Source organism: Lissotriton helveticus, chromosome 7 (assembly GCF_964261635.1).
Source record: "Lissotriton helveticus chromosome 7, aLisHel1.1, whole genome shotgun sequence".
Lineage (NCBI taxonomy): Eukaryota > Metazoa > Chordata > Amphibia > Caudata > Salamandridae > Lissotriton > Lissotriton helveticus.
This window is the reverse complement of record NC_136068.1, coordinates 211,081,475-211,153,563: the sequence shown is the minus strand read 5'-3', so window position 1 is coordinate 211,153,563 and position 72,089 is coordinate 211,081,475. Positions and strand designations below refer to the sequence as shown.

General features: G+C 42.0%; 1 non-coding gene and 1 pseudogene across 1 annotated transcript; both read left to right on the top strand.

Annotated features, from left to right (window-relative positions):
- The first annotated feature begins 19,730 nt into the window (after positions 1-19,730).
- LOC144771197 (U2 spliceosomal RNA) lies at positions 19,731-19,913 on the top strand. The gene has a single exon (XR_013599157.1). It is a non-coding gene; the product is annotated as a U2 spliceosomal RNA (small nuclear RNA).
- A 35,823-nt stretch (positions 19,914-55,736) lies between these two features.
- LOC144769005 (serine/threonine-protein kinase 38 pseudogene) lies at positions 55,737-57,426 on the top strand (annotated as a pseudogene).
- The last annotated feature ends 14,663 nt before the right edge of the window (positions 57,427-72,089 follow it).

Sequence of the window (72,089 nt, the reverse complement as noted above, 5' to 3'; positions counted from 1 at the left end):
AGCAGAAAAAAAAGTTAAAAAAAGTCTATAAACATACAATAAGTTAAAAGTCAATCATTCTTCATTCCTTGTAGTACGCTCCCCAGTCCGCTTCCCGTTACGCTAACCGGGCGCACCCCACCAAAAAAAACGATTTTTTTTATTTTTTTTTGCCCCGCGGAGCCCTTTTAAAGCCTCCACATCAAACCTATGGGGTCAGGGAGGATCTACTATGCCCCCTTATGGTCATTTGCCCCTTCGCTTTGGCCTCCTCTTGTCTCCCGATCCTACCGAGAGACAAGATGGCGGCCGCTACGGACTGTTTGGAATGTTTACAGACGCCGGAGAACCAATCAGCTTCGCTTCACAAAGCTCCGTAACGCGAAAAGTACGTGAAGTGGAGCGCTGCCCGGAGCGCTGTTACAGATATATATCTTTTTTTGAACGTTAATTTCTCAAAATCCACTGGAGCACATATATTGAGACCTAGCAAAGGCACATCGGGCTACCAGTCCCTACAATTTTGCCAAGTTTCGTGCAAATCCATTCAGCCGTTCGATTATTATTATTTTTTTTTTTTTTTGCCCCGCGGGGCCCTTTTAAAACCTCCACATCAAACCTAGGGGGTCAGGGAGGATCTACTATGCCCCCTTATGGTAATTTTCCCCTTCGCTTTGGCCTCCTCTTGTCTCTCGATCCTACCGAGAGACAAGATGGCGGCCGCTACGGACTGTTTGGAATGTTTACAGACGCCGGAGAACCAATCAGCTTCGCTTCACAAAGCTCCGTAACGCGAAAAGTACGCGAACTGGAGCGCTGCCCGGTCCGCTGTTACAGATATATATCTTTTTTTGAACGTTAATTTCTCAAAATCCACTGGAGCACATATATTGAGACCTAGCAAAGGCACATCGGGCTACCAGTCCCTACAATTTTGCCAAGTTTCGTGCAAATCCATTCAGCCGTTCGGGCTAAAAGTGAGGCCAACCGCCCTATGGAAAACTCAATGTTAAAAACATGTTTTGGGACCCCCCTTTTTTCTCGGCCCCCCCTTGACGAAACCCCCCCAAATTTTCAGGGGCTGGCCAGAAACAAAATGTTCCATTTTCCTGAAAATTTCACCAAATTCCGTCCACAAACGCCAAAGTTATTAGACATAGAATTTTCAAAAATCCCATAGAGAAAAAATCCTAACTATATATACCTACTGGCGACCGCCAGTAGGTAATATATATATATATATACAGCTGTCCTAACAGAATGCAATAAACTCACTACTGCTCACACAATTTTGTGTGTTGGTGGCTCGTCATTGAACGAAAATTTCTGGGGGAAGAGGTCCGCAACTGCTTGGTTCCGCTGTGACATCGGCGGTCAGGATTTGTTTTCGATATATATATATATATATTTACCTCACTGGGCCGGGCGCCCACACACTACATCAGCCTAGATGCAGATGAAAGAGCTGTGACCTGCTTCTCAGGCTCCATGTTAAAATCTGGCTTGTCAGTGGTGTCGTGGCTGGAAGCCAAGTTTGAAAGGCACAATCAGAGTTTCATGAAAGGAATTCAATAGAAAAACAGGCTCTGCTGGAAAAGAGTAAGTAGATTATCCATTGTTTTGTTTGCTGGCAATGTGGCCGATCTTCTGTTAATAAAATTGATTTAAGCCAAAGCATGAGCTATGCATGTGAAATGTCTCGGAAACAGGAAACACGTGTAGTAGGAGGTAACCCTAAAACCAGCTGTCCTAGAAGGCGAACCAGAGTAAACAGTTACAGAGCCTTGCATAGCCTTATTGACATATTCCAACAGAAGTCTCTGAACCGATGTGTATGGTGGAATAATGCTGTTGTGATCTGAGCGACGTGGTATATTGTGTATTTCAGTGCCATCTGCGTGTTGTCACTTGTGCATCTCTTATCAACTCCAAAATAGGGAAAAGAGATCTTTAAATAGAATTTAAACAAATCCATACATTTTGTGAATTAAAAAGCTGTGATTTTTTTTTAAATGTTGCAAAGTGATGCATATCTTGTTAACAACCCATTCAAGTATTTTTCTTTGCATACATTTCACAATTTCAACAGGCTTTTAAAAAAATAATTTCTAACGTTTTTATATAATTTCTACCTTTAATAACACATTCATGGGTTGAACAGTTTTCCAAAATATTCGAATCAGCCGCCCTCCACTTGAAATCAGATTTTCCTGGATATTTCAACTTTCACTGACAGAAACAGAAAGACATATATAAATCACACACAGAGGGTCCAAGGGTTGCATTCCACTGCCCAAAAACACAACAAGGTACGTATGGAAAAATGAAAGTGTGCGCCACTGTACTATAAGCAATTGCTCTATTTAGGATGGTGACCCTCACCCACCCAAAGGTGACATGCTTTATCATCTCACACCAGAACCAAAATGGAGGAAGGTGCTCTTTTTGTATGGTCTCCCCCACTACATTTTGCTCCAGTGATGATGGTTATGACTGAAGGTGTACTGGAGCTTGCTGCCCAGGCCCCAGTGCCGGTGCTCTCTCCCTAAAACTGTTATGTGTAAATTCACAGCCCCAGTTGACAAAGGGCGGTAACCCCCACATTATGTCACAAATTGTCACTTCTTAAGTTTAGGTTTTATGTTCACTTGGGACAACAAGCACTTCTTTTGACCAACGTTTTCCATTGCATCTAAATTCTTATAAAAAGTCAAAGTTTCAAAATGGTTTATCATGTGTAATTATGACTTTCTCCTTGACCTATCTTTTCCCATGAATTTAACGAATCAGTACAAATACTATTATATATGATATACAATGTCCGCAGGAACCATTGATTCCTTATTATAGACTAGTTACCCTGGTTCCGTGTGAGAGGGGTGGCCCTTGTTTCTCTGAACACACCCCTTGGACTAATGGCACTAGTCCCCTGCACACTGAAGGTAAAACAATGCCCCGGATCTTAAGAAATGCTGGTCATTCGGCCCTCAGAGCAGTCGCCCAAATCCAGATGGTCTAATGCATTGTGGGAACTGTAATCCTACCTTGCAGGAAGTTTCAGGCAGCTACTGTGCTCCCTGGGACCGCTGGACGTTGAAGCAATCATTGGCTGTGGTTACCACTGCTAAGGCTTGCTGGTCACCAGTCCGTCAACATATCCCTGCACTTAACTCTTGACCTAGAGGAAACTCCGTCCGACTTTTGTCCAATATCAGCAATGACCCCATTGTTGTGTTTTTTTCCATCTTGTTCCCTGCAGCAATGTGTAAGTGGTAAAAAGCAGCTTTCCTGTGGCTCCAGTTCAGCACCAGGGACAGCCAGGACAACTTTGCACCCAGGCTCCACAGGCCAGGTAAAATGGAAATGACTGTTATGGCTTGGTCCTGGGACCCGCATCACCTTTATCCTCTTTGGGTTCCACTCAACTGTACATGCAGGTGACCTATTGCCACTACCACTTTTTCCCAGTAACCGCAATGCAGAAGTTCAGCAGTACTGAATTACTGTCATTTATGTTTTCTTCTAAAATCCATAACTCTGGTTATATGTATCTGATCACATTTGTTTTGATGTATTAATTAAGATACAAATGCACGTTATTTTATAAGTCGGTGTCAGATTTCTATGGAGTCATGTCAATTACATATCATCCATATTGGTACTCTGAAATGCTTAACACATTTCTCTAGTAAAGCCTGACTGCTCTTTGCCAAACAACCAGGACAGAGCTAAGGATTTGTTATTGCGAATCAAGCATCATCTTGGGGTCTGTGAAAGTACCTCAGGGTGAAGCCTAACCAGCATCACCACATTATACTCAACCTTCCTGCATGTGGTCTACAACTGCCCTATTAAGGGAGGAGCTCTTGAGCTATTTTATTTAGGAGGTATAGTCTCTATTGATGTAATGGTGTGGGTTAGAAGTACAGAGTACATGCTGTGTGTCTAGTGAGTTAAAACTATCTCTTGGTAGGCCTAATAAGTAAAGAATGTTTTTTCTGGTGCCTCCACTGGATAGATAAAAAAACTTTAAAGTGAATGAGAAACCGCAACCTAGTATGAGAGATGTCAACATGATTCTACCATGCTTGAGTGACCCTATCAATACATTCTTGGCGTTCTCCAGGACCTAAATCACATGTCAGTCTGTAAAACTGGAGGAAGACTCATATGTGCTATTGGACCGATACATACAGATTGTGACCCTCATATATACAAGGAGTGAAGGGGTTCAACATCGTCGTAGCCTAGAATAATCACACAGAGACACATATTAAACATAATAATATGGTATACACCATGCAATCCAGCTTCCATCGTTGTGCGTAACCATGCCCATGCAAAGGTGATCCCAAGCACCTCATGTGTAAAGATCAAATCAGAAAACGTGGATCAGGGCATAGATTTTTGGAATGTCCTCTTATCACAATAGCTGTGTTTTGTACTTTAACTCAAGCCAATTTTCAGGGCAAATCTATAATAGTAGTGCTACACATATAAAAAGTAAAAAATAACCATAATTTTTGTCTCATCTTCATTTAATAAGTGAGATAATGATCGATTTAAGTTGGAAGAGTTTGTCTTATAAGTCAATAAACGGAAGCAATGTCAAATAGCAACTCATTTGCAACTTTCAAGGGGTACAACCATCTCTTTCATCACATTGGATGGTGGACCCCCAGCTATTGATGGCTTACAGCTAAAGTCATCCATCGTTAGAAAAAAGCAGGAGTGAGGGGTTCATATTACTCACTCATTGCGGTCTGATTCTGCCTCCCAGTTGGTGTGCCCATCGAGGAAGAAGCAAGGGACGCAGTGAGCCTCCATTTGGATGAACCCCCAGGATTGTGTGGCTTTGGGTAGCATGTTTTGTGATCTGAAAAAAGTGAAATGTGTGGCCCAAAACCTCAAAATTCACGGTATTTTTGCTGTGGGCAAAAAATGTGCCTGCCACAAAAATAGTGAGGGCCTGTGCTCTGTCACGGCTGGACACTGTGCTATATCACAGTCTGTAATGTTGTAGAGTCTCTAGCAGCACCGAGCCTGGAACAGGATGCCAAAGACATTTATTGGTAATAGACAACCTGTGTGTGCGGGGGGAGCAGGGGCGGGGGCGAGGGGATGGGGGCAGCAGCGGCGGGGAGAGGGTATATAAACATATATGGTAAGAGGTTGGGCGTTAATAGGAGACAAGAGAGGGTGGAGAGAGAGGAGTGCAGTGGGGGCAGGAGAGCATTTCAACGGCCAGCAAAGTCGCAAGGGGACTCACAAAAGAGTCTGCAGGCTAATCGCACAGGAAAGGGCTCTGCATTTCAAAGGTAGGCGTTAACACCTCTGCTACCTGCTGGCCTGTTGCCCACCCTCCCTTCTCTGGCTCAGCTACAGCACAGAGCCAGTAAAGAGAGGGCGAATGCCATGGTTTTGTGTTTTTTTAATATATTTTGAGGGCACTTTTCAGAAAGCAGGGTTTTTACAAAAGTGCAGATTTCGCGATTTGTTTGGCATATATTGATATCCTGATGGGTCTAATTTAGAGGAAGCTGGGCACCCTCGTAAGCGACGAGTCACTCGGACCAATTTCATCAGTGCTTTCTACAGCGTTGACAGGACTTAGCTGTGCATGGAACACAATATTTAGGGTGTTTCAACAGACATCCTTCGAATTCCAATGGAACTGTGTACTGGCAAATTAGTTCAGAGTGAGGATTCTATTCCCAAGCGGGTTAAAGTTGTTTTAAACCCCCATGGTGCTAACATTGTTCTTATCAGACCTACAGGTGTACCTAATATATCTAGGTGAATCTTTCACCCATTGGGAATTTGGACATAGGGTGATCTCTTAGCAATTCTATGTAGATGAATCAGTATTGGTGACCCAAACCTAGTCTTCTGATCAGAAAGCACCAATGAGCACTAATAGCCAATAGTACTGCCCTTGGCAGGAGTGTAATGTTTTAGGGTTCTTTTTGCAAACATTGCAAAAAGTAAAACAAATATATGGAAAAATATAGAAGATATACAAAATAAAGGAGTGGTCCAGTAAACCAAGTCCAGGATACCTGGCACTTTTAGCGACAGGACTGAAGAAAACTGACAGAAAGCTACTGGAAGTTTTGGAATATGTCAGGATTTAGTTTTGCAAATAACACAAATAACATAAGGAACCGGGGGTCTAAAGTCAACAGTTTCACCGACTAGCTTCAACTCCTAAAAAAGTGAGTCGGAACACAAGTCACATAAAAGCCCAAAGAGAAAGAAACAAAGAAAATAGAGAGCCAAGATAGAGTGATCGATGGTTAGATACAGAAGCAGCTTATTGGATTCCCATCAATTTATCGTGGTGATCAATCTTCTCATTTGGTCATCCACCTCGCAGCATGGTGTGTCTCTTGATCATAGAGACTATCTACCACACAAAAGGAAAATAGCTTGATTGGATCAAAACCAAAATTACTTGGAAAGAGAAACATATAATGTGTTTCTAAATTCCAGATCACAAGGGAATTAAGTGCAGTTAAAAACACAAAAAGTGATCATTAAAATAGGGTAATGAGGCGAAAAAGCAAGACATTTTATTATAGATATCGACTCACCCCCTGATTAAAACCAGAACAGTGCAAGCGGCAGTTTCAACAAATAACTGCAAAACTCAGGCCAACAAGTTTCATCCACTCGGGAACAAAATCCCCCCGGCTTTCTTCAGGGCCTCTGCTCTCAAACTTTGCTACTGCAGAACAAAATATATAATAACATTAAAGTGAAAAAATTATCATTTGTAAGAAAAAACTATTATTAGTGAAAGTACACACATACTAGGAGGTTGGATTGAATACAACCTACTTGTACTTGACTGTTGCTTTGAAGAGCTTTCTGGGAGATGCCACCTGGCTATCTCGAGTTGATAATCTCTGCAAAGGATTGACTATAGTAGGGTTGCTAGAAGGAGCATGATAAGGTCTGACAACGAGTATACCTTTTTTGCTCTATTCTGTGGTTTCCCTTTGCTTTACCTTACAGAGCGGGGCCTCTTTTTTCCTGAGCTAGGTCCAGGTGAGGTGAGGTCGGTTCCCCGGTCAACCTGGGTGAGCATATACAATGATTTTGAATGATTAGCAGTATAATTTGATGAAACAAGTTAATAAGAGAGCTATACTGGAGTAATGATGAATTTTGTCTTTTCTAGATGCCATCTGCATTCTTTGATGCGGAGGATCAGTACAAGTAGGTTGTATTCAATCCAACCTCCTAGTATGTGTGTACTTTCACTATTAATAGTTTTTTCTTACAAATGATAATTTTTTCACTTTAATGTTATTATATATTTTGTTCTGCAGTAGCAAAGTTTGAGAGCAGAGGCCCTGAAGAAAGCCGAGGGGATTTTGTTCCCGAGTGGCTGAAACTTGTTGGCCTGAGTTTTGCAGTTATATGTTGAAACTGCCCCTTGCACTGTTCTGGTTTTAATCAGGGGGTGAGTCGATATCTATAATAAAATGTCTTGCTTTTTCGCCTCATTACCCTATTTTAATGATCACTTTTTGTGTTTTTCACTGCACTTAATTCCATTGTGATCTGGAATTTAGAAACACATTATATGTTTCTCTTTCCAAGTAATTTTGGTTTTGATCCAATCAAGCTATTTTCCTTTTGTTTGGTAGATAGTCTCTATGATCAAGAGACACACCATGCTGCGAGGTGGATGACCGAATGAGAAGATTGATCACCACGATAAATTCATGGGAATCCAATAAGCTGCTTCTGTATCTAACCATCGATCACTCTATCTTGGCTCTCTATTTTCTTTGTTTCTTTCTCTTTGGGCGTTTTATGTGACTTGTGTTCCGACTCACTTTTTTTAGGAGTTGAAGCTAGTCGGCAAAACTGTTGATTTTAGACTCCCGGTTCTTTATGTTATTTGTACTGTAGTATAAGGGGAAGAGAGCCTGGGCAGGTCTTTAAATATCCCTTTGACCCTATATCTCTCTGTGGTGTTTACTGGGATTTAGTTTTGAGAATTTTTGGGGCAATATTGTTCATATTCTACTGTAGATTCATGAAGCTCTTACTAAATCTGATACAACTTTGAAATACTTTGCTGACAGGTAGCGCTCTAAACAATGGATCCCAGAGTGATATGGTAGTGGTAGGTGTAAGTGTTGCAGTCAGCTGTTTATTATGTAACATTATTGAAGATGCTATGCCAATTATTTGCATGCACATCATAATCTAGAGGAAGATTAGCTGTTAATTGTCATTGATGCAGGTACCATAGTTATGGCTTGATTTGCACTCCTGATTGTGATTCTGTAAAGGAATGGAGAGCATGCAGGACAGAATGTGCTTTAATATATTATTTTGCTGTATTAATTCACTGTTATTAGATGTCAAAAATATTACTTAATTCAATTCAATTCTTTATTCGGACAGGTACATATCCATAAAAGCACAAATTTTATTTTAGCACACAAAAACTGTTACATCATAATAAAATATATAAAATCAGGTAAGTTAAAACAGTGTTCATAAAGTGCATACAGTTTTGCGGTCCCGCACAGCTGTTTTCAAAACGGCACCAACTCGAAAGGCCAGTTTGTCATCTTCCAGAAGGAGAATGGATCTTTATAACAATTCGAGGTGGATAGGTAAGTTAATTTTTAAAATAGGGTATTAAAAGCCATTTAGCATATTTTGTATCAAACTTGCAGGAAAATAAAAAGAGTAATATAGATTGCCCACTCTGGCCATCACATGGGCATGGCAGGAGATAGAAGTTAATATGGAACCCGAGAGGGAAGCAAAGTAAAACTTGCACAGTGCTAGCTCTTAGGCAAAAAACGAGTTCCCTCTCCCACCGGCTGATGGGATTTGTAAGGTAACTAGCCAGTTGGTAAGAGGTGTTCTCAATTGGCAGAAAAGCAGCTATAGTTGGTTTATTTGCCTGCCTATCAAATCTTGCCTTACTATAGTGTATGCAAAGGGCAGTGCGTACAACTCTTTTGCTGATGGTATGTTCCTTTTTTTGGGTTTGTAAAAATATGCTCAAAGATAACCCTAATTAGACTTAGGCGCATCTCAGCTAGCGAGGGAATGTCCATTCCTTTTCGCATTTAAGGCAATCTCCTATGATCTCCTGTGTTAGGGTTGCCTCTTGATTTTTCCAGATAGCTAGCCAGAATAAGGCAGGGCGTGCCTCTATATAGTCTTCGGTGTAATGAAGGTTCAATTCGCTATGGCAGACATATTGTGATGTAGAGACAGAGGCGCCCAGAAGTTTCGACAAAAACTGTTTTCTTCATGCTGGATACTGCAGCCCCTAGAGATTCCCCAAACTTCTGCGCCATATGTAGCTGTCAGAATTCACTGAAGTTTAAACCATTTTAAAATAGCTAGAGCTGCCCCTGTCATCCTTGGTTGTGAAAGGCTGAGGGCTGAGTTAATGGCTTTAACAAACTTGTTCCTGCAGAAGGCCATGTGGTCAGTCCAGGAACCGTTAGCAGCAAAAACTAGCCCCAAATAGGGGAAAGTGCTTGTGCGTTGTAAGCTCTGGTTGCCCACAGAGATGGAGTTTGAAAGGCACTTCCTTGGTCCACAGGCCATTATAAAAGATTTTTTTTAAATTGGTTGAATAAATCTAGGGTGGCCATAAAATCAATAAAACCCCAACCTAAGATGTGTAAGGCATTAGGTGTGCGGCCCATTGAAACTGCATTGTCAGCATATATTAGTGCGGGGATTATGTTACCATTAACTCTGGAAACATCACTGGTTAACTCTGTTAATGTTTTATGTAGGTTATTGATGTATATGATGAAGAGCAAGGGAGCCAGGACGCACCCCTGCCTGACTCCTCTGCCAACCTTGATGTCATTAGAAACCTCGCCCCCAGTGTTAATCCTGACTCGGGCTCTCAGATCCTTATGAAGATGTGTTAAAAAGTGTACCAGGGTCTTGTCTAACCGATAGTCTAGCAGAGTTGACCACAGTCGTGACCGAATTACATAGTCAAAGGCTGTGGTCAAATCCATAAAGGCCAAATAAATGGGTGACTTCTGTGCGATGGTGTATTTCCCTATTATTAAATTTAGGTTGAGGCATTGCCCACCCTGCTCCTAAAGCCCATTTGACAAGGTTGTTAAATAGAATTATTTTTGGACCAAGTTTTGATCTAATTATATAAGACCCTCCCTAAGATTTTGAGGATGGTGTTGATCAGGGAGATTGGTCTGTAACAACAGGGCTGGGAGCGGTCACCCTTTTTAAAAATTGGGACGTTGGTGCTAGTTGACCAAGTGCCAGGCAGGGGGGCGCAGGATAAGTTGTTAAAGACATTCAAAAGCAGAGGGGCCCGGAATTCGTGTTTGTATTTGATGAGGTCGATTGGCAGGCCATCGGGGCAAGGGGCCTTGTTGCTCGGACTCTGGTGTATGCCTTCCTCAACTTCAGATAAGGATATTGGGATCCCTATTGAGAGATGGGGCCAGGGGAGGACATTGTCGTGTGAGGGAGAGGCGTAAATCTTCGAAAAATGAGCTTCCCAGGCCTCACTCGTTATATTGCAGCTATTTGGTGTTAATGATAGCCCCATTGATCTCATATCCTTGACAGAGGCCTGGAAGGTTTTCCCATTCCTTAGTGCAGTGGCATTGGCGAGAGCGGCCCATCCATCTAATAATACTTCGACCTTCCTGTGCGATAAGTTCAACTTACACTTTTGTCTAAGTGTCTTGATTAGGAGGGGGGAACCTCTCATTGGTTGATGAGGCCTTTTGTAATTGTCTGTTGGCCGCTGAACACTCCCGATTGAACAATCTGGAGCCTTGCTGCGAAGCTCCAAGAGCTTTTAATAGTGCGGACTCACTGAGTTTGACGAATGCACTAATCACCTCGGGATTGGGTTCTTGTTCGGACAAGCAGGAGTTTATGAGTTCAGGGTTATCCCTGACTGGTCCACGTTGTTAACCCCTCGCCACACTAATCTTAGGTTATTGTTTGAAGGTACCAAATCACCTGCACCACATTCTACTTTGTGTGTCGGCCTCGGGAACAATTTAAACACAACTTGGATTGGGTTATGGTCACCATGATGAATAGGGACAACTGCTACTTTCACAAGAAAATCTTCAAGGGCTGGAGAGATGAAAATGTAATCTATAGTATTTGCACAGTGCCTCCCTCTGAATGTTGGTTCGGGTGGGTTGTTGTCATTGGTTACAGGGGCAATATCCATAACATTACTTTAAGCATGATTCTGTAGATATTCCTTTAATTCCATGCCCCTGTGGAAAGTTTGTCCTCTACTCCTTGGCCCTGAAGATAAAATGTATTCACTAGTGAGTTTAGCATTAAAATCGCCACCCAGAGAAAAGCCAGCTCTAATATCCAGACCGTTACTGTTCTCTAAAGTGGTGACAAAATCAAATAAGTTGGAAAAATGTATTTGAGGTGAGTTGTGAAAATCATTGTTATAGAAATTGAGTATGTATACAAAGACCCCCCTTTCATATAACAATGCTTGGAATTTGTTGCTGTGAATATGTAATACCTTAACTCTTATCCCGGCGGCGACGTTCACCCAGATGGACAGGCCACCAGATGGGTGGCCTAGTTTGGGGATTGGGGCCAAAACATTAAAACAGACAAACCCTTCAAGATAAAAGTCTTTGGTAGCCCAAGTTTCTCGAAACATCAGGATATCCTGCTGTCTAACCAGTGGCAGCCATTCTGTTAAGTCTATTTTTGATAGAAAAGTGTTTTTTTGTGAAAAACTGCTGGGGGAATTTATTATTAGAGAATATAGTTTTAGGAATTTTGGGGTCTTGCGTATGCTGACTCTGTCAGTGAATCCAGTGGTAAAAGAGCAGTACGATTTGATTTGAAGGTCAAGAAGTTACTACATAGATTCAGTAGATAGGGTATGAAATAACCATTTCACGAATGGTATGCACAATTTTGGTGATGGTTTATATGCTGTGTCATGTCGAGGACTTTATGGACTGAAAGTACACAACAATGTTTTTATTGGTGCTTTACTTGTGTTACAGAATTGTATCCTTCATATTAAGTGAGTACTAAATGTTGTTGGAATTTCATTGGTGCTGTTCGGGTCTCTTTTGATGTGTGAAATAGAAGAAGGACTTAAAACTAATTCCCAGTGTGTAATCCTTTCAGTTTCCTGTGTGACACTAATCCCCATGTTCTATTGCTAGAGAGATCCTTACTTGCATACTCCGAGATTCAAGTGGGGAATAGCCCGGTTTTGAGCATCTTACTCTAGATGATATACGGTAGCTTGTATATTTGCTGGGAGTATTTTGGACAGAGAACAATGCGCAACCAACCATTTTTTTTCTTAAATGGCAGAAAAACTTGTTAGGGCACCAATTTAAAGCATAACCTCCTTTTCTAGGAGTTTTTCTTGAGTTTATCTGTAAAATATAGCTCCTTTTCTGTGTATTGAATTGTGCGCTATGCACTGTAGTTGGAAGGTAGATCTTCTTTAAATAGTCAACCAGTGCAGAGCCTTCAAACCAGTGAGATGTGGGTGAGAATATTAGCTTCATAAATACCTTTGCTCTGAATTTTGAATTCTTTGGAGTTGTCTCATAGCAGCTACTGATAATCCATTCATGGTGTAGTACATTGGCAGAGTCCCGACTTGATAGAGTGTAGTAGTTGCTTGGATGTTCTGTGTCAATCCAAGATGAGGAACAATACATCAGAGGGTCCTCCTGGAGTGGTATGTGAATGTGTTAAATTGGTTGACTTTTGGGATCATGGCAAAGGCTGAATCAATGACAATTCCTAAATTGCATACCTTTGACGAGATTGTTGCCATTATTTCTAGTTCTCAATGACACTTTGGTAGCACGTTTTGGTTTCTATATTTCCTGCATGTTATGCTTTCTGTTTTTGAGGTATTGACATTGAGGTGACTCTCTATAATCCACTGGCCAATGGCTTTGAGGAATGCATCTAACTGTAAGAGCCAATGGTCATTTGGTTTCGACTATTTGTGGATGTCCTTGGTATCATAAGGGTATTGTAGCCTGTGAGGTTGAAAGAACTGCATAGTTCCGGGGAGGATCAGACTGGGATAGAAAATTGGTGCAGGCTCCAAAATAAAAGAGGTCCACGTTAGTGAACCAGATAGCTAAAAAAAAGTGGCCCACATTTGAAAATCAGGCCAGTTTTGAGCTTGTAAAGACACGCTGTATGAGTAATTTGCAAGGCGTGCATTTGTGTTTGCTGCAGGGAATGTTTGTTTTAATATCAGAGAAATCAATAGTAAAAACCGGCCCTTCTGGCCATAAAACAGCCCATAACGTCCTAAAAAAACAGCCCATGCATAGACTGTGAGACCTGCCCATCAGGCACTGCCTAATTGCCCCATAGGCCAGTCCGATCCTGGGTTCAGGAGTGGTTTGATGTACACATTGTATAAAAGTGTTAGATAATGGATCAACGAGAAACTCCTCTATCGATACGCCGTGTCAAAAGTGCATGCATGCTCCTCTACCGCAGCATGCACGTTTGACACGGAGCGCGGTTAGGAATTACACGAACGAAGGACCGATCTTTTGCCACAAGACCCACGTACACAGTGATTTGGTTTCTGATTTAATGACAGCTTAATCTTGAAATTCAACACGCCACTCTACACAGAGCGGTGTTGGGACAAGTTCCTTTTTCCTGATGGATCCACAGGACCCTTTATTTACCATACCTTGAGGCCATAGCCCTTGGTAGTCACCCAACTTCGAACCTTGATACCCCCCCACACCTGTCCTGAAGAAGACCCGTTTGCGAGGATTGCACCCACCCATAGGCAATAGGGTCAAAACGTCTACGCATCTTTATAGGCCTACACCCTACTTCTGCCCCCCATTCCTGACCTACCAATGAAGTGACACTGTGAATTAAACAGTTGAAATATATTTTTTGTACGCAAATGTACTTATAGGGGTAGGCTGTGATATGTTAGGTTATGTTAGGTTGTCTTGTAAAGCGCATGGCTACCCCAGCAATGGGGCGTCCCAGCTCTGTAGACCACTGGGGAACCCGTCCTGGCTTTCCCTGTGAGATGATCCCTGCTGGGTATCTCCAAGGTGAAACCAGGCATCCCCGGTGTATGTGGGGGGCCGTTGTGGAGATGAGGCAAGCTAATGCCCAGAGTTGCCGAGTGTGATCCCTGGTTAGAGTAGGCACCGAAGCGAGAATTATCGAGTCCGCTGACCCTGGTACCTGCCGCCTCTAACCAGTGAGCCACACCACTCCACACAGGGGAGACTGTCTAAAACCAATACAGGTCCCCTTTCCTGTTGTTCCAAATATTCAAATTAAATCCTCTTTCTGCTTTTTCTTTTTCTTCCACATGAGCACTACCTTTTCACATACTTCTCTCTCACTGATGATAACCATGAAATAATTGTGTATTGAAATAACCACCTGTGTCCATTTAAGTACTTCTTTGAATGACTGAATAAACTTATGTTATCAGTCCAATCTATTTTTGAAGTAGCCTTCTTTTGTGTGCCTTTGATCTTTTTGTGCCTTAAAAAAAGTTGTTTGAAATTACAATAGTCTGAGACCATTGTTGTTCTGTTCCATATGATACCCAGGACCCTTTAACTCTATAGGGTAACCCCATTTTTGATAATGGCAGCAATAGGGAGACAGCAGGAGCTACAAGTGAAAAGTGAATATGGTGCAGGAGGCTTTACTTTTTTGAGATTGGTACAGCCTGACTGCAAAACAGCCACCCACTACATCACCAGATTGTAGCTTTTGTGGCTGATCTAATTAAACTTTGGTTGGCAATCTTGGGGTAAGCTTGTCCTGGTGTGCAAAGAGACAACCCTACTACTGGGTGGAAATCTCACGGTCAGGGTCTCAATCAAGTCCTAACAAATGCAGTAAATGAGAATGATGCACTGAAAAAAGAAAATGAGTATTTCTTGCAAACAGTACATGAAGTAAGCAATTGAATTTGCTATTCAGTACTATGATTTGTTTTACATAAAAAAACGCAAAATAGTCCCCCATGCATTGTAATAGAAGCATTTTACAGGATGCGGAATGATATACCAAACAGCAAACAGTATGTGTGGAGAGAGAATTCCTCCTCAGAAACCCACTGCATGAATGCCTTTTTGAATGTAGTGGCCACGCTTTAGTCAACCGCTGACCTCTGTACTGCTAGACCCTAAACAGGCCAACGGACTAGTCTTGTTTTTGAGTCCTAACTGAAGTATGCTTTAAAAGCCTGCAGCAGTGAAAAAAAACAAAGATTTCTTTCTACATACAGTGCAACTATGTAAGAATATAGTTGATGATTCAGTGTATTTTCAAAACAAAAACGAGGTGTAAGAGTAGTATTCTTGTGAGGTAGGGCTAAATCCCACTCTAAGTATGTGTTAAAGAATTGGTAACAAGAGTTCTTGCTGCACTGCCAAGCAAAATCTAAAATTGGTTCTGAAGGGCCTCTTTACAGAGTGCTCATTGTTGTGCACAAGGGCCATAGTATCCTGGAAAACATACTGCCTGTGCAGGAGCGAGGATGAGGATGAAGGTCAAACAGCTGGGATACTGAAGGCCAGAAAACAGAAGAAGAATTCTTCTAGTTCCTATCCACTATTCAGGAAAGAAGACTCCATGTTGCATACATCACATTTACACAGTAACACAAATACATAGTGGCCCGTGTATTGTTTATTTATCAAACAGGGTGGCACAAGCCGAAAGCAGTAAAGGTGTTGGGCAGCACAGCCCCAGAGCAGTACTGATAATAAATAATACTGACAGGTCAGTAGGGGTTCAGAGCAGTACTGATGTGGGTCTCTCAGACTGAATATTTAGAAATATTAGCTGTCATAGCTGAGACGTGGACATGCACTGCAAGTGGTCTCCCTCACAAGCTTACAAGAACAGAAAGGAGGCAGGCCAACAATATCAGGTCAGTACTTATGTGGTCTTGTTGTAGACTCCTCTCTCCAAAGTGCATGGAACAGGCCAAATGATGGAAGAAGGGACATCGGGTGGGGTGGGGGAGGGAATGGGATAGGGAAGTTGTAGTGGGGTGGTGGAGTGAGTGGGATAGGGAAGTTGCAGTGGGTTGGGGGAGTAAATTGGATAGGGAAGTTGAAGCCACCTTCCTAGGGATTTTCTGGTGTAAAATACCCTACCCCCAGTACATCTTGTCCCTGGAAATTCAGAGTGCAGATAGGCCTGGTGAGTGATATGTATGACTTAGGCTAAGCTGGTGAAAGCATGGACTGGGCCCCAAAAATTTGATTTCCGTGATAAATCGTTTTTTTTGCTCTACCGTGTGAAATACTAAACCCTCCATAATCTCAGTTTTGGATCAACAACACCTTGCATATCTCCTTGTTTTCCAGCAAAAGAAGAATTCTAGAAACCCTTTTGAGCCAATTTCGTTTGCGGCAACATACATTTGTATTTAATCTTTTTCTGCTTCATTTCTAAATAGCACTGAAATATTTTGTATATTGTAAGATGTCATCAAATGACTTATTCTGCCAACAGATTACACTTTGTGTTATATGGGCACTGATCCCTGGTCTTAAAGCTAACACAAGCTGAGATACAAAAATCCCCATGTTTTCTTTTCAGGGTATTCTCTCCCACTGTGCTGCTAAAACACCGGCAACAAACATTCATAATACTCTTGAACTGATTCTTTTGCTTCTTGTGTGGTTCAATCCATTTTCAACTATTCTAAGTGATTTGGAGACACTCTGACTTTCAGAAAGGTAATCACTGGTTTATATTTCTTCAGAACTACAGAAAATAGAGCATTAGTGTGTGCATCTCTTGGTGGCTCATCATGGGGCCCTTGTACCGTAGTCTTACATTTAGCCCATAAATCACTTGGTACTACAATCTCAAATAATGTATCCAAATCAGCCCACAACCCCCTTTAAAGTTTCATGAATCAATCAACTTGTATGTACTAGTGCACAGGTTTGTATCTCAGTTTTGAGAAGGTGTTTGTAAATGCTGCAAGATCACCTCAGCTCCGAGGCACATGAACATACACTCCTCCCGCTATTTCTCTAAGTGGATAAGCTGAACCTCCTTCTTCGTCTGCCTCTTTATTATATTTTCCTATTTCTTGAGGTTTCTTTTTCTTTTCCTCTTTCTTTGCCCATTTTTCTAATGTTTCAGAATCACTTTAATTTTTGAGAAGTTCTTTTGTGGTTTGTGTAAGTGTGAGAGAAATTATAAAGGAGGGTGAACTGCTGCAAGGAGTGAGATCATAAATCATAGTGTTTCACGCTGGTATTGATTGGTTGGTGTGCTTTCATGCTGGTATTGGTTGGTGACATCAAGGTGCTGCGCTGAGATAGGGCAGTGACTTTGTGAATACTGCAATGGGATTTGTTAACAGGATTTTGATAAATAACAACTGAGACAAGAATGGAAGGGAAAATTTCACATTTACAGAACAGAATCATAACATTGAACTGTGAATTGATTACTTTACAAGTCCTGTGAAAACATGAAATTGTTTTAAGGATTGAAGAGTTTTCTGAGAGGAGATGTTATAGTTCGGATACGGAAAGGTGAAGAGGGACCTCCTGAGGGTACACCTGCACATTTTATGACAACTGAGGTAGGATTAAATACATGTTTGTGGCTTCATCAATGTTGCAAAATTACTCAAAAAGAGGTTCCCTTGAAGTTTCCAAAATATGGGAGTTATAAAATAAGGATTATTGACAAATTAAGAGACAAATCATCCTAAATTAAACCACTACCTAAGCCTGTGCAATTTGAAGCTTTAAGCATGTGAGAAAAGGCTGCCAGAGACAAAGTGAGAGAAAAATACCAGGAAAGGACAAATAGAGCAATGTACAATCATGCAGATGCTTGATGGGATGAGGAACAGCGTTGATGGAGGAAAGCCATAGTCAAATGCACTAGATTATATCCAGCTATTTCAATCAAAATGCTGAAGAAGGGGAAGAAGAAAAATGCTAAAGAAAAAGACAAGAAGGAAAAAGAGGATGAACATGAGACAGACAGCGATTCAGGAGATAATATATTAGAAGAGATGTTAGCTGCCTGGCACCCACTTTATGCAACTACAGGTAATAGTCCTAGTGACAGCTCTTCTCTAGTGGCAGCTCCTATAGAAAATAGAGAGATAGAAGTTGAGAGACCACTTCAAATACTGCAGAATGCCCCAACACAAGTTACTCAGAGACAGATTGTTCCTCCACCTGTGGTAAATTAACCTTTTATGCATGTACCGGTGCAAGCACTGCAAGACACAACTGTGCAGGCAGTGCCTAGATCAGTTGCAAATTCCCCAGTAAATATTAATCTGACCACAAAGACACAAGGAACGGTAGGAGATCTGCCTGGATACCACCTCAGACAGTTCAAACACTAACAGATGGGGGAAGAATTGTCTTTATGATACCAATGACTCAGCAGGTGACTAGCTTGATTGAGGATGACATTTTTCCACTATGGTTTGAGGAAGCTGTAGGTATTAACACCTTGCCTGCTAAGGCAATTCCCGCTGGGTGCTGGGCTTTGACATTTACCATTGTTCATGACAAGGTCAGCTCGTCATAAGCACAGGTCCAGTAAACTGCATGACGAGCTGACCTTGTCATTAGCATGGAAGTGGTTAAAAAGACAGAAGGCTCAGTGCAAATGATTAGCCTAGAACATGAGAAGGAGAGGGCATTAAATATCCCAAGAATAAAAACGAAAATAGAGGAAATTATAGTGGATTTCGAATTTTTGAAGGCATATCAAGAAAAATAATTAGTTTAAATAAGTAAAGAAATTACAAGACCAGCAGCAATTACCCATGAGAAATTGACTGATGTGACCTAGAAAGATGAAGTTGATACTCCAAAAAGCTCTCCTTACTAGAAAGGTCATAGGGTAAAATTGGATGGTGCAGCACTTGAAAATATGCATCCCACAGGAATGCTATTACACATTACCGAATTGATAAAATGGATTAATAAATGGATTAAAACATATATCAATTCTTGTTTGTTCTTCTAAAGGAAAATAATAGCACTTTAACAACTGGGATATTAGGGTTTTACACCTCAACTTTTATCATCACACATAAATTTCATTTGCAAGTGAATTCTCAACCAGTGTGAAATCACCCAAATCAATGCAGTTTTCCCTGTTTGCACAATTAGGTTATGCTAACATCAATTAATATTGCACAACTACAACAGATGATTAGTATTTCTTTTTCAATTTGTGTAGGTGATGGTACCTCACAATCTACACCATCAAATCTCTGCAGACAAGAAATACTATTCGACTATGTCTTATTAAAGGGTGTTCTACACTTGGCTCAATCTTTTGTTATGATAGGATCTTAAGCTACGCAGAGTCTGAATTCTTCATTCTTTTCACATAGAAACAATAAACACCTTCATTCATCAAATCATTTAATCTCAACTCAATAATACAATGATAAACACAATTACAATTGCGATAGATGTTCCATCACCCTATTAATACGCACACCTCCAAACAGCAACTGCCTTCGAAAATCACCCCTATTCGGCTCCTCAATCTCTGGGAATTGGCTTCCAGGATTCGGGTATTTTATTCTAACTCGGGTAATTATTTATATCTCCTTATTCAGAACATTTGGCTAAATACTATGCTATCAGAAAACTGAAAGCGCAGATTGGGCCCAAAAATGTAATCTCTGGGCTCAATTATAGTATTATGATAATTTTCCCCACATCGCTTCTCGGCCTTTTCGCTAAGATCAAGTGTAGTATCTGTTTTATCAGTTTAATGATAATTTTCCCCACTAAATCATTCTTCTTTCTCTGGATGGATCTTGGAATGTTGTATTAGGCATTAAGGAGCATAATCAGACATCACAAGTTTAAATAGTATCAACAGTTTTAAGTTCTGTCTTCATCTTCATTTAGCTTTATTTCGATTTGAGTCAAATCATAAAAGCATTACATTTAAATCTCCCCCATATGCTTTACAAAACACAAAATCAAGTACATTACAGTAATTAAAGAAAAAGCAACCCCTCTAGTTTTACGTAGTCTCAATGCGGCCTTTAGGAAACTTAAAGTACAACAAAGTGTAAAATTGTCAGAGGACATTTTTAAAAACAGCAGTGCCACCCTAGCGTGTTTGAACTTGAGTTTCCTAAGCTGATATTTCAAATATAGTCTCCTAGGTCCCATAAGCTAAATCAATGATGAGAGTTAGGGTAATTTTTCTAACACTTTATTCTCATTAAGAAATTAATAACGTTCTTTTCTTTATTTTGTCTTTATTTCAGGTTGTCCATAAATAAAATAAGTTTATAGAAATCTCATCAAAAGAATGGTTAGAACACAGCATAAAATATATAATGCATTAAGCGTGTTCCATAAAGGAATAGGGGGCATATTATCAAGGACAGGCGATACATTATCGCCGCTTTTATCGGCAGGAAACTGCCGATAAAGCGACGATAATGACCTTGATAATATGCTCTATGAATTCCAATCGAAGCCCATGTTAGATGTGTTCACATCTAACATGGGCTTCGATTGGAATTCATAGAGCATATTATCAAGGCCATTATCACCGCTTTATCGGCAGTTTCCTGCCGATAAAAGCGGCGATAATGTATCGCCTGTCCTTGATAATATGCCCCTAGATTCCCTGTTCTAAAGATCGGAGTTTTAGAGTTCAAGAACCCATGAAGAGTTCGAATTTGAAGCACAGGGGTAGATTAGAGGAGCATGAAGCTTCAAAGCCAAATTAGAGTAGCAGAACTTCCCATAAAGAGTAGTTCATAAGACTCACCGAGTCTCAAAAAATCCAAGAAAATGAGCATACAGTTGCAGTACCAATCTGTTGAAAATCAAATAGCAAAGTGAGGCAAAAAGGGAAAAAGTAGCAGCAGTAGCCGCTCACAACCACCAAGGGTCTAGGTCTGAGGCAAAAGCGTTGAGATTGTGTGAGTAGCTACCTAGGAAAACGCACTAATACGAAAGTCAGGAAAACATGTTAAAACATTGAATCAAGCTTCTTCTTCCATGAACCAAAAGGATGGCAGGCTTCTTCGGTAAGCAGGTTCAGCTCCTCCGTTCCCACAAAAATACATGTGGCTCGTACACTTTATCACAAGGTTAGATAAAGTCAGGCTTTCTTAGTTTGATTCTGGGAACATTGGTTCCCATAATCCTTAAAACACAGATCAACTTCTACATATAAGTTCATTTCACTGCGAGAACAATGAACTAATAACTAAAAGGCAAAATCACTGTTAGGTAATGCATTCTTTTTGCTATGAATCAAGCATCATTGTTTAAAATGCACAAATCATTCTATTCAAAGGTTATATGAAATACAAGAAAGAAGGAAATTCATGGCTTTTAATAAATAAAGTGTTGCTTATAAGATAATACATTGGTTAAACTAGATCATTCTTCAATTATGACAATATTTCTAAGCAGGTAAGTTTAAAATCAAGCTACTAATTCATGTTGTGCACATTTATACAATATTAGATTTTTCTTTTAGTTAAAGGAAAATTGCTTCATAGCTTTTGTATGACCTACTAGGGGAACCATGACTGGTATTGTAAATCAGCACATTTCAAATGCGTGTGTTTTTCTGCATCTTCTTTTATATTTGTCATTGCACATTAAACTAATAGATTCATTATTTTTACGTTAACAAATTAGCTTTCCCACAGGCTACTCCTGGGAATCTAAAGCCGATCGAAATTTCCTTTATGCGCCAAACTACATTGGTGCAGTTAAAATGTTTGCTATCATAGTAGATGCAAGGAGGTAATACTTAGCAAAGTGAATCAAGGGGAAAATAGCACTGTTCTGCCTCCAGCTGTCACTACAGCGTTGAAGTCACTTGTTCTATCATGGGTGCAGAGACTTACCCTGGTTCCCTCAGCCGTTTGCTGTCACCTGCATTAAATCCTCTTGACAGTGGCCATCCTCCACTCATTAAGAGAATGATGATTCCATTATGTCAGTTTGGATTAAGCTGCTGTTTGCACTTTGCAGAGGAGATTGTACTCCAATCCCACCCAGGAAATTATATTTGCAGAATAACAAATGCATAATGAATGCGCATTTACAGTTATTTAAAATGGCATATTTAATGTTCAAATAGAGGGTGTTAATCATTGTGCAAATCCAACTATCACATATGAATTACAGCATGGCGGAAGGTGTTACAGCTGGCAAGGCACCTGTGTCTGCTCAGTGACAGGGTACGATGAACAATATTTTAAGTGGCCTCTGCTATTAGCCTATTTGTTGTGCAACATTTAACAGTTAGTCAGACTCTCAATGCCTCCCGAATAAATATTTTTGGGATACTTACACAAATGACAAGCCTGTAAAAGCCGCCAGATGTTGGGATGAGGTTTACAAATATAAAGACAAATTGCAATATTTCTCCTCATCATAATACAACCGTGACAAATAAGAATTTTAAATTAAAATACAATTTGGACAGTGACGATAGAGCTGTCTCATATTCAATTGTTTATTATATTTGTATGTTCTTGAGCTAGAAGGAGAGGGTTATTTAATGAAAAGGCATTGTCCCAACACTAGCACGGCCGGGCCGTAGTCAGTGCTAATTGGCAGAGACACCATTTTGTGCTCCTACTAGAATAAACAAAAGGGTTTCCCTCTATCTGTGTAGTTATTTTTTAAAGTCTTCTACCTTAAAAAATTTATTTTGTGAGCTTGGAGGAAGGTGAGTCTATCCACAATGCACAGGGGATGACTATTTGTGGGGCATGGGTCTTCTATGCAGGATGTTCCAATAGACACTAACTTTTGCATGCAGTTTTCTTCTTTTACATGGATTTCACATGAATGATAATATCTACAGAAACTGTAAAATACCCGCAAATCACTCTAGCTACAGGTACATTATCATAAACACTCATCAAAACAAATGCTGAGCACCTTTATCTTGGTCCTGTTTCAACATCCTATATACAGGGATTTAAGCGCCACAACTTGAGTCACCGAACAGGAACACAAGTTCACTCAGGGGTTGTAAATTACCCTGTGAAGACCGAAGAGACAGTTTTATACCACAGTTTAGAAGGCAAGGCAGAGATCCAGTATATATGTGCAAGGGTCAGTTCAAAAACTCAACAGTAGTTTTACAATCAGAACAAATAAATCTAACTCTCCCTATCTTATCACCAACTGGAGGCCTTTGAAGACAGCACTGGAAGAGGTAGTAGTTTTATTTATTTATTTATAAAGTTTTATATAGCGCGAACGTGACCCACGAGGGTATCAGAGCGCTTTACAGTATAAGAACATAAATGGTTGAGGTGGTATACATACATTCGAAAGTGTCAATTCGTACAAAAGGAATATAAAATATATGAATAACAAACATAGAGGACCATGAAACTGCAGGATGTAGTACAATATACAGTTAAAGAACATTAGGTGAATGTGCTAGCAAACATACATATTATAACCACGATCGAATCCCAATGGATAAGAAGGGTATAGATAAAACCAAGAGCCACCACCACCAGCTAAGCTTTACACTACATACAAATATTGAGCAATAAGGGTAGTGATATTCGTCATACATAAAATGGACTCAACCATTCCACCTGAGACAGGCAATAGTATTCCGATCATAAAGATGACTCGGTGACATCCTAGAAATCAAACTTATGGCATGAATTTGTTCATCTGCAGTACTTTTACTTCTTTTTTGAAGGAGGTACGGGAAGTAATTGCACACACTACTGGAGGTAAGGAGTTCCAAATCCTTGGTGCAATCCCTGAGAAAGCTCTATAACCAGTTCTCTTCTTATGGAAGGATTGGGGTTTCAGAAGGAAAGTGCTCGCACTTCGTCTGCAGCCTCGAGACCTTTATAACTTTAGAGCTAGGTAACTGAGTGTATTGTTGTGAATTGCTTTGTGTGTCATGCAGGCCACTTTAAGGTGTATTCGTGCCTCATGGGGCAACCAATTCAGGGCTTTCAAGGTTGGAGAGATGTGACAATTTGTTTTGGTTCCTGATACCAGTCTAGCCGCAGCATTCAGTGCTCCTCTTAGCGGAGCCAGCTTGTATTTAGCGACACCACAGAGGGTGGTGCTTCCGTTGTCTAAACTGGGTAGCACTAGGGCAGGTACAGCCATTTTTAGATCAGCCTGAGGGAGGAAGGATTTGAGTTTCCTTAATATACTCAACTTGTAATTAGCTCCCTTGGAGGCAATAGAGATGTGCGACTGCATATTCAGATGTTTGTCTATGGTGATTCCTAGGGATTTTGCTGAGTCAATGATGAGGGGGACACAGTCAAAGGAGGTCAGGTGCTTTAACCATAAGTCTAGCTTTGGTGTTCAGTTGGTATTCAGAATGAGGTGGTTGTTAGTGAGCCAGCTTTGCGTGTTGAGTAAAATAGTGTTGAGGGCAATGAAATCTTCTGGTGAGATGATTTTCAGATACAGTTGGGTGTCATCCCCGTAGAAGTGTACAGAATGTTCGCAGATTTCAGTGCGTTCACCAAAGGCTCCATTAGGAAGTTGAAAAGAATGGGTGGTAGGGCAGATCACTGAAGAACACCAAGGATGCCCATAGAGGGTTGCAAGAGTGAATTCCTCATCTTGAATCTTTGAGTTCTGTTATTCAAGAAGGAGGAGAACCATTGCAGCACTGTGCCCGAGAGGCCCATCCTTCGTTCCAATAGGGACAGAAGGTTGGCATGCTTGACCGTATCGAAGGCGGAGGACAGATCAAGAAGTATCAGTAGTGTTTCAAGGATGCAAGGAATTTCTGTCAAGAGTTCCAAAGATGTGACAAAATTCTTTGAAGTGATGCTGCACAAGAAGTTTCAAGATGTGCCACAAGCAGAAAATTTCTAGGAAAATAAACTCAGCACCAGGCTTAAATATTGTTTAAGCTGGAGAGCCAGGAACACAGGTGAAGAGCAGAACCAAGCTGAGGCACACAGGTGAAGAGCAGAGCCCAATCAGTGGCTTCCTGTCATCTTCTCATCAACAGGGAGGAAAGGCAAGCACCAGGCTATTACCTTATGCGGTCTTAATAGACAGTGGCATCCTCAAATCCTGCAGTAGATTCTCGAATATAAAGATTCTCAAATCATGAATTAGACCCTCAAATCACAGAATCCACAATTCTGCCATAGATCATCGCACCCAACTGAGCTTGCCATTCAGATAGGGCATATTGTCACGGCTTTTGAGGTGCCTGCATGCCAGAAGGATTGGTTGGGCTGGTGATTGGGGAGTTACAAATGAGCAGCACACATGTAGTACCTACAATCCTGGCCTGACTCCTGAAATATCATCGAGGGCAACATCCTGTCGCACAAGCAAAGGAGATTTGATCAATCAATTGAATGTGTGCTAAGGGGAGGTCTTCTCAGGTAGGAACTGTGTTTTTGTTAACTGACAGGTGCATGGCAGTATGAAATATGTTGGAAAAGGACAGTGCAGGCAAAAGAAGTACATACAAATGTTGGGGGATGTGGAATTCAGAAGAGGGGGAAATTAGTTTATTATAAGGGCAGTGTGGATGCGTAATAATGACAGATGTGTAGATGACAGATGCAGAAACATTTTTTGCAATCGTGTCCTTGGTCCATACAGGATGAGCAGCATCTGTTCAGGTTTGTCTTTCTATTTTGCGACTTTCAATCTTTCGATCCCATTATATACCAAGACAACAAGTTCCAGAAAAAACCAAGACTGTGGCAGCAATCCATTCATGAACCTGGGAAACTTGGCAGCTATCGCCTTAGAGGGAAAAATGGGTATGAGAAAGATTGAGATGCATAAGAGAGATGAGAATGTGTGTCTGTGTGTGCCTTTGTGTGTGTGCACCAGTATGTGTGCACGAGTGTGAGGGATGTGTGTAGATGAGAGATACGTGAGACAACTGTACAGGGTACATGAAGAAGAAGGTGGGCTTGAAGGGACAGAGGAGTATGTTCAGTTCAGGGAAAGATGTCTGGAGGTAGGAGTGTGATGTGGAGGAAGAAAATGGGCTGAGTAGGAAGAGTAGACATTTCTTTTGTATTACTCCGCAAAGTTAGGAAAATAAACACTGAAATATACCAGTTATAGTTTAGACATGAAACTTAAAATTACACCAAAATCAAGCAGCTTTTGACCTCTCATATTACATCACTTGTTAAAATTAAATTTTAAAAAAGAGACGAGAATGTGGTATGTGTTTTTTTTTTTTTAGGGATGGATGCTGTTCCTGTCTGAAAGCCATTGTATGATGGGATCAGAAGTTATAGTTTTTTTAACTAAACTATAACTGGTGCAATTCAGTGGATTTGTTTATTTTACGTTAGGTTAGGTCTCATTCCAATACTTAACCAAGAGTCACCTTAACCGTTAATTTTTTAGTGAAAAAAATAATATATATGCATAGTGCTTCCTTATGTATTTCAAAGTCTGTACTGGTTTGTAGAGTAAAGTGAACATCAGTGTAGTAGATGATATCATCAGTGATGTCAATGATGCCATTTGAGATGTCATCAATGATGTATTTGAACATGTCATGAGTAACATGATATGTGAGGTCATTAGCAGTGCATGGTAGGGTGCAAGTTATGGTTAGCTCCATAAACTACAACTGGTGAATTTCAGTATATTTGTTTAGTTTAAAATGATATCCCTAACAGACATTTTCATCTAACTATAACCTTACTTTAACCTTTATGTTTTCAGTCCCTCCCCAAGTCCATACAGTCCCTGGTGACACAAGTAGTTGAGGAACTCTCCAACCCCAGCGCCAATACCAACGACATCCCGCCCTTGCAAGATCTGTGCGACTCACTGGCCACCTTCTTCCATCGCAAAGATCACCGACATTCACAACAGCTTCAATTCCCCATCCGCCTCGACAGCAACAGACCCCACCCTGAACACCAAATGCACCAACCCGCTGACCTCCTGGTCCCACGTCATCGACGAAGAAACACGCAAGATCATAAACTCCATCCATTCAGGATCTCCGTCTGACCCCTGCCCACACCAAATTTTCAACAAAGGCGACGCAATCATCGCACCCCAACTACGGATGGTCATCAACATCTCCTTCGACACAGCAACATTCCCGGAGAGCTGGAAGCATGCCGAAATCAACGCCCTCCTCAAGAAGCCCAAGGCGGACCCCAAAGAGCTCAAGAACTTTCGGTCCATCTCCCTGCTCCCCTTCCCGGCGAAGGTCATCGAGAAAATCTCCAACATACAGCTGACCCACCACCTCGAGGACAACAACACCCTAGATCCATCCCAGTCCGGATTCAGACGAAACCACAGCACCGAGACAGCCCTACTCGCCGCCACAGACGACATCCAGCACCAGCTAGACAACGGCGAAACTTCAGCCCTCATCCTCCTGGACCTGTCAGCCGCTTTCGACACGATCTGCCACCACACACTAAGAACACGCCTCCAAGAAGCCGGAATCCAGAAGAAGGCCCTGGACTGGACCACGTCCTTCCTCTCCGGTTGAACCCAGCAAGTCCGCCTCCCACCCTTCCGATCCGAAGCCACCAACATCATCTGCGGCGTACCCCAGGGCTCCTCCCTCAGCCCGACCCTGTTCAATGTCTACATGGCCCCCCTCGCACAAGTGGCCCGGCAACACGACCGGAACATCATCTCCTATGCCGACGACACCCAGCTCATCCTCTCCATCACCAGAGACCCGCACACCGCCAAAACCAACCTCCACGAGGGCATGAAGGCCGTCGCCGAGTGGATGAGGAGCAGCCGCCTGAAGCTGAACTCGTACAAGACGGAGGTGCTCATCCTAGGCCCCACCCGCTCTGCGTGGGATGACTCCTGGTGGCCAACCACACTGGGAACAGCCCCAACACCCACGGACCACGCACCACGCACCCAACCTAGGATTCATCCTCGACTCTTCCCTCTCCATGTCAAAACAGGTCAACGTCGTCTCCTCCTCCTCCTCCTGCTATAACACCCTCCGCATGCTTCGCAGGATCTACAAGTGGATCCTGACCGAAACAAGAAGAACTGTGACTCAAGCCCTCGTCAGCAGCAAGCAGGACTACGGCAATGGGCTCAGCCAAACACCTACAACGACTACAACGCATCCAAAATGCCTCCGCCCGACTGATCCTCAACCTCCCCCGCCGCAGCCACATCTCCTCCCACCTAAGAGACCTGCACTGGCTCCCTGTCAACAAGAGGATCACCTTCAAGCTCCTCACCCACGCACATAAAGCACTCCACAACACTGAACCAGCCTACCTCAACAACAGACTCCGGCGGCAGATCCTTCTCCTTCCTCGCCGGCAAGACCTGGAACACCCTCCCCACCCATCTGCGGCAGACCCAAGACCTGCTCACCTTCAGAAGGCTCCTCAAGATCTGGCTCTTCAAACAGTAGCAGCACCCCCCCCCCCCCACGCAGTGCCTTGAGACCCTCACAGGTAAGTAGCGCGCGTTACAAATTCTCTGATTGATTGATTGATTGATTGATCCCAGAGGCCTGCTCAAACACTGTGTCCCCGGGAGCCCAGCCCTTGACACACTAGATTACCTGCCAGGAAGGACGCGAGCAGGGAAACATGTGTCTAGCAATTTGAAATCTCCCATCAGGTGGTAGAAGACATGACTTCCCTGCCCACATATAGCATTTGTAAATGGACCGCTCAGGCCCATTTTGTGCCCTCTCTGAACCTCAATTCTAGAAAAGCTACTAATAATACTTTTATGAAGATATAGGTGTCAGATAAGATGGCTGTAATAAAATAAGCCTTTAAACAGAATGCTGGCAATGACAGCACACACCTACAGCTAGAAAGACAGTGGAAAGTCATTCACATACACAGGACACATGTGAGGTACTTTGACACCCACTCACTGGCTTCCATCTACATAGTGGTGTACACAGACACTGTATGTTCTCCAGCTTTGACCTTAATAAACCTCAATTGTCCTTCCACTGTCTCTTTTTCATTATTTCTTAAACATTAGGTGGATCTGAGGGAATCCATGTTAATCTTCTTGGCTCTTTCTCCCTGTGCACATAATGAGTGACTAAGTTAACTGTCTACCTAAAGTTAGATTTTCAGAACTATTCTTCAGAGTGAGCTAGACATTGAGCGGAAAAATCACCTTTTTTACAAGGTAAGAAGACCAAACTACATTGACAGCAACTGCATATCAGTCTTATTTCCCTTCTAAATATGGGTAATAGACTACTTTTTAAAGTTGTTGCAAGCCAGCTTGCCCATATATGGTCAGATTGAACCTTCCAGTACTATCTGACTTTGTTCCCGGTAGACCGTTGTCACACAACTTGAAGATGTTGAACAGTTTCAACCAGTATTTGCTTCTTGCATTTACCTCCGTAACCAGTGGCCTCATTTGCACACTGCTAGCCAATGTTTTTTTAGTTCCTGCAGCCACCGCATTGGTACATGCCCTTGCCTATAGTTCTGAAGAGGCCTAGAATCAAAGGCCAAAACAAGTCAACCCCCTCCAATACTAGGAGCACGCTTCACAAGATCAACAAATCAAAGTTGAAAATCTTTTCTATAGCCCATTGCCCGAACTGTATAGAGATATTTGATCCATCCCTCTATGAGTAAATCCTCCATTCTGTTTCTCTTACTCTAGGCGACCTACCTGGAGATGGTACTCATATTCCTTACAATGGATTCGACCGTCTACTCTAATACATTGTGCATTTAACAAGGATTGTGCTTGATATATACGTACGTTTTTCATCTTGGTGCCTATGTTGCTTGTTTCGCTCTGCGTAGTAATGATGCCCTGGTTAATATAATAAATAATTAATATTTGTATCTATGCAAACAATTTTTAAGTAACCAGTTAAAATTTCTTTTTTTCATCTAATAGCAATTAATAAGTTATTGTGTTACTATTTTGATGCATCTATCTTTCTAGATCTTCTCTTTCTAATATATCTTAGTAATATAGCTTAGGCTCAAGAGGGTTATACAGGCTTAACCCTTTAGGTTAATCCCACAGTCTGCAATGGCAGGCTTGCTGTGAGTAGTTTACTTGGGTCACTCAAGGTGGCACAAATAGTGCTTCAGGCCCCATTGACACCTTTAACACCCTAGCCCTGGGTAACACTGGAACCATATACTAGGTACTTATAAGGGGGTTTAAGTCCTTTGGCAATTGGTGTTACCAATTCACACATATCAGATCAGGGAGAGAGCACTGGCACTGGGGCCCGGTTAGCAAGCAAAAAGTTGGTGGGGGCATCTGCAAAACAAAGTCCTGGTTCTTACAACACATTAATGATGTTGTCCCTGCCCTTGATTGCATATCAGAGCTAGTTGACACATATAATCTACTTATTCACGATCACTTGGTACAACTGCCTGGAAACATAGAAATTATTCACAGTAGTAATAGAACACTGGTCATCACTTGTCCTTAATGTCCACAGCTGATGCCTCTACAAGTCAAATGTCAGAATGGCCAAACCAATTTTAGGTACAATAATGTTTGATGGAATCATGTTGATGATTTCAATACACTTTGCATAGGCTTTGTATGTAGGTACTTGCTAAAACCCATCTAAGATTGTAAGGATCATTACCATACTTAAGGATTCCGATGTCATGCACCATGTATTGAAAAGTTCCTTTGTCCCCACTCAAATAATGAGATTGATCTTCCCTCCTCTAACTTTACGTCAGTGAGTGCTCACCAAGATTGTCATATTGCTTTACTGCCTGGGCTACACCAACAGTAACAATCAAGGCCTTTTGCACACACATAATGCAGTCTGTGACATGTTTACAGCATGAAGGCTAGAGCTCAATTTGCCTTAGCACCAGAGACCAGGTCATACTAATGACTCTCATCACACATTGCTAATGAATCAATCTGTTACAATCAAATATATCTCTAAGGTAGGCCCGTCACATAGGTTATAAGATGACGGTTTATTGAATAAGATAACTCTTAGGGCTTTATTACAAGTCTGGTGTTCCAGGGACCGCTAGATTTGTGGGGGCGCAGCGGTGGAAGTCTTCTGACCACACTATTATAACTAGGGCGCTCAGACCCCCTTTGCCCAACCACAGCTGCCAGGGAACTGCTGTTCCCTTTCTGTGTTGCGGCAGTCAGGAGGCTGCAATATGCTTGGTGGGACCACAGCAGTCCCGCCAAAAATATTTCGAGTTTCCTCTCCGCCGCGGTTTTCACTGCTGTTCCTCCTCCAGGAAAACCATTGCAGAGAGGAAAAGGCTCCCTGGTGCCTCTGCACCCTGGGCTGCATGCAAGGGGCACAGCATGTGTGCCCCTGTGTGCATGCACCACATTTCCTGCATGGCATGGACTTTACAAATTGTCTTGTTGCCCACTTTCTTTTTGAGTAATGCTTTTTTCGCATAGCGCCCCAAGATCATCACTTTGATCCTGTGTGAATTTATGACCTTTGTTGGTCTCGTTGTAAGTATTAGGAGCATTTAGTCCCCTTAGTAGGCCAATTTTGGTGTGGTCCATCACTACCAGGTCATCTGCGTATTGAAATATTTGGAACTTATTGGTGCCTATTTTGGGACTTGCAAGTTTGGCATTTTGAAGCATCTTCCCTAAATCTGATGTATATGAATCAAAGAGAGGTGGAGCAAGAACGGAGCCCTGTTTTAGGCCTCAATCAGCCCTTTTTTGAGATTGTATTTTCTGCTATTTTGACTCTTATCAGGTTTTATTGTATAGGGAGATGATGGCGTTCAAGAGGCCTGCTGGGATTTGCCAGTTCCGTAGCTTATTCCAAAGCTTATGTCGAGCAACCCCATTGAATGCTGCTGAGTAGTCGACAATGCAAGCAAAGACTGTTTTTTTCTTTGTGATGTTTGCTTGCTGGCTCAAATAAGATAGTGAGTCAAATACAATATCCCCTTTGGACAAATTACAAACTAGATACTACATTTGCAACCTCATCAAACAGAATTAATTAAATCAATACCGTCTAGCAAGAGCAAAGATGATGCAAAAATGATATTACAAATATGTATACAATTTATTATAACATTCATAAAAATAAAATTACATTAAAACACATATCTTAGCACAATGAAATAAATATACAGACAATAATGGCAACAAGGGAATAGTACATAGAAAATATTGCTAATTAAAATAGAAGAGGACAAAATAGTCAGACATAATTAAATCAAACTCCAAATTGTACATATATATTTGAGATGGAGAAGTTATTTAGTCCAATGACTTAGCGTGTCAAAATTCAGACTGGCATCGACGCGTTTCGGTTTTGGCAACTTGATTTAAAAGCCAACACCTTCCTCAGGATTAAAATATAAATTCCCACATTTTACGGTATATCTGCAAATAAAAATGTACAATATAAGATACAACATATCTAACTCTAAATTACATCATCTAATACTCCTGCAGGTTGTATGACACTATACTCCATTCATTCAGACCTTCTAAACATTTATTTCAAATATAGGCTAATGATTAATAGTCCATTACAGGCATGTAACCTTGTCCAGATAGCTTTAAGGAACACATTCCATCCTACGAAGGCATATAAAGATCCTTTCACCTCTTGGGACAGATATTCTATTAGACTGATTTTATATATGGTTAGGTATTCCTATTAATGAGCAATCAGACCGTATGGAGATATCTCATATGGGTAGTGTATCAAGGTCAAAGTTTACCTCTCTCGGGACAAAAATGGCACTCCCGAATCTTCTAAAACTTGGTCCAAACCTTCTGAGCAGCGGTCTGAAAAATTATTAAATATATCAGTATTAACATCAACTTGATGTGGGCTATGTAGCCAGGAGCTCTTATCATAATATTCATAGAGCTCACCTATTACGTTTTTCCTTGAATTTGTCACAGGGAAACTCGATAATAGTGCCACTTCGAACCCTTGTGTTTCTAAAAATAAATCAAGGGAAGGATCATATCTCCCTATGCTTTTACATCAAGAAAGGATTCATTTGATATTTAAAAGCGAATACTCAGCCTCTATAGTTACAATGTGTTAATAAATATCTACAGATTTTAGCAACTATTGATATTTAATCAGTAGCCATAATGCACTGGCTGTCATCATAGTATAATAAGTATTTCCCTTCACCTTATGTGCACTTATGTGCGATCAGCAACGTCAAATAACAGTTGCTATGAATGTATACATGTTGCCATTACTAAATCCGGTTTACTGTACAGGGTACTAAACGAATTAAACACCCACAGTCAATGATAATAGACTTTAGAGGGGATGTGTGTGTTATTTCTAATAAAAACACACAAAGGGACACAACCCGCAGTGGCTATTCGTAAGCGCTTCCATATATATAGCAACAAAAATAATAATAACGTTTTACCTAAAAATCGAAGCTGGTAGACGTTGCACGTAAAACTACGTTGCAATGATGCCTCCTGCATCCGATAACACTCAAGATAAAGGGTAGTATGAAACTCCCATTAGGAGCTAGACCGCCCGCAGTCTGTAAGGATTAAGCACAAACATGGGGGTCAGGTTAAATACGCATATCCCTGCAATCGCTCAAATCATCCCCAGGCTATCGTACATACCTGCTCGTATATGTGGTACAACGGAGTATGTGGGTGTCCGTGCCTCGAGAAAGCATCAAAGGACTAGAGATTTCGATGCATTTTTAAGCCCCTGGGTACGCGCGAAACTAACGTGATTGACCCCTGTGTTAATTGCTTTCGGTATTTTGATGGGCGAGATAGATGACGGACCATTTCTATACGTAGTTCACAGTAATGTGAACTACATTAAGCCATGATATAAATCACATTAATACATGATATAAAATCACCTTGAATATTAGGAAATCCTCAATCTTCTGAAACAAAACCTCATAGTGCATTTAGCTTGTTTAAGGCGGTGTCTAACGAACCTGACCAATATTTTATTTTGCACATCAAAACGGAAAACATATTTCCATTTCGTTCTCAATGAATGTAATATGCGAATCGGCATTGATAGGTATGTTTTTTAATTCATACATAAAAATCATAAACCACTAGACTCTCTCTCACCGAATTACATTCAAAGATGGCGGTCGGCATATACTCATACTCGCCAAAAGAAGGAGTTATACACTGACATTTTAAAATCGATTTCAATCGTCAAAGAATGTTAAGCCTTGTATTTCAGCAGATCTACATATGATAGTAGTACTACAAAAAGGGTTTGATAACACAGTACTCGTCTGCACTTTTTAAACATAATGTGGAAACAAACAAGTGTCCAATTTTTATATATCAACATCACCAGTTGCTAATATTGTATTTCATTATCAGAGTCAACAGAAGCACATTATCTAGCATAAGTACAATGAGTTAACACATTAGTTTTCAGCATACTTATTTCTATTAGTCATCATAACAGTCTAGTAGCGGTTAACATTTTTATTACAATCAGATTCATTATTACATATGTTCTGACGGATGTAGTCATAATTATTTGGTAATAATTCACAATTCTTCTATATCATGACTCAACTTAGTGGCATAATATTAGTTGGCATATTACTACAGCATAGCTTTTTACTGCATCCAATCCTTCTGCACTCGCTGAAATGATGTATTACTGTCTAGCACTTATTTTGACTCCTATTAATAGTCAATATGTCTACATAGTTGTAATCTTCTAATGAAACCATGTTGAAAATTTACTGTAAAGAAAAAGACCATTTTGGTTCGCACAGTTCGTAGGGCCTAATTAGGCGTTCCCATTCTTCTTTTGAATTTAGTCCTATTCTTACAGTATTTAGAAAGGAAATATACCACTGCTCATGTGCTTTACGTTTCATTAGTATATTTCCACCACCTTTACCAATCTTGATTTTCTCAATAATAAACCATGTAAAATCATTTTCACTGTGGCCCATCTTGGGAAAATGTTCAACCAGAGGCGCTGTTAACTTTCTAGTCTTGATTGCCGACCTGTGTTCTTGGAACCTAGTTCTTGCTTCTCTTCCAGTTTCCCCAATGTAGCCTAGACCACAAGGGCACTGTAGAAGATATACAATGTTTCTACTTCTACAGTTGGTCAGACATTTACTTTTCAATGTTTTACTATTAAATCGTATCTCATTGGTTTGTAGACATTGTGGGCACATATTACATGTACCGCAGCGGAAGTTCCCTACTACTATGCTATTGTCTAATGTACTCTGGGTGATCTTGGTCTCTTCGAGATATGTGTTTACTAGTAAATCTCTGAGATTTTTATTCTTTTTAAAGGCAAACATAGGTTTCTCCAATTTAGTTGCTTCTTCATGATTCAGAATGTGCCAGTTTTTATTCACTACATTCTTAATCTGATTGCTAATTGTGGAGAATTGACCAACAAACACAATTTTAGTTAAGGGTTCTTTCTTTTTCTCTTGTTTGTGAACAAGGGCCTCTCGATCATAAAATCTTGCCCTCTTCATGGAATGGGAGAGTAACTTCTTTGGATAACCTCTATCCTTAAATTTCTTCCTAAGGGTTTCAGAGTGTTTGTAAAAGTCATCCAAATCAGAACAATTCCTCCGTAAATGGAGAAATTGGCTGAACGGAATGCTCTCTCTGAGTTTTCGGGTGGAAGCTTGAAAAATGCAAAAGTGTATTTTTTGCAGTTGGCTTTCTGAAAAGCTCAACTTCCAAGGTACCATTGACATTTTTAATTGAAATGTCCAGGAAATCAACACTCGTAGTGCTCTATGAGGAAGTAAATCTTAAATTGGGATCGCCCAAATTGAGCCATGCTAAGAAATCTCCTAAGTTCTCAGTGGGACCATCCCAAAAAAAAAAGATGTTGTCAATGTAGCGGTACCAGCCCTCTACATTTTCTAAAAACTGCGCCAACTCATTATAGATGTGTTTATTCTCGAATTCGCCTACATAAAGGCAGGCCAGACTCGGGGCAGAGGTGGCCCCCATGCTGGTCCCCTTAAGTTGTTTAAAATATTTGTCCTTAAACAAAAAAAATTGTTAAAAAGGATGAGTTCAATGCCTCTTACAACAAATTCCTTACTAGCACCGCCTAAATTATGGGAATCAAGTATGTGGTCGATAACCATGACTGTATCAGTCTGAGGGATGTTAGTGTAGAGAGACTCAATGTCTAGAGTGACCAGACACTGAGTCTCTTTACAGAAGTCCATTCCCTCAATCAGCGAAATCATGTGGGCCGAGTCCCTGACATAGGATCTCAATTTGCAGACAATCGGTCTCAAGAAATGGTCCACATATTTGCTGATTGGTTCGAGCAAAGAACCGATACTACTGACAATCGGTCTCATGGGCGGATTTTCTAAATCTTTGTGGTTCTTGGGGAGACCGTATATAGCAGGGATTCTTGGTTCTGTATTATTGAGGAAGTGAAACTCATCATCACATATCCAGTTTGATTCCATTGCTAAATTCAATAGGTCAGTACAATCTTTAGATATGTTAGGCAAACTACTCGCTTGAGTGCGGGTATAGTGTTCACCAACCTCCAAAAGGCTTAACATTCGCCGGTCGTAATCGTTGGTGTTAAACACCACGATTCCACCACCCTTATCTGCGGGTTTAATGGTCAAAGATATATCATCCTTTAGAGAATTTAGTGCAGCTCTTTCTTCCTTACTAATATTATGGGCACTCGAATTATTAGATTTCCCCAAAACATTAAATATACCACTCTCAACTGCAGTCTATGTGTAGGCGAATTAGAGAATAAACACATCTATAATAAGTTGGCGCCGTTTTTCGAAAATGTAGCGGGCTGGTACCGCTACGTTGACGACATCTTTTTTATTTGGGACGGTCCCACTGAGAACGTAGGAGATTTCTTAGCATGGCTCAATTTGGGCATCCAATCAAGCCCTCGCCGCAATTCCACGCATCCATAGATCCACCATGGGGGGAAGATCCTTCTCCTACTTAGCGGCCAAAACCTGGAATTCTCTCCCCACCCACCTCCGCCTTACACAGAACCACCTCTCCTTCAGAAAACAACTAAAAACTTGGATATTCGATAAGTAAAGCACCCCCCTCCCTCAAGCGCCTTGAGACCCTCTGGGTGAGTAGTGCGCTATACAAATGCTAAACTTGAACTTGAACTTGAACTTGGGCGATCCCAATTTAAGATTTACTTCCTCATACAGCACTACGAGTGTTGATTTCCTGGACATTACAATTAAAAATGTCAATGGTACCTTGGAAGTTGAGCTTTTCACAAAGCCAACTGCAAAAAATACACGTTTGCATTTTTCAAGCTTCCCCCCGAAAACTCAAAGAGAGAGCATTCCGTTCAGCCAATTTCTCCGTTTACGGAGGAATTGTTCTGATTTGGATGACTTTTACAAACACTCTGAAACCCTAAGGAAGAAATTAAAGGATAGAGGTTATCCAAAGAAGTTACTCTCCCATTCCATGAAGAGGGCAAGATTACATGATCGAGAGGCCCTTGTTCACAAACAAGAGAAAAAGAAAGAACCCTTAACCAAAATTGTGTTTGTTAGTCAATTCTCCACAATTAGCAATCAGATTAAGAATGTAGTGAATAAAAACTGGCACATTCTGAATCATGAAGAAGCAACTAAATTGGAGAAACCTATGTTTGCCTTTAAAAAGAATAAACATCTCAGAGATTTACTAGTAAACACATATCACGAAGAGACCAAGATCACCCAGAGTACATTAGACAATAGCATAGTAGTAGGGAACTTCCGCTGCGGTACATGTAATATGTGCCCACAATGTCTACAAACCAATGAGATACGATTTAATAGTAAAACATTGAAAAGTAAATGTCTGACCAACTGTAGAAGTAGAAACATTGTATATCTTCTACAGTGCCCTTGTGGTCTAGGCTACATTGGGGAAACTGGAAGAGAAGCAAGAACTAGGTTCCAAGAACACAGGTCGGCAATCAAGACTAGAAAGTTAACAGCGCCTCTGGTTGAACATTTTCTCAAGATGGGCCACAGTGAAAATGATTTTACATGGTTTATTATTGAGAAAATCAAGATTGGTAAACGTGGTGGAAATATACTAATGAAACGTAAAGCACGTGAGCAGTGGTATATTTCCTTTCTAAATACTGTAAGAATAGAACTAAATTCAAAAGAAGAATGGGAACGCCTAATTAGGCCCTAAGATCTGGGCGAACCAAAATGGTCTTTTTCTTTACAGTAAATCTTCAACATGGTTTCATTAGAAGATTACAACTATGTAGACATATTGACTATTAATAGGAGTCAAAATTAGTGCTAGACAGTAATACATCATTTCAGCGAGTGCAGAAGGATTAGATGCAGTAAAAAGCTATGCTGTAGTAATATGCCAACTAATATTATGCCACTAAGTTGAGTCATGATATAGAAGAATTGTGAATTATTACCAAATAATTATGACTACATCCGTCAGAACATATGTAATAATGAATCTGATTGTAATAAAAATGTTAACCGCTACTAGACTGTTATGATGACTAATAGAAATAAGTATGCTGAAAACTAATGTGTTAACTCATTGTACTTATGCTAGATAATGTGCTTCTGTTGACTCTGATAATGAAATACAATATTAGCAACTGGTGATGTTGATATATAAAAATTGGACACTTGTTTGTTTCAACATTATGTATAAAAAGTGCAGACGAGTACCGTGTTATCAAACCCTTTTTGTAGTACTACTATCATATGTAGATCTGCTGAAATACAGGCTTAACATTCTTTGATGATTGAAATCGATTTTAAAATGTCAGAGTATAACTCCTTCTTTTGGCGACTATGAGTATATGCCGACCGCCATCTTTGAATGTAATTCGGTGAGAGAGAGTCTAGTGAGTTAGGATTTGTATGTATGAATTAAAAACATACCTATCAATGCCGATTCGCATATTACATTCATTGAGAACGAAATGGAAATATGTTTTCCGTTTTGATGTGCAAAATAAAATATTGGTCAGGTTCGTTAGACACCGCCTTAAACAAACTAAATGCACTATTAGGTTTTGTTTCAGAAGATTGTGGATTTCCTAATATTCAAGGTGATTTTATATCATGTATTAATGTGATTTATATCATGGCTTAATGTAGTTCACATTACTGTGAACTACGTATAGAAATGGTCCGTCATCTATCGCGCCCATCAAAATACCGGAAGCAATTAAGACAGGGGTCAATCACGTTAGTTTCGCGCGTACCCAGGGGCTTAAAAATGGATCGAAATCTCTAGTCCTTTGATGCTTTCTCGAGGCACGGACACCCACATACTCCGTTGTACCACATATACGAGCAGGTATGTACGATAGCCTGGGGATGATTTGAGCGATTGCAGGGATATGCGTATTTAACCTGACCCCCATGTTTGTGCTTAATCCTTACAGACTGCGGGCGGTCTAGCTCCTAATGGGAGTTTCATACTACCCTTTATCTTGAGTGTTATCGGATGCAGGAGGCATCATTGCAACGTAGTTTTACGTGCAACGTCTACCAGCTTCGTTTTTTAGGTAAAACGTTATTATTATTTTTGTTGCTATATATATGGAAGCGCTTACGAATAGCCACTGGGGGTTGTGTCCCTTTGTGTGTTTTTATTAAAAATAACGCACACATCCCCTCTAAAGTCTATTATCATTGACTGTGGATGTTTAATTCGTTTAGTACCCTGTACAGTAAACCGGATTTAGTAATGGCAACATGTATACATTCATAGCAACTGTTATTTGACGTTGCTGATCGCACATAAGTGCACATAAGGTGAAGGGAAATACTTATTATACTATGATGACAGCCAGTGCATTATGGCTACTGATTAAATATCAATAGTTGCTAAAATCTGTAGATATTTATTAACACATTGTAACTATAGAGGCTGAGTATTCGCTTTTGAATATCAAATGAATCCTTTCTTGATGTAAAAGCATAGGGAGATATGATCTTTCCCTTGATTTATTTTTAGAAACACAAGGGTTCGAAGTGGCACTATTATCGAGTTTCCCTGTGACGAATTCAAAGAAAAACGTAATAGGTGAGCTCTATGAATATTATGATAAGAGGTCCTGGCTACATAGCCCACATCAAGTTGATGTTAATACTGATATATTTAATAATTTTTCAGACGGCTGCTCAGTGCGGCCAACCTACTAAGAAGGTTTGGACCAAGTTTTAGAAGATTCGGGAGTGCCATTTTTGTCCCGAGAGAGGTAAACTTTAACCTTGATACACTACCTATATGAGATATCTCCATACGGTCTGAATGCTCATTAATAGGAATACTTAACCATATATAAAATCAGTCTAATAGAATATCTGTCCCAAGAGGTAAAAGTATCTTTATATGCCTTCGTAGGATGGAATGTGTTCCTTAAAGCTATCTGAACAAGGTTACATGCCTGTAATGGACTATTAATCATTAGCCTATGTTTTAAATAAATGTTTAGAAGGTCTGAATGAATGGAGTATAGTTTCATACAACCTGCAGGAGTATTAGATGATGTAATTTAGAGTTAGATATGTTGTATCTTATATTGTACATTTTTATTTGCAGATATACCGTAAAATGTGGGAATTTATATTTTAATCCTGAAGAAGGTGTTGGCTTTTAAATCAAGTTGCCAAAACCGAAACGCGTCGATGCCAGTCGGAATTGTGACACGGTAAGTCATTGGACTAAACAACTTCTCCATCTCAAAGATATATGTACAATTTGGAGTTTGATTTAATTATGTCTGACTATTGTGTCCTCTTCTATTTTAATTAGAAATATTTTCTATGTACTATTCCCATGTTGCCATTATTGTCTGTATATTTATTTCATTATGCTAAGATATTTATTTTACTGTAATTTTGTTTTTATGAATGTTATAATAAGTTGTATACATATTTTTAATATCATTTTTTGCATCATCTTTGCTCTTGCTAGACTGTATTGATTTAATTAATTCTGTTTGATGAGGTTGCAAATGTAGTATCTAGTTTGTAATTTGTCCAAAGGGGATATTGTATTTGACTCACTGTCTTTTGCAACCCTACCCCTTTGGCTGTTGGGGGTCCCTCTCTTTTATTAGAGAGTCAAATAAGATAGTGCCATTATGTTATCAATTGACAACCCTCCTTTATGAAACATAGTTTGATATGGGGGAGGACTTCTTTATCTTTGATCCATGTGTTCAGCTCCGCCAAAAGAGTGCTAGCATAAGCTTTCCCTTCGATGTCCAGAAGGGCAATCAATCTGTAATTTGTAGGTTCTTTGTTGTCTCCTTTCTTGAATATAGGCTGTAACAATGAGCCACGCCATGATTCCGGAAGATTAGCTTGCAGTCGACACTTGATGAATTAGGTAGATAGATAGAACTCCTCCCCAATATGCCTAGTCTTCTCTAAACATTCCTCCAGGGAGCCTGTAGGGCCCGGGGCTCCCTCTTTTCTCTTTTCTCCTGAACGGCAGGAATGTCTTGATCTCTGCCTCCGGCCGCTGTCCTTGACACACCGTTGCCTTCTGCACCCACGACCGAGCAGTCCTCCATACTCACCTGCTGAGCCCACCCTTCATTTTCTACGTAGATTGTGGCTACGTGACTTAGCCATACTTCGACAGAGACAGAGTTGCATCGATCCACTATGGCATTTTCCAAACGGGCAATATATTGTCAGAACTGCCGGTGTTTATAATTCTTATATAACTCATGGATCTTAATCCATTTTTCCACAAGGTACTTCTGTTTTAAATTCCATATCAGTTTGCTTACGCTCCACATTGAGTTCTTTGCATTTATGCTTAGTGACTTGTATACCAGTGTTCAAGTGATTCCTTTTTGCCCCTTTTAGGTTCTGGGTTAGTTCTCTTAATGATTTATTATCTTGCCAGGTTTGCATAGTGAGTAGATTATTTGCTCGGGGCTGTTCCTTGCTCATCCCACAAGGGCTGTTTACAGGGCCAAAATCCATGATCCCAATTTTCAATAGTATCTTTGCAGCTAACACAGTTATTTTTGCATTCCTGTTCTTGTTTCCACGATGTTAGTATGTTGTGTGTCGATTTAGATACTCGTACATAGGTTTCCCTATTCATGCCCTTATTTAGGCACAACTCTTGTTAGACCTGGCATCATTGGCATGAGTCTCCCTTCCATTTTTTGCTGGTGATATGCTTTGGGCACTGTGCCACTGCTATTCAGTGCCACAGTGCAAGTGCTCCCTATGTTAAATTGATTTACTAATTGGTGAATCGATGATTGGGTTATTTGATTTACCTGTCAGCCCCTACTACAGTGCACCATGTGTGCCCAGGGCTTGTAAATCAAATACTGCTGGTGGGCTTGCAACACTGGTTGTGCCACCCACAGAAGCAGCTTGTAAAGTGTGTCACAGGCCTGCCATTGCAAGGCCTGTGTGCAGTCTAGTACTGCCAACTCGACTTGGCAAGTGTACTCACTTGCCAGTCCCTAAACCTTCCCTATGCTTCATATTAGGCACCCCTATGGTAGGCCCAAGGGCAGGGTGCATTGTAAGTATAAGGTAGGACATGCTCTCGTGTGTGTAGCATGTCCTTAAAGTGAATTACAGCCTTTTTTGTTTTTCACTATTACAAGGCTACCTGTTCTTCATAGGCTAGAAAGGGCAGTTAGATTATTACATTCTTATAATCCTAACTGACTCAGGGAACATGGTAGAAATTTGGATTTAGTATGCCTGAACTCAGAATGATAAAATGCATCTTTTAGTAAAGTTGGTTTTAATATTCTGTGTTTGAAAATACCACTTTTAGAAAGTAGGTATTTTCTTGCCTAACTGTCCAGGCCTGCCTCTGCTAGGTTGTGTATTCCTTGTCTGGGTTTGTGAGTGACAGGGCTGGGGGATTCCAGGAGACAGGCTGGGGCAACCCAGTGGTGAATAGTGAGATCTGCATCTAGATGGGAGGGAGAAGTTGCACCTGGGACCTGAATAGGACTGGGCCTTCCCTCTACAATGCTGGCTCCACCCTCTGTGCCTTGTCTGATGTCTCTGCCCTGCACTGTGAAAGGAGAGAATGAATCTTGTTAACAAAGTACTCCAGAGCTGTGCCTTCCCTTCCCTGTGCTGGCTCCACCTCCTGTGAGGCAGCTGATGTCTCTACCCTGCACTGTGAAAGGAAGGAGAGAGTCATGTAAACAAAGTGCTCAGAAACTGGTTTGGACTAGGCAGAGGCCTCTCTGCCTTCAGAGAACAAAGGATTTTGGGGTATAAATGTTGGGGACCCTGATCCCAAGAAATTAGAAAGCTTCTGGAACAAAAAACCTTTTGCCAAGGAGAAGAATCAAGGAAGCTGTAGGAGTTTTACTGCCCCTCTGCCAGTGTGCTGTTTGCTGGGTTGGCCTGCAGTGGTTGCTTCATTGCCAAGGAAAGGAGAAGGAACTTTTAAAGGACTTTCATCATCTACAGAATATTCTCCAAGGGCTTGAACTGTGCTTGCCTCCTGCTGAAGTCTCAGGGACAAAAGACTTCATTTCCAGCTCCCCATGTGAATTTCCTTGCTGGGAATTCTAGCTACAGACATTTGCGTGTTGCTGGTAGCGGGAAGCGTGACACATCGAGAGGAAGCGTGTCGCTGCTGCAGTTGAAATGGTCGCATCGCCGGAGAAGCGAGCCTTCACCGCATCTCCCTGGAAGCGTGTGTTCATCGAAGCTGCCTGCTGTCGCATCACCGGAGAAGCGTGCCGCCATCGAGAGAGTCACCATCGCATCCCCAAAGAAGCGTGTTGCAGTGCCTGTACAGTACAGAGTCGTCGCAAGGCTGCCAGGGCACCTACGCATCATGATCGCAGCGTCATCGCATCATCGCATCAATGGCGTCATCTTCTCGCAACACAACTGGATCATCACATCGCATCAAGGCGCCATCTTGTGCACCGCAACGGGCGCGCAGGCTGAGAATCTACGCATCACCTCCACACCGGTAAGGATCACGACGCATCCCCTACTCTGCAAAAGCATTGAGGCACGACGCATCCTTTCCCCCGGATCACGGAACCGATGCATCTCCCCTTTTGCGAGCCTTTTGTTCACTTTGCGTTACGCATCCAGGTACTGTGTTGAGAACTTTGTCGCATCTATCACCAACTTGAACTAAGTAACTTTTATCATCTTTAAAGCAATCTTAAGTTTAGTATTGTGGATTTTTGTCGTTTGTTGTCCTATGTTAAATCTATATAAAGAAAACTTATTTTTATAAAACCTGTGTTGTGTCCATCTGTACTGTTTTCAGTGTATTACTGTGTATATTCACAAATGCTTAACACACTGCCTCTGAGACAAGCCTGTCTGCTCGTGCCAAGCTACCAAGGGGGTGAGCAGGGGTTATTAAGGAGTGTAATCCCTTTATCCTGACTTAGAAGTAAGGGTTCCTATTTGGACAAAGGTGAATACCATTGCCAACTAGAGACCCCCAGATCTAACACCTCTCAATTGTCCCTTATTTAGGCATAGAAATCAAGTCCTCATTTAGGCATTACCCATGCAACCCAAATACAGGCATGGTCACCTACATCCGTCCATCCCACGCTCGCAATGAGTTCCTGGAAAACCAGACTCTTAAGCCTTTAGGACGTCCCCTGCTTGGATTATTGATTTCTCTAAGAACTCATTTATTATGCATGAACATCTATGCCTTTGGGGTTCATTCATGATGTTCCTCTGCCCGACTTTTAAGTCAATACTGGCATTCCTAAAAACCTACAAGGTATAAATATACCTGCACTTACCCAGGCAAACCACGGCTCAGCTACACAGCTCGATACAGCTCGCCATGGCAAGTTCGGAAGGATTTAGAGTCCCCAACTGACGCACTGACCAGACGCTGTCATCCTCCTCGCAGAGAATCCAGCTCCAGTGTTTCTGACTCCCTTCGCAGGGTGTTAGAGATCGAGATCCGGAAAGAGATTCCACCCTCTCTCATTCTAAGGTATGGAGCAGACTAGAACCTAGAGGGACTCTTGGCAATACTAATACTAACTGTAGCTAAACTAGATTATAGAAAAATAGCACCTACTTTATACCTCGTACTACACTTAGGTTAGGTACACTGGGGTAGAACTAGCTAGAAGCACCAGACGAGTATTCACATTTTAGCCTGTGTTATTTATGTATGTATTTTATGAATCTATGTCATAACGCTGTACATATTCTATTTCACATTCTGTCTTACAATTGTAGCAGTTCATAACTCTTGCACGAGAAATAAGACTGTTCAATAAACCCTTTTTATTGAAACGCCCGTCTATCTATTTCGGTGCAACTCTGAAGAAACTAAGCATGCGCGATTGACTGAGTGAAACTGTTATCTATTGTTTCCACGATTCTGAGAACTATTCCGATTCTAAAGGGAAACAGAGTTGTCATGTTTATGCGGTTGTCAGAAACTAATCCCTTCTTGTTCATTCGAGAAGTTTCTAGTGACCTCTGAGTTAGCTGGCACACACAAGTAATTAAGTTTAATGTACTAGACAGAGGCATACTGACCTCAGTCCTCTGCCACATCTATACAGTATATTATTCCAATGCACAGAGCCTATAAGAGAAATAGGAAATACACTACATGGCGCCCAACGGTTTGGTAAGGCTTGATACTGAAGTAAATCAGTCATGCTTTTCTCAGAGACCCCTACGCATAAAACTCCATAAGACGTCTGGCGTGGGTGGGAATAATATCCACCCTTGCTGAGTAGGACGAAAATCCTAGGTATTAGATGTTTGGTTTGTTCAACATTGAAGGATACAGTGTTCCAAAATATTGTGCACCTTATCTTTGTATCCTTGAAACTTGCTCTGCATTTTTCATTTAAAAAATGACCGAAAACTAGGCTAACACCGGATCCGGTGGGGCTGCAGCCGACCAAGTCACAGCAGTTTATAATTTTACAGGTTTTAATGAAACAGATGATGATGCTATAGTCATCCCTCCAAATTTAAGGGAAGCCATCACTCTAAAACCTATAAAACGTGGCCTAACACCAAGAGGTGGTAGAGCAGTTTTTGTGATAGAGGCACAAGAATCTTACCAGACAGAGGTATTCTACTCATGGATAGTATTCCCAGAATCACATCCAGTAACACAAATGTTTCACTTTTACAAAGAAGATGATCCACCCGAGGAATATATTCCTTTCGAGGATGTTGAAATTCCTCTCACACACTAGGAGCATGATCTCTGGTTTAAAGGCACCCTAAAACATTTAAATCACATACCAGGCTCGCTCCACTGGGTAGCCCAGGAGCAACATGGCCGATTTTACCCGGTTACACACCGCATCCTGACATCGAAGACATCTCAAATGATGAATTACTCACTTAACTCAAAGAGTTAATCAAAATTTACAGACAATTGGTCCAATATGTCATGCGGACCTTTGCAGTCCAACCACCATTAGTTATTCCAAAACAAACCTCTCAACAGGGGAATACGCCAAAAATCACTCCACAGACTTTACACGCAGTCATGGGTAAATTGCCCGCAAAACGTGAACAAATTCCATTCTGGATAGCTCAAAAAATGACTCAAATAGAAGCAGTATTAGCTGATGCTAGCCCTTATGAGAAACACAGAATCCTAACGATTTGTTTACCAATGGGGATCACACCACATCTGGAAGACTGCACCTCTTGGGGCACAGTCTTTGCTGCTATCTACACTAAAGCACATGGTGTTCCGTCCATGGAGGTAATACCTGATGTCCTGAAACAAATTCAAATTGAATACGGGGCAGAGCCTGCTCTGAATTTAGGTATGAAATTACTGAAGAATTTCGACCAGGTCTCAACCATAATATTATCTGATATTAAAGGAGAGTCAGCATCAGTGGCGATCCACCAGTGCTTAAGGGAATTTGATGTAACAGAACAACAACAAGTACTACCCAGAATAATTGAAAAATCCTATGAAGAATTCTGCAGAGACAGTTTGGGTGGGAAACCAGTTAAACCACAACTGTCTGAAGGTCATGAAAAGGGCACTACTAAACTCAATCCTACCTCTTCCAAAAAGAAATGGGATAATAGCAAATAACAGTCAAAAGAGAAACACTCTGAATCCCGAAGTAGATCTCCTCAAAAGGAGCCCTCTGAAAGGAGATATAACCTCAGGAATAGGGATAATTTGAGAAAACCTGACAGATATCAAGATACTAATACACGTTCCTCTCGTACCTTTCAGATATCATCACAGACATCTGAAAGAAGGGGACGGTCAAAAAAACAAAGAAGAACACGTGAAGTCCAAAGACGATCAACACGTTCAGAAAAACAAACCAAAACATCAACTCACCAAGAAGAAGGTAGCAGGTCTGAAGATCAGACATGCAGAGAATTCTGAGAACACAACTCAAGAACGGAGAATGGGCTCAGACAATGCTGGACAGTGCAGCAGAAGTAACAATAGCTTGCCAGAACCTGAAGGAACTTCTGGAGACAGTGGACTTGAATAATTGCATTCAAGTTGAGACTGTAGACACCAGGGTTAGTTCTCCACAAAATTTATATGAGAATGAGATAACACTCCGGATGGAGGGAGACATCCCCAGAAAAGTGAAAGCACTCTTTTGGGAGCAACTTTCAAGGGGTTATGATATACTTCTAGCAGAACAGGACTGGCCACCAGAATTTGTCAGGGAGTCCCCACATTATGAAGACATCATTATGCCAGCCTTCTCCAACCATGTTCCTGTACATTTAAAATATAGTTATGCCAAGAAATGGGCAGTTGCCCAAGCCCCAGTATTATATAAAAATCATGTAGGATGGGATGAGGACTCACCTCACCACAGATTCAGTTAAAAAGTCAACCAACTGCACAAAGGCAGTACCCAATTAAGCAAGAAACTAGTTCCAGCGATTTCAACAAATCCCGATGCAATTCCAACCATTGACAGAACTGCCTCTGGCTATTTCTTTAACTTTGATACATTTTTTGAGGATCCCATTGAACCTGAAACGATGCCAGCACAAAGAACTTTCAAAGAACAAGCAACATACTTTTTTCATTTTCTGAAAAAGACTTATCTGGTTTCACTATGGATTGTTTGGGGAATATTTTTCTTTCTACTTTGGCTAGCTTTGGTAATAACTATGGGTATGCTGATAAATGGAAGATGTATTCAAATGGACACAACAAGTAAAAAAGTGAACTTACTTCTGCAGCCACACAAATCATCTCATCGTGAAGCAAGAGACTTGTAAGCGGTGAACATCATCACAGCCGTTCCTATACAAGATGGTATAGTTTGGGACAAACTGAATATGATATACTCGGCCCGTCTGAACTTTTGAAGATTACACATTTATTTAAAATTTCTTTAAGTGACTTTATTATCTCTAGTACCTTTTCTGATGATTGGGACTTCGAGACTGTTAATAACATGATGTCTGATCTAGAAATGTCTGCAGCATTCTCTAATCATGAATACTTAGAGGTTTCATCAGACTATGAACAGCTATATTGTTACAACCACTATGGTCATCATTTCTTGCATAAATCTCCATTACCTAGAAATGTATTTATGTATAACCAATTGGAACATTGTCCTACACCTCCAAAGGGTAGCTCAAACACTTTTGCAAAGAAATGTCCTTATTTTTCAGGGTTCAACATGTCAAATCCAGAATTTTTTTTTTTAAATGTGAACAAGACAGGAACGAAAAATATGTTAACCAATGCAAAACAGATTTATTCTGCAGCCTTTATTGCCCAACTGTCTAGACAGGGTTTTGACTTTTGGAAAGATAACATAGACACAAAATCTGTCTGGGATACAAAAGATTGGCAAGTCCAGGGGATAGAAGCTTTATTTAGAGCCTGCATCATCCCAGAGCAAATAATGTTTTTGAATGACACTGTCCAACAAACGTCTTGACTTGGGTTAGCCAAGATAAAAGACATGAACACTCCGCCCATACCTGCACCTGCAAGTAATAGCACTACACAGGGGGAGGTCGACACACATACTATTTTGCATCACAACAGATCAGACCCTGAATGGGAAAATGGTTGCTCTAGGCCACAGACACAAACATCTGTCAAGATCGATTCCTGAACAAAACATAGGGTTTCACTTTCAGCAGGCCAGACCCACGCTATGCTCAAAGACAGCATCCAGGGGTAGTAACAACATACAGTGTAGGGAAACTATGCCTTTTTTGGCTACAGAAAACTACACTAGAGGATGTGAAACAACACTTAACTTTACTTCAGGAAGGCTCAGACCGTAGGGAATTCTTGCTAGGTCCAAGAAAACTGCGTCAAAAAAGTTTCACATATGACGGTATCTACGCTGCTTATAATGAAATATGGAAGGATACTTCAGTCTCAATTACGTTCTATTCTGCTATTAGGCTGGACGCTACAAAACCTCCGTGCAGCCTATGTGCCTTGGCGTTTAATCAACACAACGTCAGAATACAATCTCACTGACAAACAGATCAAACTGGCACAAAGAGAGCAAAGTATACAGTGCTGAGCATTGAAAAACTGGATACATTGCCATTTATGGTAGCAGAGAAACCAGCTACTGAGTGGATCATACATGGCAAAATTACTCTGCTTGTTACAACTTTCCATTTTCAATATTGCCTAGAACATATTCCAGTGGGCAAATATGAAAGGTTGCGTAAAGGATACATCAATCAATCAATCAATCAGGGCATTTGTAAAGCGCGCTACTCACCCGGAGGGGTCTCAAGGCGCTGGGGGGAGGGGAGGGGGTCTGCTACTGCTCGGTCTTGAGTTGCTTCCTGAAGGAGAGGTGGTCCTGGGTCAGTCGGAGGTGGATGGGGAGGGAGTTCCATGTCTTGGCTGCCAGGTAGGAGAAGGATCTTCCTCCTGTGGTGGCTCTGCGGATGCGTGGGACGGCGGCGAGGGCGAGGCTGGTGGATCGCAGCTGGCGGGTGGGAGTGTAGAAGGACAGGCGGTTGTTGAGGTACCTGGGGCCCAGGTCAAGACATCCTGGGATTTACCTTACACACACAGATATTGGAGTGGGAGCGTAAAGTGTTTAAGTGTTTCTTAGCGATATAAACTGTAAAAACGCACTAAGCGGCTCTCTCTTATGTCAGGGTATTGATTTGCACGGGGCTTGTAATGGTTTCTCTGCAAACTAATCCTGTCACCTGCAAGGTTCACCAGCCGCAGTCATTAATCCAGCATTTGGACTACTTTCAAATGGAAGTTACTTCATGTTGAATGATCACAGCTGCTGTGGCATGTTGCCAGGCATAACCAAAGGGGATGATGGACGGAGTGTTGAACATTGCAAACACTCACCCACAGTCAAATGATCTGGGTTTAATCCATCATCATTCTTTAGCTCACTCCGCCACCCCAGTTCAGACATGGCCATATGCAAATCAGTCCTACCCTGTGCTTCATTGGAACAGTCCAGGCATCCCATATCTAGTAACGGTTACTTCCAGGGTCACTTGCTGTATGCAAGTATTATTCCCCCAAATAGAAACAGCCAGGGGGTTGCCACTATGGCCTTCACTGAACATCTCTTTGATACAAATTGATACTCTAAGCAGAATGAAAGCCATTCTTTTGCAACAAATCGTGCCTTTGACCTCAGCCCAAGAAACCTAGGATCTACAAGTCGCAAGGGCTTCAGCTGAGATACAGGCCCTTTTGAATACAAACTGCCCTATACATTTTTCAGAAATGTTGGAACGTACCTTAAACATGTCTGATACGAGCGGTATTGTACATGTATTTAAGAAAGTGTGTTCAGGACTGTTATCACCTTTTCAAGCAGTCCTCGGAATAATTCCCAACTTCGTGCACTCTGTGCTTGGTGGACTGCCGCTTATTCTAGCACTCATTGCAGGGATCCTGTTTTTTGTTCCTTCTGCTACGCTATGGCAAGCCAAATCACCAGTGTAACTCCCAGCACCATATAGAAGGCTCTACTGGAAAGGAAGTGTCGTGATTTTGGGTTTACCTTGTCTACGAGAATTAAATACCACAAGGTTTCTGTCATTCAGACCAATGTGGCAAGATTGCATCTTACCTGTTCTACGCTGCCTGCTTTGCGATGAAGAATACGTGCTAGACATCTGTCTAACACTCCCATCAGTCATGCCTACGGATATTGATACACTGCTGGACCTGGTAACGGCCCATGCTGTGTGTTGTCCCCAGCGGCTACCAATCCTGATGACAGCATTCATTGAGAACTCACCGTCGCAAATTGCTGCTGCTGAGGTACGAGAGGAATCAACGGGCGTGCAGGTAACATCGGAAACTAACATTGCTGATGCTTCCAATGCCGTAGGCAATGCTTCACATCTATGTGCGGTCAATCTTCTAAACGAGGTACTCCAACTTTCACCTACAACAGTAGATTACTTTTTATCTACAGACATAGATGATTTCATATTTTCTCCAAGCCCATACACTGACTTTTGATTAGACAAAAACCATTGAATTTGGCCTTCACTTTTTAAAACAAAGGGGCCGATTCACAGATCTAACTTAAGACAAAATCCTAAACTTACTACTTTTGGTATTCACAGAAGTTAGGATTTTGTCTTAAGTTTGTCTTAAGACAGACTTAAGACAGACTTAAGACAAACTTAAGACAGACTTAAGACAGACTTAAGACACACTTAAGACAGACTTAAGACACACTTAAGACAAAATTCTAACTTACGTCTGTCAAGTCTGTCTTAAGTCTGTCTTAAGTATGTCTTAAGTCTGTCTTAAGTCTGTCCTAAGTTAGTCTTAAGACAAGCTTAAGACAAAATCCTAACTTCTGTAAATAGCAAAAGTAGTACGTTTAGGATTTTGTCTTAAGTTAGTTCTGTGAATCGGGCCCAAAGTCAATCCTTGAAACTTTTTCCTATGATTAATTTTTTTTTTTCAAATTTGTATTTTTCTTTTTTGGACACAGTAATCTGCTTACAGTAGAACTATTCATAGAGAACAGATTTCTTTGAACACTTCCAGGGACAATATGTCACCTTGCCAACAAACAATTTGTTTATGTAACACGACATGAAATGGTTTCTGCGCTTTTTCTTCTGTATTTACGAGCCATTTCATAATGTGTATATACTCATGTTCATTTGTATAGCATTCAATGTCAACATATGCTTAGAATGAAACATTGCTTTGATATGTACAGCACCATTTCTTTTTCTTGCATAGCAATAGTTTTAATGCATTTGTTTATTAGAAATGTGTTTTTAGACATGTTTTTAGCAAATCATGTGAAACTCTATTTTAGATTTGTTTAGCATGTTTAGCATTTAGTCAAGTCGTTCATACGAAACTGGAGTGGGTGTTGTGTGTCGATTTAGATACCCGTACATAGCTTTCCCAATTCATGCCCTTATATAGGCACAACTCTCATTTGCCCTTATTTAGGCATAGAAATCCAGCCTTTATTTAGGCATTGCCCATGCAACCCAAATACAGGCATGGTCACCTACATCCGTCCATCCCACGTTACAACAAGTTCTTGGAAAACCAGAATCTTAAGCCTTTAGGACTTCCCCTGCTTGGATTATTGATTTCGTCAAGAACTCATTTATTTTGCAAGAACATCTATTCCTTAGGGGTTCATTCATGACGTTCCTCTGCCCGACTTTTACATCAATACTGGCAATACTTTTTAACTTCACTTCACTTTTTTACAAGGGCCCCCACTTAGTTTTAGAAGTGCATCCCTGTCTCCAGGTGTATGCCCCCCCTCTATCAAACCAAGTTTTTAGAGGGCGAGGACTGGTCAATGATGAAGCATGATACCAGGTGGTGTGTGAGACTAGTCCTTCACTTTTTGTGAGATGCCCATACTCACAAATTAACACTATTTCACTCTAGCACTGAGGTCGTTTTACTAGGAGCGGCTCATTTGTGGTATAGTTCTCTTTATGTTCCCTTCTCCAAATGATTTGCTTTGCTTGGATGCCTTTGTAGAGGATGGATATGACTTATTTTTTCATAGCACATCCTGATTCGGATTTGGCTTTACTAATGATTCTTCTGGGGCATGAGGGTGCTGTCATTAGCTCCTTCTGATTCGTGTTATCTTTTGGCATTTCTGCTGTTTCTAAATGGTTTTTTTTCGCACACCTTGACAGCTTACTTGCAGTGTTTTCTTGCATACAGGAACTTATAGTTTCCTAAGTCGTAGATAACTCAGTGATTGACAAGTCGGCTACCTTTGTGGCAGTTTTTTTCACTGATTCGAACGTTTGGTTGAAATTTGCCACCTTCCTTTGGTTCTGATCTTATAGTGTCAGATTCTATTTTGACAGAGATTGTGTTTTGGTTACATTGACTGGAATTGAAGGAGTCTCAAGTTATCTCATCCTCTTCCTTGCCTACTGCTTTTTTAAGTTGTTCTACTTGACCTTTAGACAAGAACAGGCCTTTTGCTACTGATCCTGTAGTCTCATTATCTGAGTTTTGCTGACCAGGCGAGTTAAGGTTCCTTAGCTCGTTTATCATTGTTAACAGGAGCTCCAATCTTACGATTGCGTTGTCCTGCGGAGGATAACCATATGTTTTATATGGCATGAAGATCAAATCATTTGGACTTGAACTAAAGTCTTGTTTGTGCTTCCTTGTTTACTGTCCTTGTTGTAACAGGTCCGGGTCTTCAATATCGCCAAGGCTTGAGGGTGTAGAGTTGACAGTAACCAGCTGTCCGCCATTGATGTCATATGTGTAGACTTCTATCTCAACCGTTATTGATTTTTAAAATGTTCTGCTGTTGGGTTGTGTTTTCTGAGGCTGTAAGGACTGGCTACTGCTGGACACTGCTGCTTCCACTCCTGGGAAAAATAACTTGACTGGAGGTTCGACTAGAGGATACTTTGCTCGGAGGAGTAGTATTTGTTTGAGAGATTACAATCTTCTGGCTTCCTGTGAAGTAGTTTTCTATCGCCACGGTTGTAGATTGAGCCTCCTTTGCGTCCTTTGTTTCCATATCCACTTTAAGTGTGGTCTCTTTTGAGCCGGGGAGGGCTCCTATATTAAATGTGGGTGTCCCCTTGGCTACAGTTGGAAAGTATTCAGTGAGTGTCTTGTGTCTCGCCTCCTGTCTGCTTTCCTGTTTTACGATGGACGAGATAATTGTCTTAAGTGTGTTTCTACTTGTTGTGGGAGTCACTGCTTCTATGTGGTCCTTTGATGGTGGTGGTTCACTGTCACTTGAGTAGCTAGAAATAACCCTGTCCAGAGGATTATATTCAGTTGACCTTTCCATGTTTTTATTGATCATTGTGGATGGACATTCACTGTCAATTGGTCCATTAATCTTTGCTGATTCCCTATCCATAGACTGGACAATGACATCTTCTTGAGTTATGGGCATGCTTTTTGATCTCTACTCTGTTGCATCCACGAGATCCGTTTGCTGACTTGCACCACTGCTCTCCTTTGTAAGAAGGTTCTACGGGCTATCTTTCAACCCTTGGCAAACACCTAGAAATGGTGCTCAGCCTCTTATGCTTGAGGTCCAGCGAGCGCCTCTTTGTATTCTTTGCACCAACTCCTGGGCCCAAGTCAAAGCTCTTTTTTTACTCATTTAGGCTCAATAGACACAGATAACATTGCAGTTGAAGTTGAATGCACAGTGCAGTGTATATGGCAAGCCGGGCACTGTGAGGAAGGTGCACAAGTCGCACCTGGCACCTAGCCTGGCCATCTCCGTGTGCCCCTCAGGGCAAACCCTCTCTGCGGCAGCTAGCTACAACTGATGCACTCACTGCAAACACGTCACTTCTCAATCTTCCTGGGTTGCCATGGTTTTTTTTGCTCTATTTTCCACTCTTTCGTCACATGTGGGGTTTTGCGGTAGGAAGTTGTCCCCACCACTGGCTTCAACTTCAGCCCCCCTCAACTGCGGGCCTCCCAGACAGCCTCCCAGACAGCCTCCCAAACTGTTTCTCACTCCCAAACTGTTCTCGCCCACACTTGAGCCAATCGAGGTCAGCACCAATACTAGCACCAGCACCGCTTGACTCACTTGCCTGGCTTCTCTGGTTCTTTGTAGTGGGTGCTGGGCGAAACGAGGGTGAAGCAAGGGCAGTGCAGAGCGAGGGCTGGAACCCAGTGGATCGGCAGCCTCAAGACGTCTGATGCCGACAACTATTACCGGTGCCCTTCACTGCCCACGGGCTGATCATGATCCCTGAGACCACGATGGTGGTGGCGTTGGGGCCCCATTGCTAGCGGCTGCTGGTCCTGCACTCCACCGCTACGTGCTATGTGCTACGTGCGTGCATGCGTTACTTTGCTTGTCTGAATGGGCTGTTCACTTTCTCCAATTCCTGCAGCTCCTTGACGCTCTTCAACCTTCGCTTATCCCAAACAATAGGATACTGCATAAACTTAAACTTAGAATTTTAAACTTTAGAATCAAACTTCCTAAGACAAACATCATCTGGCAATAGGTCTCTTTCACCCCTAACTCATCCCAACATACTGGGCATTTTGCAAAAATAACAAAATGGGAATCTTTCACTTCTTAGAAATACAGTAGGCAAAGAGTATCTTTCAACACTCGCTAATCCTCGCAACAGGACACTACTTAAACTGAGAGACAATACCCAATCATAAATAATAAAATTAGTATTTTTCAACCATTACTACAGCAGTAGGCAAAGGTATCTTTTGAATATAGAAACAAATATTTAATCTCTTCCATCAGCACTCATCCCAACACAGGGCATCTTACGCATAACCACAAACATACTTATGGAAAACATTTTGAATCTCTTCCATCAGCACTCATACCAAACAACAGGACATCTTGTGCACAACCAAATAAGTATCTTTCAATCCTCACCGAACAGTAGCAAAGGGTGTCTTCCCCTGGAAGCAGGCAGCTCTTGGGTTGTGAAGATGTTTTATAGTTTTCAGGATAAGCTAAATCTCTACCTTATTAAGAGTTTCTTCCTGACGATAATATGATGACTCTGCTAATGAAGAAAGATACACTTAGGGACCCATTAGGATGGCGGGTGGATTGCCCCCGCCGGGCGGGTGGTGGTCACTGCCGGCCCGGCGGGGGCAATCCGCCCACCATCCCTGTAGGAAAGACCCCCTGCCATATTATTATGGCTGGGGCGTCTGCGGCGGACGGAAACACCGCCGCCGCATTTCCACCCCAGTTGACTTGCGACTAGGCAGAAAAGGCTGCAATATGGTGGCGGTGTCTGTTTGACACCGCCAGCCATATTACAATGTGGTTTGAAGAATGCCTTTCCGTGGCAGAATGGCCGCCACGGAAAGGCATGCAGAGTCTTCTAGGGGGGCCCGTTGTGGGCCCCCAGGAACTCCAGGGGGGTGGGAGGTGCACATGGGGTACCTATGGTACCCCCCAGCAGTTCCCTGCACAACATGGCAGGCACCGCGCGATACCTGCCATGTTGTGCATGGAAGTGCACAACATGCCTCCCTAACATTGTGGCGGGCGGTGCTGAGTGCACCACCCACCACAATGTTAGGGATGTAGGATGCGCCCACCAATGTGGCGGGCGCATCCTAATAGCACCCACGGGACCCCCGCCCTTATGGCGGGTGGTCCATTTACACGACGGGATGGCGGGCGGACCTAATGGGCCCCTTATTGAAGATGAAGCACAGTTTTATATTGCAGGGACAGTGCTTGCAATTGACTCCATTCATCAATTGGGATTTATACACAGAGATAACCAGATAACCTTCTCCTGGACAGCAAGGGCCATGTGAAATTCTCTGACTTTGGACTTTGTACTGGACTAAAGAAGGGTCATCGGACTGAGTTGTAAAGAAACGTGAACCACAATCTTCCTAGTGATTTCACATTCCAGAACATGAACTCAAAGAGGAAAGCTGAAATGTGGAAAAGAAACATTGGTCAGAATTTTCTACAGTGGGAACTCCAGATTATGTTGCATCAGACGTTTTCCTGCAAACTGGCTGTAACAAGTTATTTGACTGGTTGTCGCTTGGAGTGTTGATGTATGAGATGTTAATTGGTTTACCACCATTCTCCTCTGAGATATTGAATGAACATATACAAAGTTTGTATTGGAAAAAAACGCTTACTTTTCCACCTGAAGTGTCAATTTCAGAAAAAGCTCTGGATCTAATTCTAAGGTTCTGCTGCGATTGGAAACATAGAGTTGGAGCATCTGGAGTAAAGGAAATTAAAACTAACTATTTCTTTGAAGTACTTGACTGGGAGCATATCAGAGGATGACCTGCTGCAATTCCAATCGAAATAAAAAGTATTGATGAATTTCCAGAGTCCGATATCCTAAAACCAACAGTGGTCACAAGCAGCCACCAGAAATCTGACTACAAGAACAAGGACTGGGTTCTCATCAATTGCACTTACAAGCACTTTGAGGATTTAACTGCTCGCTGCACTACTCCAGCATAAATGAAATCTGGAAAGTAGTGGATTTTGCCCTGCAGGATTTGCAAAGCGATTTGGAATATTTGGCTCCGACCCACCATATTCAATCAGAGGTCTTCTGAGCACTACACAGATTTACTCAGTACAGGGCTTGAGTTGCTTCCTGTGACAAGTATTACCTGTTAAAGGCACGCATATTCAATCCTACTGATCCTAAAGTGAGGCATCCTGGGAAACCTCATTGATTTCCTCTAGCGCTTAGGACCCTGTCCAAGAATGTTTGTGAAGCTCTTGATTGAAGCATTGCGACCCATTTATGCAGTTACAGGACAAACATTTCCAATGCCTGATCTCACAGAGCACACAGTGTATCGAAGCATGTGTAGGAGAGAGATTGGTTTCTTTGTTATGCAAGAGCTGCATTGAAAAGCAGCACAGCATCTCATTAGTGAGCCCTCTTTGCACAGATTTCTGCCTGGGAATGTGAATCATTACCAAGTTAATGTCATGAGGGTGACTGCTTTTTAGCGTCCCAATCTTTTTCTTTTTAATCCATCCTCGTTGCCAGTGTTACAATCAAAGATAGCTCCTTGCTAGGCAGGCCTCGTACGTTATAAGATTAAGGTTTATTGAATAAGATAACTCCTAGTTACAGGTTACAAGACAAGTGTATATATCTATGCATACACCCCACCAGGAGCAGCACCCTATTTCTCAGCCAACTCTATCCAACTGACACTCTCCCAAGCCAATCACTCACCGACATTCCATTACATTACACATACTGGCTGAGTAGCAGGTAACAGGGAAACTTGGGAGACAATACATTACACGTAAATCAGGATATAACACAATCACAATGCATAATACACAAGATAATAACATTTTCACATCCTTCTTCTACAATAAAGTAAGCATACATCATCCTAAACCCACCTCTCCCATCAGCTGCAATGTGCAGTGTTTTGACAAAATATCAAATAAAAAATATTGTAATACAAAAGTTATGTGTCAGGAATATTGAGATGTCAAATATATCATTGTCAGGAATATCGAATGTAAGAATATCATTGTGAGTGTTGTTTTTAATACTCTTGAAAAATATATTGATTTAGAAAATATTGCTGTGTATAATATCAATTGTGCTATCTTGTATGCTTTTTTATGGTAGTGTGTTTCATTTTATATGTTTAGATTTTTTAATTCGTGTATTTAGTAAAATACTTTATAAATCATGGCATTTTATAAATCTGTATTTTTTGCTTGTAGTATTGTGTATAAATAATGTATTTATAAATAAGTCTAGGAGAGCAATGTTGGGTTGTTATGGTATAAGGGTGGGGACGATTTTTTAATTAGTTAATATTTTAATTTAAATATAATGTCAGTTATTTTAATGGTGTGCAAATTACTATTGCAAAATGTATATATTTATTTTGTTACATTCATTTCTTTTTTAAATAATAGTTTATAACTATTTGGATTGTTCATATAAATTATACTCAAGGCAAACAAAATATTTATTTTGTTATGAATATTAAAATAATGATTTACATTATCGGAAATTTGGTAAAATTTAAAGTATATAAAAAAATTTAATATTAAAAAATATTTGTAAATTGTAAATGTTAAAAATGATAACGTCATTGTAGGTACATTTTTGGAAACATTTAATTTTTTTGCATTTAAACTCATTTTAGAAGGTTTTGTGTAATTAAGTTATGAGTATAGAAATAATATGTATTATAGATGATGCATAAATACATATTTTGTTGTATATATTTCTTTAAAAATGTATGTTTATTGTATAGTTGTATATGTAATCAACAAGGACTAACTATGGGGTCGATTCGGATCGCGGACGGACTTGAGTCCGTCCGCGACCCCTGAGGAGGAGGGCACGTCCGCATGGGCTGCGGCGTTCCCTCCGATCTGATTAGGATGTGACCGCCAGGGTGTCGGTCACATCCTCTATCTCTAACATTGCGGCGGGTGCAGCTTCAAGCTGCACCCGCCCCAATGTAAAAAATGCATGCACAGCATTTGCGTGCACAAAGCGGCAGGCACCGTGTGGTGCCTGCTGCATTGTGCACGCAAATGCAGGGGGGTACCATAGGTACCCCCCATGTGCACCCCCCACCACCCCTTCACCCAGGGGGCCCGCAACGGGCCCCCGAAGTGAAGGTCCTTATGCTTTTTCACGGCGGAAAAGCCGCCGTGGAAAAGCATAGAATTGCAGACATCCTAATATGCCTGGCGGTGTCTGATAGACACCGCCAGACATGTTAGTGCTTTTCCGCCGCGGTCGCCTTCCGACCGTGGCGGAAAAGCTGCGGACAGATTATCAGACCCACCAGCCATCCTAATTTGGCGGTGGGTCTGTGGAGGCTCCGCTGCGGTTTTCCCGCATCCTCCGGGCCGGCGGTGGCTTCCGCCGGCCCGGAGGATGCGGGAATTCCGCAATCATAATGACCCCCTATATGTGACCGTATTATAGGACTCGGAACTGTATTGTCAACAGAAACTCATTAGGTTTTGTCATGAAGCCCTCACCCACCAACCTGATTGGTGGCATGCTTCATCATCGGGCCCACCCAGTGACACCGAATGTGTCCCGGGTGTGCTTCGACGCCTGATTACAGCGGAGCAGGTATGTTACTGAGAGTGCAGTGTGGTGGTGTGGAAAGTGAAGTTAAAAATGCTATACAGTGGTCCCAGTACCCAAGGGTAAATTACATTTTAATGACTGGGCCTCTTTTAGTAATCAGGCGTCGAAGCACACCCGCCACGCCCCAGCACTGTCAAGACTTGCCACCACCTGCCTACCAGATTACAACTTAAAAGGTGGTAGTGTCCCTTGAAAAAGGCTCTGCAATGGGAATTTAATGCAAGGTTCCTGCTTGGCATGGACTTTAACCTGAATGCTGTGCCGAAACTGGTGTGCAGGCGCAAAGCACAAAGGGGGCACATGTTGTGCCCCCTGTGTGCATACACATGGCGTGAGGCACCAGGGGGTCCTGTAGAGCCCCCTTTGTTTCCTCTTCACCATGGTTTTCATGGTGGTGGAACTGTCAAGTATATTGAAGCCTCAGGACCACAGTGTCACCTAGAGGGAACGGCTGTGCGCTGGGCACGGCGGTCTGACCGCCCAAGTCATAATGGGGCACTTGTGTGAGGGCACTTCTCATAATAGGAGTAATCCCCCCTCCCTTTCAGTCCTGTATCATTCCTAATCTCTTTCTCCTACTTATTCAGAGGGCTTCCTCTCTGTTACAGCTAGAGAAATGACTAAATTTGGTCGATGCTCTCTAGTCATAGGAACTGTTAACCCCTAGTGTCTAACACATTAAGGGGCATATTTAAAAGCACTGGTTTTATCTCTGATTTTTTGGCTTTGTAAGCCAAAAAAGCAGAGATAAAACCAGCGCCCTATTTACAAAAGGATGCTAATACACATAATCGCATGTTAGCACCCTTTTCCCCAAAGCCTCCTTTGGCATCTCCAATGAGATCCAGAGTGGGTGTTACTGGGCGTACCCCAGATGGACTACCTTGCAAATATCGCTGATGTTTACATTGCGATATTTACAAGGCATCCCACATGATTTTAGCATACATTAGATTTTGGCGAAAATGGTTTTCTCCAAAACATAACGTCTGCTAAAATTCTGACTTAGCCATCCCTAACATAGGGGGTGGATTATGCAGATATGACCCTGTGGGTCGTATCAGCAAGGTTATCGCCCTTTAGCAGGGAGCATTGCTGGAAAACCAGCGATGTTCCCTTCAAAAGGGCGATGACCTCGCTATCTCGGGAATTTTTATCGCCCTGGTAGCGTGTAATTAACCACGCGTTACCTCAGGGCGATAAAAATTCCCAAGATAGTGAGGTCATCGCCCTTTTGAAGGGAACATCGCTGGAGATACCCTACGATAATATAACTATCGCCAAGCACGGCCAGCGATAATTATTGCTGGCCGTTGTTAATATGCCCCTAGGCTTGGGAGCATGGTAACTGGACCTCTCTTTTCCTCAAGCTCCCTGTCCCTCTCCTGATTTCAGATTTAATGGAGGTCAGTCTGAGTCTGAGTATGGTAGCCAAGGATTATGGTCTCCAAATTGACATCAGTGCTGCGTTTCGTTTTTGGTATTTGAGGGTCATTGGCTTACCTCGAGGGGTAACAGGAATATTTGAGGTGCTACATGCGAAGTGGAGTCTGATTGGATATTAAGCCCTCTTTGTTTTAGGTTTTGTGAGCATAATAATATCACATGAAAAACATGGATACTATTGTTTTTTAGAAGCATACTCAGTATGGGAGAGTGACAATATGTAGTTGTGGAGTATAAGGTAGATGGAAAATATCATGGTAAGATATTGCATTATGGGTAAAAGGTGTGCACCAAAATCACCTTTCATTTGATAAATAGTGCATTTAGTTACAAAAATCACCCTTAGTTTAATATTAGCATGAGTGTGGGTAAACATTACAAGTGCAAAAAACATTTTGGGGTAAATCGCTTTTATACGCAAAATGCTTTTTAAGTGCAAAATTAGTCGATGCAAAATAAGTTGTATATTGTTATCCTAATTTGGAGACAAATTACTTTTAGGATGGAAAATACATGTAGCTGCAAAATCACCCTTGGTGTAGCATCAACAGGAGCGTAAAAATACTTGCAGAAGATAAAAATAACAATGTAGTGCAAAATAACATTTAGAAGTAAAATCGTATTTAGGAGCAAAGTCACACTTGGCGAACTATCAGCAGTGAATACACTTTTAGGGGTAACAACACATTAACTTACACAAATCACATTTATGTGCAAAATCACTTTTCTATTACAGCTAGCAGGTGTTTGGTATCACGTTGAAAAGCAAATTACCCTTCGGTGCAAAATCATCAGTACTATGGGAACGCTTCTTGAAGTACAGTTAACTGTAATGAGAAAAGTACATTAGGCGTGAAATACAAATTAGGTGGAAAAACACTCTTGGTGCTAAGTCAGCAAGTGTGTGGTATCACATTTATGTGCAAGGTAGAGGCCGTTTTGACAGCGAAAATGCTGTTGTAAGATGGCTCATTAGTGCCATTTTAGTGCATGGCCACTTTGCATCATTGTCCAGCCACTGTAAATGGATGCACTCTAGAAGCAAGTGGTCAGACTCACCTAACAGCCAATATTAAACACTAAGGGGCCCATTAGATTTGGCGGGAGGATTGCCAGGCTGGCGGTAGCCACCGCCAGCCAGGCGGGGGCATTCTGTCTGCCATCCTCTCCTGATTCCCCCCCGCCATATTAGTATGGCGGGGGGACCGCGGTGGATGGAAAGACCGCCTGGCGCTTTTCCGCCCCGGTCCTGGAGCGGAAAAGGTTTAATATGGTGGCGGTGTCTATTAGACACCGCCAGCCATATTACCATGGGCCTGGACAGATGCCTTTCATCGCCGCCACGGAAAGGCATGCCGTCTTCACTTTGGGGGCCCCATGCGGGCCCCCAAAGTGAAGAAGGGGTGGGGGGTGCACACGGGGGGTACCTGTGGTACCCCCTGCATTTGCAGATACAATGCGGTAGGCACCGCGCGGTGCCTGCCGCTTTGTGTATGCAAATGCATACATGCATTTATAGCATTGTGGCGGTGGTGCAGAGAGCACCGCCTGTCACAATGTTATAAATGCAGGATGCGCCCACCACTGTGGCGGGCGCATCCTAATGCCTCCCACGGGACCCCCGCCCTAATGGCGGGTGGTCCCGTATTCCGATGGGATGGGGAGCGGACTAAGTCCGCCCGTCATCCTAATGACCCCCTAAGAATTAACTACTTCTCAGTCTTGAGCCAAAATGGTAATGCCAATTTCTTTATGCAGCAGCTGCAGAGAGCTGACCTAAACAAACTAATGGCTAAGAGGGGCTGATGTAAAACACCACTCTGTATGTTTTTGGTGTTGATGACATGAGCTCTGATCAGACCGTTAAAGCTTAGAGACTGGCCACCTAGATTGGTGCCAAGTCTTGAAGGTAATGAACTGCACTATTAGGAATGAGGCCCCATTTCTACAATGACTGCATTAAAATGTCAAATGGTTGCTACCTTAATTCTATGTGTGGCAGCTGTTCTATGTTGATTTGTACCCTCATGTGGAATAACCTGTTGGATCAGTAACGCTTGGTGTATTAGCATTAACAAATATTTTTTTTAATTGTGTGGCTTCAACATGTAAACAAACCCCTACTCAGGAAGGCCACCTCCGCTAAGAGTTTCGGAAAAGGGAAAAATAAAATGATAATATCAAGGTTATTATCATTTTATTTTTCGTTGCTACGGTGCTAGGTTAGGGCTGGGCAGAATTGGTGGCTCAGGGAGGAGGAGTGGACTGTTCACACTAATCGGCATATTTACAAGCCCTTTTCGCCACCACATCTGACACTTTCTCCGACATTGTGATGGTGGTGATAGGGGCTTTGCCTTGGTCACAAGGTGGCATTAAACCACTTAGGACCTGATTCTGATGCTGTTTGGAAAGCTTCCTGACCGAAAATGGTTTCCAACCAAATCGTATCGGGTGAGTCCAACCAAGCAAGTACGATGCATCTGGATGCTTCCAGATATAATTTAGTTGGACTCCCATTGACTTCAATGGGAGCCTATGTTCCTAACCACATCGTAATTGGGCCCTAGGTGGGAATGCTTTCCTAACCGCATCATAATCAGGCCCTTGGTTGGAAAGACACACTCCCGATCCTATTTGGACGGAGCAAATGCTGTTAGGAGGCCTTCCTAACCACATCAGATTCAGGCCCTTAATGTTGCTTAACGCTGCCTTGTAAATAAGGCACCATTTCACGCTAGACTTAGTGTGAAAGGGGGGGGGGGCAATGGGAGTTGTGGTGGGTGTTCCACCGCAACACCCGTTAATTTTGATGCTGCCCCATATTTAAAAGGGTGGCTTAAATATGGGGCAGTGCCAAAGTTAAGACCAGGGAAAACCTGTTCTCACCCTGGCGCAACAAGGGGAAATGCTTTGTTTTGGCTCGTTTTTGCTGTTTCTAAGTTTGCTGCGTTGGGCGTTCCTTTTAAATATGTTCCTAAGTACACACGACTGCTTGGCTGGCCACCTTGGTCATGCGTACTTTGCATGCTCACCACCAGGCTGTATTACACAGCCTGATGGAGAACATGCCCAGGCCCCCAGTCCCCATCTGAGCGCCGATCCAGGGCGCTCAGACCAATCACAATGATGCATTGCAGCGTTGTGATTGGCTTTGGGGAGCCAATTACAATGCTGCATTGTGATTGGCTTAGTGTAGGCTGTGTGCTTTCGGACTCTTGACAGAGGAGAGACAGAGGTGACTGCGGCACGAGGAGGTAAGTGTTTTGTATTTTTTTTTTTATATTTTGTTTCCCCCCCCACCAGCCCGCCCTACCCCCTTTCCCTGCCAGCCACCACTGCCCCTACCGTGGTGCATTATGGAATTATTTTGCTGTGGCAAAGTAAAGAATAAGATAATAAACATGGCTGGTCTTGGCAACTTGTCATTGATTGCTTTGTCATCCGCGGTCGGTAGTAGGAGTCCCTGCAGGGAGGTGATGTGGGGAGGGGGAGGGGCAGGCTGGGGGGTAGTAATGTATGGATTACGGAGTTTAACAGGTAAGTAAACATATAAATAAATCAAACTAATTTTGTTGCGCACACTGCATAGTATTTGGTGATGCAGTGCACGCAACGAAATTCGTTTTATTTATTTATATGTTTACTTACCTGTTAAACTACGTAATCCATACATTACTACCCTCCACCTTGCCCCTCCCCCTCCCCACGTCACCGCCCTGCAGGAACTCCTACTACCGACCGCGGCTGTGCTTTGCCTCTAAAATATATGGTGGACGTAGAGGTGCCTTGACTGAATCTTCCAGAGTTCTTTACAAACAATCTACTCAAAAGGAACACAGGAATTCTGCCTATGGGCCACCACAAGAGTAAGTGGTCTTTCCTTGGTTCTTATAGGTCGACATTTTTTTCTTCGTGTCATGTGAGACAATCTTCCATTTTTTTTCTGCCCCTATCATAAAAGGAAAATTACTCCTAACAAACCGAAAGTTTACAGCATTTCCGGCAATTTAGCTTGCAATTTGCTGCATTAACGTGTATCTCCTATGTCTAGAGTATAAGGGGGAGACTCTTTGTCGCAAATTGGATTCTCTTGAAGCACCTACCTCTTAATGTTTTCTGGTTGGCTGTAGATGATGACCTGACCTATTTTTCAGATTATCTATGCTGTGTCTAATGTGTAAACTAATTTATATTCCTACACGTCAGTTGATTTACAATGACCATTTGTTCAAGCGCTAAGCACTCCAAGGATAACCCAAAAAAATATTTAGAATAGTTAATTGCAATTTGTAATGCACTGTAGTTGTCACATCTTCCATCAAAATTTGCGCAGAATGTTAATTACCTTTCAATATTTTAAATCTCGGATTATGTTTAGACGTCGGTCGTGAGAATAGAGTATCACCCTTCGGTTTTTTATTATAATGTTCTATTCTATGTGCCTTTTGCTTGAAATATTGTTGTATACCTTAAAGGTTTCAAGTCTGTGAAAACAACAGCCACCCCAGGCCTGACACTTGAAAGCTGTAGGTACCCTCATATTATCAGTCGAATTTCTTCTGAACTATGTGGTATTCAGTGTATGTCCAGAAGGGCAGATCCAGGTGCACTTTTTAAAGCTTTCTACATACAATCCATTTGCATGCAATAAATCTAAACGTGCCTCATTTGCATAGTCGGTACTCACCATCAAAATCTGCCATATGAATTGGCCCCTCATTGTGTGTTTCTGATCTAAAGATTCACATCTGAACGCTGGCATCTGAAGCCATCCTCTGCCTTCATCTTCCCACACTTTTAAAATAGTTTTGAACATAATGTACTTTCCAGCTAGCAACCTTTTGTACTCAGAGAACATCGATTTCCCTGTTAAGGTACTTGAAATGCATTTTGCAGAATGAAAAGTAGAGCTAAAAGAAAGAAAAGTGCATTTTCCCCCAACTTAATGTTGAAAATATATGGGCACTCGATTTCGAAGAGTAACATTAACACATAGAGAAACATCACTTGATGCTGGAGTTTGCACTTCAGGAACTTCAAGAACTGTTTTTATCTGAATTTTGATACAAAATTGACCATGACCTTTTCGAATTTCACATGGATCTCAGCATGCACCCTGACATCTGTGGAGAGTTGATATGGATAGAAAAAACACAACCGCAGTAGATGTCAGCACTTCTGGATAAAGTGTCCACTTTGTCTCAGGCACAGATAAAGACAGATGCCAGGCTTGTCTTCCCATCCCATTCAGTAAATAATCCTTAATGTAGCTATTCTATAATCAAACCAGAATCACTTGCATGTGCATGGGCTTTGTCACATTCACAACACATCTTTTAGCATCCAGCACTATTCCCACACAATGTTAACCATGAAAGTGAATACTATGCAGCCTACTTTTACAATGCACGTATTTTTTTAAAATGACATAGTACATGTTGTATTATTTATACATATATATTAGCCAATCGCAGTCATCACTGGGTTGGTATAATTAGGACCAGATTTCCATAAGAAATGTTTTTTTTGGTTTTCTTATAACTTAGGCGCCGTTTAACGAATTTTCACTAAACTTTGCAATAAAAGTTTCATCCACTTCAGCTTCTTTCTGGAAAGTGTCTGGGTGATCTGTCATGCAGGTCGAGAAAAAACTAGGACCCCAAAATGCATTTTTCTCCATGCAATTTTCCATAGGAAAATTAGATACAGCTATAGCCAAAATGGCTGAACAGAATTATACCAAAGTTAGCAGAAAGCTAGCTCTTGCTCTAGATAGTGTGCTTTTTGATTAAAGTTCAAAATATTTTTATATTTCATGCAGCAGAGGACTCATGGATCTAACAGGTGACACGATTGTGAGAAGATGACCTGGTATATGCTGATCACCAATTATAGCGGGCACCTTGTACCAGGCCAAACAACTCTTATTGATGATTAGGTTAAAGACAACCTTTATTGAAAGCTATCCTAGTGGTAGCTGTGGAGAGAAGCCTTCAGGCTAAGTCTTGAAGGAATGTAAAGCAGCTTGTTTTACCAGATCAGAACCTCCTGGATGACCAAATGAAAGGAGAACCGCACAAGGAATATATAAAACATATGTATTTATTACTATACACTCTCTACTAACCTCTTTATGAGAATAGAGAACAAAGCACACAATATCAGGGGCCAGATGTATGAAGCTCAAATGGGTTCGTAAATGCCGAAATTCGGCGTTTGCGAACTCATTTGAGCAAAATGGTATGTATGTAGCAAATTTCTGTGCAAAATAAGGAATCGCAAATTTGCGATTCCTTATTTTGCAATTGCATTTAAGGAATCGCAAAATTTGCGATTCCTCAAATGCAATGTATGATGCATTTTTCAAAGTGCCATGTGATGCACATACATGCCCTTAGGGCATGTATGTGCACCACATGTGCACCCATGCTTATTTCAGGGGTGCAACAGGGTGTCCTTTGGACACCCCTGCAACCTTGAAATTATTCTCAATTTGCGATTAGCAAATTGCGAATCGCAAATTGAGAATAATTTCACATTTATTCCTATGGGCCTACTGGCCCATAGAAATGAATGGGAAATTAATCCTTAATTGCGATTAGCAATTTGCTAATCGCAATTTAGGAATTTTAAGAAATCGCAAAAAAATTGCAAATTTCTACATACATACCATTTTGCAATTTTCAAATAGCGATTCCTTAAAAATCGCTATTTGAGAATCGCAAAAGTGTATCTTGATACATCTGGCCCTAAATCACTAGAATAACAGTAAATAGCACAATACACAGTGGGCTCCAGGGGGAGACCAAACCATAAACCAAGAAAGTGGTATAACAACCCCGACTTGACTAGACACCATGCCCAGAGCATGTAGAATCACTGGGACCCCAAGGAACCACCCAAGACAGTGACACAGGAGACCCAGGGAGGACGGGTGCAGTGTGAGAACTCAGGCGTGAGCACCGTAAAACTCTATGGGAAAGTCGCCGTTGGAATTTTAAAGATTAAGGACACTTCAAAGAGGACTTTGAGCAAACCCTTTCAAACATAGAAGGGTCTAGGGCCAGCACCCTTGTGAGTACCGGAGTACTCGAGTTACCAAACCCAGGGGAGCCAGGTGCATAGGTGTCAAGTGATGTCGTAAATCTTCGTCATTTTCAATGGTGTGATGTGGAAAAGTGCTGCTGCCGGGAAGATCAAAAGTGCCCGGTAGAATCCAAGCAGTGCTTCTGGTGAGTTGACGCAATGCTTGACACTGCAGCCAAGGGGACCAGGAGATGTTGACGATGACCAAAGTCTGGAGGTGAGCTGTCCCACGAAAGATGTCGAGTGCTGGGTGTCAATGCGGGAAATCTTTAGTGGAAACACTGCTCAGGGTCAGCACTACAAGCATCCCAAAGCACAGCCTCAGGGATCGCGGAAACGCATAAGCTGCTTTAGTACACAGTGCACAGGGGTTCGGGTTGCACGGTCCCCATGTGGGATACGTGCCTAACAATTGCTGAGAGTGCAGATCAACCTTAGAGACCTCAGGAACCCACCTCCTGTGTTGAAGAAATCTTCGGAGTCTCAGGAGCTCGGGAGATGCAAACTGGTCAGATACATTTAGGTGCCTGCCTTGCAGGGGAGTAACTCCTTTACTCCGAGGGAGGTTCTTCAGTCATCCAGCGTAGTGTAGATCGTCGAAGTACTTGGTTTCTGTGGCAGAGTTTAGTCCAGGTAAAATCTAAAGTCCTTTAGTCAGGGGTTCCTACTTTACACTCAAGGAAGGGGTGGGACGAACTCTGGGGATACACCTTTGGGAGGGTCAGGACAGAGGGTTGGCTACACCCATGTCCTTTGTCCAGTTTTGTGCCAGAGCAAGAGCCACTGGCTCCTGCAATCGGTTTGAACTGTACAATGCACAGGGACACCAAATGCTCCCCCAGTGCAAACATCAAAGCACTCTCAGAGTGCACCCACCCAACTCCAATGCACTAAAGCCTGCCTGGGAGTTGGTTACACCTCCCTGTGACAGGAAGCCTATTGACAAGCCTTCCCCTGCTCGAGCTTGGCTCAACAGCAGGAGGGCAGACTCGTGTCTGTGGCTGGCAGTGTCCATTTTGTGATGCCCAGGTCGAGAAGTCTGGTATCGGGTATACCGGTGTATCGCATATGTCCCTTTAGGAGGGTTGAATCATACCTCCCCCGACAGTTACTGGTGGGGAGGAATGATTCCAAGGTGTTTGACACCAAAAAAGACATGTTTTTAAGCAGCCATTTTAAAGTTAGCATTTACCGCGAGGTTATAATGCACTTAAATATTTTTGGTTGGCTGCATCACAAACAACCCCGAAAAATAGGTTGCAAAGGCTGCAGAGGTGCTCTGCTCATGCATGGGCACCCTCTCACATAAAACCCAGCACCCTGCCTTCAGGATTGATAAGGCCTGCCATAGGGGTGACTGATAGGTTTATATGTGTAGTGATATACGGTAGATATAATGAACCTATATCTAAGTAAGGGGTGCATGCACCATCTTACACAGGCTGCACTAGCAGACCTGTGGTGTCATTTTGAATGGTCTCTCAGGGGTGACACAATACATGCTGCAGCCCCTGGGAGGCCTCTGGGGTACCTATGCCCTAGGTACATAGTAAACCATATACTAGGGACTTATAAGGGTACCCCAGAATCCAATCTGGAGTGTACATGAAGTACATCCAATCAATTCAGAGGAGAAAGCAGCTTGACTGGGGTCCTGAATAGCAGGATCCCAGTCAGTCTAAGTCGAAAACAGTGAAACATCAGCAAGAAATGGTGGTAACTATAAGAAGCAGATCCTACTCTCCTTCATAAATATGATCTGACTAACTTCTACCACCTCTGCAAAAATGTGGGAGCAGCCATTTAAGGACTCAGGCACTTTTTTATTTTAATAGTGCTGATTAAAAAAATGAAAACAAACAGGCTCCCACCCTTAGTAAATATGTGTCCCACAGAGAGAGCCAGGGCCCGGTGGGAGGGGGGTGGGGCAGGGCTTATTTTCTTTTGGGGGGCTTACAGCCACCCTCCCCAAGACTTTTCTGGGCATGCAGGACCTTATTCCCCAGGGCCGGCTTTTATTGAGGGGGGCGGGAGGCACACAGCCCCTCTCCCCAGAAGATTTTTAGGCCACAAGACCCCATTACTCAGGATCAATAGTCTTTTTAGATGGGGTGTGCGGGCCCTCTCCAGCCTTCTACATGAGGCTAGAGGGGGCCCGCACACTCCACAAAAAAACAAAACTATTGACCCAGAGTGATGTGGTCCCTGTGGAGAACAGGGTCAAGACTGATTTGCATATGTCTGGGTCTGAACTGTAATGGCATGGGGAGCCAACAAAATTATGGATTTAGGCCCAGATCTCTGTACTGGGGTGAATGTGTGACATTGTGCAGCATCCTGTCCATCAATTGTTCTTTTTGCAGGAGAGTGAAGGCCAGAAATATAAACTGTATTCCCTGTCCGCAAAGATAAATAGCTGCTTCTGGACAGGTGGGAGCAAAGTAACAGAGCCGGCTCCTGCCAGCAGCAACCACTGTAGGTGCTGGTTGGGAAGTCGGCTGGGGCAGGGGGCATTGGGGCTCCCCCCACAATCACCAATGATTTGGCCTGTCGTGGGTGCCTTGGGTAAGCACCAGGGCACCCATTAAAAAAAAGGTGGCTCCTGCTGGCTCCCACAATGGGTGCTGGCTGGAGAGCCCTCATATGCCATGTGAAGTGTTTCCCAGGTGGGCAGCGGTGCACCCATACAAAATAAAAAGGAAGAGTAAATGAGCATCAGGAGCAGCTTACTTATCATTCACTGCTCCGGCAAGCACAGCCCGATAATGCCCTGTGTGGGCTTTATTTTAATTATATTTTTGCTTTCTGGTGGCGCCCCTAGACAGGGCAGGGGCACCAACAAGCATTTTGTTTAATGTTAGGGGGCTGCAGGCAGCGCAGCAGCCCCCAACAAATGTTATTTTAAAACACAGTAAGTCTCCTGGGTCATTGAATCCATGACCCCAGAAGAGCTTTTCACAGGGATTCTGCTGGTAAATCAGAACTGTGCTTTGGAAGCACTCTGTGCAATGCATCTAACGTGGAGTTTCCACTAAATTCTGCCATTGGGCGCATGGCAGAATTTTTTTCAGTTGCCGCACATGAGCCTTCTTTTGGCATGGGTGGGCGAGCATGAAAAGATTTACCGGCCACTATCGAGCACAAGCAAGATTTGCTGACAATGAGCGCAGCTTCCCGTCGCCACGGTGCCTTCCAACGCCATTTTTTTAAGACTGGCACACGCGAGCGTCTGAATCTTGAGCAGAGTCTCTACTTGAAAAGCTGTTATATCTACTCAAAAAGACATTTTTGAGTTAATATATATATATATTTTTCTTTTTCTACAAGAAGGAAGTGCCTCAGAGACTCCAATTTCCTGTTCCTTTCCAGCAGGTTCCTTCCAGTGCTTTGCCCATTTCCTGGTCACTTTTCATTTGGATTTTGAGGTGGAAGGATCACTCTCTTTGTCTGCTGCAGATACACCATTGGATTTAAGGACTTTGTTTTAGTGATATCGGAATAA